The 72,089-nt window shown below is 35.2% G+C and overlaps 4 protein-coding genes and 1 long non-coding RNA gene across 7 annotated transcripts; 3 read left to right on the top strand and 2 right to left on the bottom strand.

Annotated features, from left to right (window-relative positions):
* The first annotated feature begins 13,019 nt into the window (after positions 1-13,019).
* On the top strand, positions 13,020-17,358 carry LOC104118250 (cyclin-D1-1). The gene is made up of 6 exons (XM_009629459.4): positions 13,020-13,438; positions 13,666-13,752; positions 15,169-15,267; positions 15,414-15,615; positions 15,874-16,004; positions 16,096-17,358. Exons 1-6 carry the CDS (start codon positions 13,172-13,174, stop codon positions 16,318-16,320), a joined length of 1,011 nt encoding a protein of 336 aa, XP_009627754.1. The 5' UTR covers positions 13,020-13,171; the 3' UTR covers positions 16,321-17,358.
* Positions 17,359-29,058: 11,700 nt separating this feature from the next.
* Positions 29,059-50,022, top strand: LOC104118249 (uncharacterized). Its single transcript, XM_009629458.4, has 4 exons — positions 29,059-29,268; positions 46,108-46,201; positions 46,968-47,072; positions 49,412-50,022. The coding sequence occupies exons 1-4, from the start codon at positions 29,093-29,095 to the stop codon at positions 49,676-49,678; spliced, it is 642 nt and encodes a 213-aa protein (XP_009627753.1). The 5' UTR covers positions 29,059-29,092; the 3' UTR covers positions 49,679-50,022.
* Positions 50,023-53,148: 3,126 nt separating this feature from the next.
* Positions 53,149-55,599, bottom strand: LOC104118248 (uncharacterized). Of its 2 annotated transcripts, XR_691231.4 has the most exons (3): positions 55,355-55,553; positions 53,612-53,995; positions 53,149-53,539 (listed from the first exon to the last, which is right to left on the bottom strand). It is a non-coding gene; the product is annotated as an uncharacterized lncRNA (long non-coding RNA). The 2 variants fall into 2 exon arrangements; XR_011411685.1 differs by having other exon boundaries at positions 53,149-53,995; positions 55,355-55,599.
* Positions 55,600-59,622: 4,023 nt separating this feature from the next.
* LOC104118247 (protein PLASTID REDOX INSENSITIVE 2, chloroplastic-like) lies at positions 59,623-64,241 on the top strand. Of its 2 annotated transcripts, none has more exons than XM_070187326.1 (3): positions 59,623-59,918; positions 60,446-60,535; positions 63,391-64,241. In XM_070187326.1, the coding sequence occupies exons 1-3, from the start codon at positions 59,736-59,738 to the stop codon at positions 63,622-63,624; spliced, it is 507 nt and encodes a 168-aa protein (XP_070043427.1). In that variant the 5' UTR covers positions 59,623-59,735; the 3' UTR covers positions 63,625-64,241. The 2 variants fall into 2 exon arrangements, with proteins under 2 accessions (XP_070043427.1, XP_009627748.1); XM_009629453.4 differs by having other exon boundaries at positions 59,638-59,918; positions 60,437-60,535.
* LOC104118246 (uncharacterized) lies at positions 63,827-65,319 on the bottom strand. Its single transcript, XM_009629452.4, has 3 exons — positions 64,807-65,319; positions 64,575-64,699; positions 63,827-64,124 (listed from the first exon to the last, which is right to left on the bottom strand). Exons 1-3 carry the CDS (start codon positions 65,069-65,071, stop codon positions 63,978-63,980), a joined length of 537 nt encoding a protein of 178 aa, XP_009627747.1. The 5' UTR covers positions 65,072-65,319; the 3' UTR covers positions 63,827-63,977.
* Positions 65,320-72,089: the final 6,770 nt, after the last annotated feature.

Genomic DNA, 72,089 nt, shown 5'->3' on the forward strand with positions numbered 1-72,089 from the left:
AGACAGTGGTCGGCCACTACTGATATTGAACTGTCATTCCCCAATCTATAAATAGCTTCTCTTTTTACCATTTATGACTTTTACATCTCCAGTTTCTAAATTTTCTAAGCTCTTTCTCGCATCTTCTAAGTTTATCTGCAAGCCTATGATTTTTATTGCAAAATCTTCCTTCTGTGATTTTCACTGCAAAACCTTTCTTCAAAATACCAAATCTTTGTCATCTATTTCTATTCTCGATCTTCAAAACCAAAATGATGAAAACATCAAAAACCGTTCCTCAAAAAGAAAAAGCTTCTTCTTCACCACCTGCCGCCGACAAAATACCGGTGGAGCCACAACCTGAGGAGTGTGTTCCCAGGGCATGTGTTCTTACCTCCAATTTTAAGGTCGACAAAGGCTCGTCGGTTCCCGGCCGATACGAGCCAGTATCGAGGTATCTGTGTTCGGTAACCGAGGGGCATCTCGAACAGATAAGGAAATATTGCAACTGGGAGAACAAAGAAGTGGTAATCCCATCTCTCGAAGAAGACATTACTACTCATGTGAAAGGGTTTTTAAGTGTGTATACTTACCTTTTCACGTAGGTCCTCTCGACCCTGTTATCATTGATTTTTGCCATCAATACCAAATAACCCTAGGCCAAATCCATCCTTCTTCTTGGCGGATTATTATTTTGATCCGTTTCTTTGTGAACAAAATCGAGGGGATGCTTTTCACCCTCGACCACCTCATTCGATTGTACAGCCCCCGCTTCTTTCAAGGCAGGTTAATAAAATTTCAGCGTCGGGCTACCAAGGTTCTGTTCTCGAGCATATACAAGGACAAGGATCGAGGCTGGATGGGTAGGTTCGATCGAGTGAAGACTTCGGACTTAATACCAGCCGAGAAGATGCCATTTCCCGAGGTATGGAACATGAAGCGTGAGTGTAACTCCGCTGTTATCTCCTATTATTTTGCCCCTTTGTTTATTTCTCACTGATATCCCCTTCCTGTCATGTAGCGGTTCCCTGGATGTCCGGTGCAGTTCTCGACCTCAAGAACTAGGTACGGGACTTGGCTTCTACCTCTACATACGCCGAGCGCTCATGGTGTGATTTGTCAAAGGGACGATGGGAGGCCAAAAATTATGGTAAGCCTCTTTCTCGTATTTTTGATAGTTCGAACGAAGTATTTTCCATACACTTAATTAATTCTCTTGTGTGTAGGCCTGGGAAAAGATGCGATTTTGAGGGGGCCGTCCGGTGAGGAAGAGGCTTTGGCCTTTGTTCCAAAACAGATGAAGAATAATACGAGAAAAAAGGCCTCTACTTCCGAAGATCCAAAACCAAAGACGAGGACGGCTCGTAAGCCGAGGAAGAATACCATCCCTTTGACCGAATAATCAGTTCGACGTCTAAGGGATGAAGACAAGGAAGAAGAAGACGACGGGTCCGTACTGGTGGCTCGAGTGAAGAAAACCATTGATGCCTCAACGGTATCTGGATCGATGGTGGTTTGTGTGTCTCCGTCTCGAACAGAGGCGGTATCGGAGAAGGATTCGGGCAAAGTCCCTGAATTAATGGAGGTCGAGGATGCCTCCCACCGAAGTCGGCAACCAGTGGGTATATCCGAAAGGGCCGATCCTGAAGTTCTTCGAACCGAGGAGAATGTCCCAAGCGACTTGCTTGGGGCAATAGTAATCGGAGACTCGCCTAATCTCCCCGCCTTTTCTGAAGGGGCGATTCGAGAGGCCCAAGCTTTGGGAGTCCTCGAGGTAGACGAGCCTCACGAGGGAGAGGACCTTTTTCGTGATCTGTTTACCGGTATCGAGGATGCTGTCGGTCCTAGTGATGCATTGGGTCTTTTCCACGAAGTGCAGCAGGCTCTGAATCGGGTAAGCCTTAACTCACTTTGTTGGTACCACCTTCATGTTTATTTTTCTTTTCTAACTTATTTTCTTCTTTCTCCGTAGGCCGTAGTGGTTCATCGAGAAGTGTGTTCTTGGTCTTGAGCTGAGCTACGCCGGTACGAAGCCGACCTGTGATGGGACACGGAAGAGAGGAACTCCCTTAGACTCCTCTTTGGGCAAAGGGAAGAAGAAATCAAGGACCTCCGAGCTGAATTGGACAAGGCTTATCAAGACCATACCGACCTGACCGAGCAAGTAATGATAATCTTAAAAACCCATGGGCTCGCTTCTAGAACGGTGGCTAATATTTTGATCTCACAGCTACAGCAGAAGCTTGAGGTGATTGGGAAGCTTCGGGAGGAGGTCGATATGATAAGGGCGGAGACCTTGGGATGGAAAGATGGTATGGACCGTCTTGCCGCAGAAAAAGAACCTGCTCGAGCCTAATTATCGTCGGCTGAAAACCAACTTCAAGGTATGAAGGAGAAGATCTCGGTCCAAGAAAAAAAATTAGAGGAGCTCGAGGCTCGGTTGGCCTCCGAACTTGCTAAGGCCAAATTTGACGGTGAAAAAACAAAGGTCAATGCAGATGCATTCGTGGCTATCTATTGGGATAATGCTAAAGCCACTCAGGTACAAGCAAGAGAGGCAGCCGAGACCGCTAAAGCTCGAGCATATTGGGTTGCTGAACTTGCCAAATGCCGATCTCGGAGGGAGACCCTTGAGGAGATCCATTCTTGAGGCTTCGATCTCACCGAAGAGATAAAAAGGCCAAAGAGCTCGAAGCAGATGCTGAAGCATGGGCTTCCAATGATGAAGATGGGATCAAGAGTGGGTCTGAGAATGGTGAGGAGCCCGATGGAGAAGTGACCGCCCCCGGAGATAACCAGGAGACTTAGAGTTTTTTCTGTTTTTTGTGTAGGGTCCTGTTCGGATGTTGTAAACACTTTTGTATATATATAAAGATATTTTCCTTTCCCGATTTGTCTCTGCTTTGTGAAGGTCTTGTTTCATTCATGCCTTATGAAAGTTTTCATAAGTTCGAGGCTTTAAGCAATTTGATCGAAATCAGACCTTTATAGCCTTTATAACCGAGTGGGTGTTTGCTTAAACTTGAAGCGGTGTAGCCCGTAGACTTTTATGGTCTAGTTAGATTTTTTCTCGAACTCAGAATAATTTGTTAGCCCTTAGGCTTGGTAGTCTAGTGAGTGATTGCTCGAACTCGAGATAATTGTTAGCCCTTAGGCTTAATAGTCGAGTGAGTGATTGCTCGAACTTGAAGAAAGGTAGCCTGTAGGCTTTATTAGTCGAGTGAGTGCTTTTCTCGAACTCGAAGTAAGGTAGCCCGTAGGCTTTATTAGTCGAGTGAGTGATTGCTCGAACTCGAGATAATTGTTAGCCCTTAGGCTTAGTAGTCGAGTGAGTGATTGCTCGAACTCAAAGTAAGAGTAGCCCTTAGGCTTAATAGTCGAGTGAGTGATTGCTTGAACTCAAAGTAAGAGTAGCCCTTAGGCTTAATAGTCGAGTGAGTGATTGCTCGAACCGAAGTAAGGTAGCTCGTAGGCTTAGTAATCGAGTGAGTGATTGCTCGAACTCAAAATAATAGTTAGCCCGTAGGCTTCATAGTCGATTGAGTGATTGCTCGAACTCGAAGAAAGGTAGCCCATAGCCTTTATTAGTCGAGTAAGTGCTTTGCTTGAACTCGAAGTAAGGTAGCCCGTGGGCTTAATAGTCGAGTGACTGATTGCTCGAACTCGAGATAATTGTTAGCCCTTAGGCTTAGTAGTTGAGTGAGTGATTTCTCGAACTCGAAGTAAGAGTAGCCCTTAGGCTTAATAGTCGAGTGAGTGATTGCTCGAACCCGGAGTAAGGTAGCCTGTTGGCTTAGTAATCGAGTGAGTGGTAATCGAGTGAGTGATTGTTCGAACTCAAAATAATAGTTATCTGTAGGCTTTATAGTCGAGTGAGTGATTGCTCGAACTCGAAGTAAGGTAGCCCATAGGCTTTATTAGTCGAGTGAGTGCTTTGCTCGAACTCGAAGTAAGGTAGCCCGTAGGAGTAATAGTCGAGTGAGTGGTTGCTCGAACTCGAAGTAAGAGTAGCCCTTAGGCTTAATGTGGGGCTTGTCCTCGTTTATTTTTCGGTTGGCAGTCCCGATTTATGAGGTAGTGGTCGACCCTTAAGCTGTTTGCATAATAGATCATGAAATAGCGGGTGGGTTCTGAGACGTGAGATATCGGCAAAGAAGAAATTTCTCTTTTTCTTTGATGCTAGACCTTTCCGAGGTTGATAGTGTCGATATCGGTGTTATCTCATCGACTGCAAATATTTCCTTTGCAGCATGCTATTCCCCGTATATTGTTTTTACACCGTCCGACGTCGGAAATTTCATCACTTGGTGGAGGGTGGAAGGGAATGCCCTCATATTGTGGATCCAAGGTCTTCCGAGCAGGGCATTATATCTCATGTGACCCTCGATTATGTGGAACTTGGTGTCTTGAATTGTTCCAGCCACGTTCACCGGTAGAATAATCTCCCCTTTAGTTGTTTCATTGGCCATATTGAAGCCGTTTAAAACTCAACCTGTGGGTACGATTTAATTCTGTAGGCCGAGCTTTTTCACGACCCTCGATCGGATGATATTCGGTGAACTACCTGGATCCACTAAAACACGCTTAACTTGAACTTTACTTAATAAGATAGAAATTACCAGAGCATGGTTGTGGGGCTGAGAAATGCCTTCTACTTCTTCGTTGTTGAATGACAAAGTGCATTCGGGCACATAGTCTCGAGTTCGTTTTCCCTAGTGGTTGATACCTTAGTGTGCTTGAACATAGGTCCTAGTGGAACGTCGACCCCACCGACAATCATATGAATGACATGTTGGGTTCATTTTTTCTGTTGGCGTCTCTTTCTCTGAAATGATTCTTGGCTCGATCGCTGAGGAACTCTCGAAGGTGGCCCTCGTTGAATAGACGAGCTACCTCCTCCCTTAATTGTCTACAATCCTCGGTATTATGACCATGCGTGCCATGATACTTGCACATCAAATTTGGGTTTCTTTGGGAAGGATCGGTCTGTATGGGTCTGAGACACCTAGTATCTTTGATCCTTCCGATTGCCGATACAATGCATGATGCATCGATGCTAAAGTTATATTCCGATAACCAAGGTACCTCTGTGGGATCGACATACTTGTCAAAACCACTTTTGCTCATAAGTCCCCGAGAACTTTGTCTTTGATCACTTCTCCGATTGTTCCGGGCGGAATTGCAACCTGAACTATTGTTCCTTCGATCTGCAGTATATGGTTGATATCGGTCTCTGTTCGACCTTCGCTCTATGTCGATGTCCCTTTGGTTCTTAACTACCGACCTGTTTGGATGTACTGAACCGGAGGGAGCTCTTAGTTGGTTGTCCTCGACACTTATCTTCGATTGATATCGATTGTGCACATCTGGCCAGGTCACGGACGGATGCTCGATCAAATTTTGATTCAATTGACGTGATGCTATCGAACACCACTCGTTCAACCCTTGGGTGAAAGCTTGAACGGCCCAATCATCTGTGACCGGTGGCAATTCCATGCGTTCTATTTGAAATCGGGACACGAACTCCCTCACTATTTCATTATCCCTTTGTCTTATCTTGAAAGGTCCAATTTCCTCATTGCGACCTTTAAGGCCCCTGCGTGTGCCTTTACGAAAGAATCTGCTAACATGGCGAATGAGTCGATGGAATTTGTTGGCAAGTTGTGATACCAAATCATTGCTCCCTTCGAAAGGGTCTCTCCGAATTTTTTCAACAGCACAGATTCGATTTCTTCATCTTCTAAATCGTTACCCTTTATGGCACACGTGTAAGAGGTGACGTGTTCGTTAGGGTCGGTCGTCCAATTATATTTAGGAATCTCAGGCATGCAGAATATTTTGGGGATCGGTTTTGGAACTGCACTCGGGGGGAAAAAGGCTTTTGCATGAATTTTTTGGAATCCAACCCTTTCAACACTGGTGGTGCCCCCGGGATCTGATCGACCCTTGAGTTATATGTTTCCATTTTTTTATCGTTTGCTTCGATCTGTTTTGTGAGTTCCTCGAGTATCTTAGCAATTTCGGGATCAGTCCCCGATCCTTACTCATTTGACCTTACTATAGCTGGCTCCGTTCTGTGGGTGATTTCTCGGGGTGGACTGGGCTCCAGTCTGCTCGATACCTGGTTTTGACTCTGCAACTGAGCTATCGCTACCTGTTGAGCTTGCAACATTTCGAAAATCATACGCAAGCTGATTCCATTTTCCTCAACATTATGGGTATCTCGAGCTGCAGATCGAGTACCACCATGAATGTTATTTTCAGGTTCAAAACGTTGGTTTGCCTCAATAGTCATATGCGAATTAACGTCTAATAGTACTTCGACTCGGGCCCCAACGGCATCGACAAGCGTCCTTTCGGCCCTGGGCATCAAGTTGTTGTTCTCACCTTGAAGGCCAACTTCATTGTCGACAGGTAAGGCCATTAATTGAGAGTTCGTTGTTGCTAATCCGAAATCAAAGACACTTTCAACGACAAGCGTAAAACGGTGTGTTTTGCAGATTTGTGTCAAATAATCATTGTTATCCTTAGCCCCACGGTGGGCGCCAAACTGTTTACCCGAAAAACGGATAGATTTGAATTTATACATAGTTCTAAAGGTACGTGGTATAACTTGACGTAAATCATATAAGCGGAAATATCGAATATTGACTATCAAGAATGAAAATACAAACAAGGTTGAAGGGAGGATGATTTATGAGTAAGCAAGATGAAAATAGTATATTAAGCTCAAAATGATAATCTCTCAATATGGAGCATATATACAGTATCTGAGTTATGGTGTCTTAATGTCTCAATGCCCCCTCAGAGAGATAATAGCCATCCCTCTTATAGTGGAGGATTTTACTTTAGATATAATTAAAAATACATAGTGGGAAACCATGATAAATCAACTTTTTCCTTTTTCCTGCCGAGGTTCTCTCTTTAGTGCGGCTGTAACGGCTCTTGTCTATAGGCTCGATATTGACTTAAGCTAGATACTGAATCGAGCTCGGTCTTGACTCGGGCCCGGTATTGATTTGGGCTCAGCATTGGTCGGTCTTTGGTTCTCGAGCTCGATAACGTTGCTTCACATCATAGTTCGATTTGGATTCGAGCTCGATAATGACTTCGAGCTCGGTATTGATCGGTCCCTTAAACTCGAAGCTAGGTAACCCGGCTTCAGAGCTTATCCCAAAATTATGAAGACGCTCTTCGGTCCATTATGTTCCGATCTCGACCAGTTGTACGAAGGCCGAAATCGATTTCGACCGTATACAATAACTAATCCAAAGATTGTTATCCTTTCAATATTGGATGTAACATCAAAATTGCCAAGATTGCAAAATAATATTATACTAATATACTTATATCAATTAAAAATGGAACTCAAGTGTAAATATCAGAATTTATACGTGAATTATATTCGTAATACACCATATATAACCAAACTAGCCCAATAAAATTTTATTAGTTATTTGATGATGAATTTTCAAAAATGACTATTGTTTAGTGGCTATTAACTTCCTATAGCTACCATAAATAAAATTACTTTCAGTAGCTATCTTTTAGTTGTTATGGTAATATATTCGAGCTATTGTATTCATGAATACAGTAACAAAAATCGGGCTAAAAATAGGGCAGTCCAGTTGTCAGCCGTTGTATTCACATAAATTCATACCATATATTCATGAATACAATGTAATAATAGGTCTCTCAAGTTGTTTAATAACGGAAAGCTGCTAATTTAACGGGATACACTCATAATATAATTCACCTAAATCAATTAAAACATACAACATTATCAATCCAATTAATGAGAAGATTTATCAGATGCTAAACACCAAACAATAGAGCATTCTTCAGAGTTTCAGTCCCTCTTTTTTTTTGATACAGTTCGAGTTTTTTTTTTCTTTTTCTGACATTGTTCGAGGTTCTGCTTGGAATTGAAATAACTATCTACAGAAATATTTTGAAATTTGATTTTCTGTATATGAATACATCATGTATTTATGCCGGATACAACATGTAATAGTAACCTACTGCCTGCATATTTCATAATAAACCTAGTGCTTGTATTCTGTTGTATCTAACAGTTGTGTTCAATGTATTCAAGTTTATTTTTGTATTTATAATATTTTATTTATTCCTAATACATGGTATTACTGCTTTATTGAGTATATTTCATTAGTTGTATTCATTGATTTTCTATTTGAATTGAGAGTATTTCACTGTATTATTATTTTAAATACAAATGGATACAGTTAGGTTTAAAATACAGATGAATACAGTTAGATTGAATGCACAACTAATTGATGAATAACATCAGAATGATAGAACTAATAATGTATTTAAAAATATTATTGTAAGAACTCAAATACATATAAATACAACAGTCAAAAATCACTGTACAAAATAAAAATCAGTGTATGCCTTATCGAATACATATAAATACATCTAAATACAAGAAGAGAAAACTATTGTAGAAACTACAAATCAATATATGCGGACTCGAATACATATAAATACATCTACAATTAGGGTCATTCCGTATTTTTGTTCTCCTTTCGGCTTCAATGGTTACTGATGAACACAGGTTCCTCTTGAGTGATTTGCAAATCGAAAGATGGCCCTTCGAAATTGAGTGCTTTATTGGGTATTATGCAGAAAACCTAACAATGGTTGATATTTTTAAAAACTGTTGAAGAGAAAAAAGAAGAAGCTTTAACCGGCCAAAAATCAAAAAACTTTAGTGGTAAGTGGTGAAAATCTATGTTGATAGTTTACGACTTGCACAATTTCATAGTTCTTGACAGAAGCAAGAAATCATGAATCATAAGGAAAAAAATTTAGTGTCACGCCTCCACGTCATGTGAAATTGGGAAAGAACAATTTTGAAAAGGATGTTAAGAAAACTTGCAGGAAATCATGGAAAACCTCACAGTTTTCATGGCTGAAGAGTGGTGATAACCATGAAAATCATGGAAAAGCTAACCGTCTGTCGGAGGAAACCAGTTTTCTGGTTCATATAGGAAAGAATGAGAGAGCGATGGTGGAGAAAGAGATCGTGGAGAGAGAAACAAGATACTATGCGTGATTTTGGGAGAGAATAAACTGAAAGAATGACAGAGAAAAATATTAGACAGCATATTTAATGGCTTAACAGTAGGAAGTAACCATAAATACATATTTTGCTATAAAAACTAAAAGGTAGTTATAAAAAATAATATTTTAAAAGGATTTTTATTTATAATAAATAGGGTGTAAAGCTTTGTTATAGGAGGTAAAATTTCTTTTTTTGATCTAGTTTGTAAAATTTATTTATTTTGAAACAAATGATTTTCGATAAAGTCCTTATTGAAAATAGTAAGTAGGCATTTGGACATAAGAATTGTAATTTTTTAAAAAAGTAGTATTTGAAGTTAAGTTAAAAAATGGTATTTGGAATTTGAAATTATATTTGGACATGCATTTCACTTGAAAAAATATTGCAGTTTTGTGAGTGAGGAAAAAAATTCTGAAAATTTTGAATTAAACTCATTTTCGATTTTTTTTAAACTTACAAATTTTATGGACAAATATATTTTTGAAAAGTAAAAATAAAAAATAAAAAGAGATTTTCTTTTATGAACAAACGGGGCATAAATGGTTCTAAAACCTGCCATTGACTAAATAGTACATAATAAGGGATCGTTTGGTAGGATGTATTAGATAAAATAATGCATGCATTAGCTTTGTGCATTAATAATACTTTGTTTGGTACACTTTTTGAACTTATGCATTAGTTATGCAAGCATTAGTTATACACCATATTTGGTATTATCCTATGCATAACTAATGTACAGAAAATTATGGTATTAGCAATACAATGGGTTTTAATGCATGCATTAGCTTAGTTAAAAACAAAATTGTCCTTCAAAATTTATACTTGATTAAAATATGCTATTATATTAATACAATTTTAAAATAATCCAAAAAATGAGAAATAAAATTATATCCCTAGTAAATAAATAAATACTTAGCATATTTTTTTAATAAATAAATATCCAGTTCTATACTACAATATAGGTAGATAAATCAAATAATTTGTTTTAAACTTTTCTATATAAAAACATTCCTCAACATATGTTTCTTTTAAAAAGATAGAGTGATGGACTGGTTTTGAGGGCATTTTTGTAAACAAATAATTCTTTTAGAAATTGCGGAATACTTTAATACATCAAACCAAACAATGGATAAGAAATTAATATGTCAGCATAACTAATGCTAACATAACTAATATCAGCATTATTAATACATCATATTCAGCATTATTCTTATGCACCCTACCAAACGACCTCTAAGTGTTATGTGCCGAGAATGCGAGTGGAGAATGGTGACGACTAGGGGTGGCAAAATGGTTTTAAAAAAAAACAGTTAACCACCCATATTATCCACTAAAAAATAGGTTGGATAATGAACTTTTTAAAAATGGGTCAAATATGGATAAGAACTATATTATCCGTTTAGAAAACGGATAACCAATAGGTTTAACTTTTATATTTGTAAAACCTCAAATTGGGGGGTTACTCAAGTTTGGGAGACTAGGAATTCTCCCAAAAGTGATCATATTCATGAAGCCATGGATAGCTGATTAACCCGTTTTTTATTTGTTCGAAATATGAGTCGGATCGAATAATTTATCCGTTTTTTATTACCTATTTTCAACCCGTTTCATATCCGATCCGTTCCGCCAGTTTGCCACCCCTAGTGGCGATAGATATTTGGTCTAAATTTTTTCTTATTATACCTCCAATGCCACTCACGTGACACTTCGTATCTGTCATCTGATAATGAACCACCCATATAATGTCGAAAAGAGGCTGCTACGGTGGCTTTACCTTTCCTCATTTTCCCCCCTTCATTTTTTTGCCTTTTGATGATCAACACAAGCATAGTTTAACATGAATCATCTGAATATATACTATAATCTGAAATAAATCTAGAGAATTTTTCTTCCAGATCATAATTAGAAATTTAAAATATTTCGGCATTACACATACAATATTCGAAACCACTAATTCATCTAATCTGAACTCATGTTAGGTAGACTCATTAAAGACAATATATACAACATTCTTCAATAATAACAACAACAACATACCCAGTATAATCTCACATAATGGAGTTTGAGAAGCGTAATATATACAGACCTTACCCCTACCTCACGGAGATAACAACATTCTCTAACAACAAGTTCTCTATTCCTAGGAAGCAAGTTCGAGATCTTTAACCAAGGTTTTTAATTACGAAAAAGGGCCAATATACCCAATACTATCAGAAAGGATTTACACATATCCTCGTTACACTTTGAGTCCAAATATACTCCTGTCATTATACTATTGGTTCAAATATACCTCTTTTCTGTTAAGTTTGTCCAAAGTGGACATTCACTCCTACGTGACAATGGCATTTAATGAGGTGGATGCCACATGGCTTGTCACCTAAGCGCCCCTAACCCATTTTATCCCTCACTTCTATTTTTTTCACCACTAAAAGTTTTTTTCCCTCCACCAATATTGCCACCATTACCTATCATGAAAAATATTGTATTTCAAATTTTAATCTTTTATATATGGATTATGGGCATTGAGGCGGTATGCCATGTGGCATCCACCTCATCAAATATCAGTGCCACGTAAGATTGAATGTCCACCTTGGACAAACTTAACAGAATATGGGTATATTTGAACTAATAGTATTACGGCAAGGGTATATTTGGACCCAAAATATCACGAAGGGGATATTTAAATATTTTCTCATAGTACATGAGTATATTTAACCCTTTACGGTAATTATACATAATTTTGTTTACGAATAGGCTTGATATAACAGGTTAAGTATTTGTTTACTTTTAATTAGTTATCAAATTACACTTATTATGTCAATGACGTGTACTCCCTCGTTTACTTTTACTTGTCCACTATTGACTTTACACACCCTTTAAGAAATAATAAATAAAGTATATAATTTACCATGATACCCATATTAATTGGTGTATAGTTAATGGATTTGAAAAATAATTTAGAATGAGTAATAAATGCTAAGGGCAAAATAGAAAAAATGAATTAGTTTTCTCTTGATATGCGAAAGTGGACAAGTAAAAGTGAAAATTTACTTTTAGAATAGTAAACAAGTAAAAATGAACGGAAGGAGTAATTGTAAGTTACTTTAATTTGATGTGTACAAATTATTAAACCCTGAGTATGAAAATATTTATATGCACTCAAAGTAAATTAGAATAACAAATGCATGACATAAAAATTTTGCACAACTAAAAGAACAAGTGCATGCCATGTCTTATGCACACCTTTTACCACTAAATATAGTTAATTAATATACTTTACCTCAATTTATTGTCCAATCGTAATAAATTAATATATAATTTAATTTGATACACATGCCTAAGTAAGATTTTGTTGTAGTGATAGACATATGAGGTACTATATAACAAAAGAAGGGATTCTACTTCCTTGTGTCGTGCATGTGTTTTTTTTTTTTTAATTTTATATTTAACCTAAAAAGTTGGCTAAATATTTCAAGTTTGTGCAAACCTCTTGATAATAACAACTAAAAATGAATTACTCATTATTGCCGTGGAATTGGCCAATGCGTTCGCTGTCTATGTCACATCCTTCGAAATGAAATCTCTCCCCGTAGGATACATGAATGCGAGATTATTTGTGCACCGAGATACCCTTGCCCTTTTTGCCGTTTGAAGCCAATTACACATAACAAATGGAAATCTCTAATGACAAATTGACAATAATAATTCTCACGTTTTTTTTTAAAACAATACAAAACCCTGTATCTGCAGTGTATTTGTTGATATGTTTTTCAAAATAAAAGAGAAGAAAAAGAATAAAAAGCCTGCAATACTCCTAGTACTTTGAACTCCTACAGCTCAATTAACAATTCTTTTTTGTAGATACTTTCTTATCCTGGAATGAAATTAAATCAAAATTACAAAATAAAATTCATAATATAACTATTTATACCCAGTGAATGAGATAGCCACAATCAAAGACGAAAAAAAACATAACACTTCCTTTCTATCTTTTCGCCGTCCACGTCGACATTCCGGCTATCTTCTCCGATCACTCCCCGTTTCCGGCAATCAACTTCCGTTTATCAAAGATGATCAGAACAGAATGAGAATCGCTATCGACCTATCATGTCAGTCTCGTGCTCCGATTGCTTCTCCGACTTACTCTGCGGCGAGGACTCCGACACCGTTTTCACAAACGGAGGAGGAGGAGAGGATTCGCCGGAATGTTCGTCGTCGGATATCGAATCTCAGTTCGTCGATTTCGATGAATCCATCGCCGGTCTTATTGAAGACGAACGATACTTCGTCCCTGGATTTGACTATTTCGAGAGGTTTCAATCTCAATCTCTAATCGCCGTTGCTAGAGAAGATTCCGTTGCATGGATTCTCAAGGTACTGTTCAATCAATCTCATCGGATAACACAGTAAACTCCGGCGAAAGAACTTTACGGAGCATGTTATATTTTTGTTTCTTCTTTTTGCTAAAATATACCTGAGGCTTACTCACGCACTATTCAGTTCTTTTTTCTTCGCTATGTCCATATTTGTTTGAAACTGAAAAATCGAATTCAAATAACGTAACGATGAATCGAGTAACTAACAGCGTTGTGTTTTTGCAGGTACAACGCCACTATGGTTTCCAGCCATTAACGGCGTATCTCGCTGTTAATTACTTCGATCGTTTTCTCTACTCTAGAAGCTTGCCGGTAAACTAGTCATTTTCAAGTTTTTTCTTTTTTCTTTTCATTTCCCTTTTATAACGAGAGGAGCGTGTGACCGGAATAAAGGGCCAAAATAAGTTTGAGTATATTGGAGGTACCAAACATCATCGTCATTAAGAAAACTTTAAACTATATTACATTTACATTATCAATGCATAAGATATGCATAAAACTTTTTAGACGTAACACAAAAAGGGACCGTACTTATTAGAGTAATCTATAAGTGATTGACAACTTAGAAAAGATGACGGTTAACTATATTGATAACGTTAATTTTTTTTATATAAGATAAATTTTCGATATTGAGTTGCACATTCTCGAATTACTAAAAAAAGTTTATTTTTCTCCAAATTAATATTTTTTAGTCATTTATTATTTTTACAATGACATCATTGACTTTTCACGAATTAAGAAAAGTGAGTAAATTATAATTTCATAGAGGGTCTAAAAAAAGGCAACCCGGTGTAATAAGCTTCCGTTATGTGCGGGGTCTGGAAACGGTCGGACCTTTATCTTGCATTTCTACAAGAAACTGTTTTCACGGCTCGAACTCGTGACTTCCTAGTCACATGACAACAACTTTATCAGTTATGCGAACTTAATTATCGTTATTATTGTTGACTTTGTTGGTGAGATCTAGTTGTAATCATCTAACAAGGCGAAGACAAATTCAACTAATTGGGTCCTCATTGTTTGTTTACTGTGTTGTATAATGACTAGTATTATATCGTAGTAAAAGTACAAGATCTTTTGTTTTCTGATCTCGCCAATAATAATGTGATCAAGATTTTATAGTAATTTGTAGTGTCACCTAAAAACAATGGGCTGTAGAAGGTATTTTCAGCTAGTAAAATAGGAAAAGCAAGAGAGAATGAAATAGTAAACTTGAAAGTTGATCAAAAAGTATTCGAAACCCTTTATTTACAATTTTCAATCTCGATCAGTATTTGAATAAATGATCGTCGCATTGTCCACCTTATACCTTTTTTTAAAAAAATTATTTATATATCGTGATGTTCGGGACAATTTATTTGCATTCAATTATTCTGTCGGAAATTTTTACCACCTTCCGCGATCACATATATTAAATAACTTTGTACATTAAAGTTTAAGCAAACGAGAATAAATCACTTAAAATCTTTTTCCTTTTTTGCTGAAAATATTTAAACTTCGAGTTCTAATTATTTTCTCGCTTAAATGAGTTTATTGTACTTTATATGCATGCGTGACAATAATTTAGTATAGGTGACATAGGACCTAAAAGTATTCGTTCAGGAGGTCCGCTTGTCTCTTTTATAAAATTTATTAAAAGTATACTTAACCTACTGAGAATTCTATTTTCTTTATTACTTGTATTAAATACGATTATCTTAACGAATTTCCCTTTCTATGTATTTTCAGCAAACAGACGGTTGGCCGCTACAACTCTTGTCGGTTGCTTGCTTATCTTTAGCAGCAAAAATGGAGGAACCTCTTGTTCCTTCTCTTTTGGATATTCAGGTAATTTGTTTGTATTTGATTGTTTTCTTCTAAAAAAGAAAAGACATTAAGATCCCTCATTTTCTCGTAAAAAAAAAAGGACCCCTCACGTGTTTTCTTTCTGAGCTTAGCTTAAAGTTGAATTTAACAATTTCTTTTTTTCATAGGTTGAAGGTGCAAAGTACATGTTTGAACCCAAAACCATCCAAAGAATGGAGTTTCTTGTGCTGAGGGTATTAGATTGGAGGCTCCGATCCATAACCCCGTTTTGCTTCCTCAGCTTCTTTGCTTATAAGCTTGATCCAGTAGGAACTTTCACTGGCTTCCTTATTTCAAAGGCTACTGAAATTATCCTCTCAAATATTCAAGGTTGGTTTTCCCAAGAAAGAAAAAAAGAAATGAAAAAGAAAAGAAGAAGCTAATATACGTACGTTACACATGCATGCATGTGTATATTTGCGCTAATATAACTTGTATATACTTACAATATAAAAAGTTTTTATACTGATTTAATAGTGTAAAATTTCTTGCAGTACTATGTGTGTACAATATATAGAAGTTAAACTCTTCCTACATCTTACATGTACATCAACTATTCCGCTGATAACATATTGCTGATATTTACAGAAGCTAGCTTTCTTGAATATTGGCCATCATGCATAGCTGCTGCAACAATACTTTGTGCAGCTAATGATCTTCCAAATTTCTCTCTTGTGAATGCTGAACATGCTGAATCTTGGTGCGATGGACTCCGCAAAGTAAGAAAACTTTGTTGCCTTCTTTTGCCTGCTTTCTAATTATAAAAAGTTCCTGACTTTAAGAATAAAGTGAAATTCCCATTTTTGGCAGGATAAAATCGTGGGTTGCTATGAATTAGTGCAAAAGTATGCCATTGCATTAAGACCAAGGAGATTTCCAAAAGTTTTACCACGGGTACGAGTAATGACTCGGGCTAGTACTGTATTAACCAGTGAGTCATCATCCTCGTCCTCATCATCTTCCACATCTTATAAAAGGAGAAAACTAAATAACAGCTGGTGGAATACAGATGACGACAGAGCAAGTTCATGTTAATTAAGGGGTGGCGAATTAAGAATAAGGAGCTAGGAAAAAGAAAATGTGGTCCTTACAATCCTCAGTATTTTTTCATGTTGGAGGGTGTTTTTGAGTTAAATTGACTGGAGTGATGTAGATTATTTAGTACTATATATAATGTACGTACGATGAGAGTTTGGGACTTGGGAGCATTAAATTAATCTTTTTTATTTGGGTGAGAAGTGCCATTCATTAAATGGCTTTGCTTATTCCCTAGGGGAAGGGGATTTGGTACATAGTATTTTGGTGTGAGAAAAGGTGAAAGAGAGAAAAAGAAAGAGAAAGAAGAGATTGTTTAATTATAGTAGCATTAAGTGGAGTCATGGAGTAGTGTGTGTGAATGAGGTGGGGTTTTGTGATTGAATTCAAAGGGAGCATTGATTATTAAATGAAAGGGGGAATTTGGGGGGGGGGGGGGAGAGATGGTGGGGGCCATTTGCAAAGGATCATTGGAGAAGAGAAAATTAAATCAATGGAGTTGTGGCTAAAAAATATTGAAGTTTGGGCAAATCCATTGATGAATAAGTCAAGAACGCTCTTCATATTTATTATATATAGGCCAACATTATTGCTTCACCAACTTTTACCCTAGCTCTAAGAAAATGAATGAAAATCAAGGATCCACTCAAGGAGAAAAAAACAAGGGTTGAACGTCAAGAATAACATTTGGCTCCGTATAATCAGGCTTTTCGTTTGAGGTGTGTGCTCTACACTGTGTGTATGTGTGTTTTTTTGGCGGGAAAGTTTGCCTTTCTTTTTCTTTGTCCTAACCATATACTGGACTTTTTTTTCTTCGAACGTGTAAGGTTACACGTGTGTATTCTTTTAATTACATTATTTTTCTTTTAAAGGAGGTAATATGAAGAAAAAAAACCTCCTTTTTTCCGGCCAAAATTTGGCCTAACCATACAAAGGGTCTTTGGGGCCTTTCAAAGTGTGTTGTATTTGGATTTTTGTGCCAAACATGATGTTACATCTAGTATATATGAAATAAATTATCTCATGCTTTTTATTGGATGACATTTTTTTTATTTGATTCTTCCTCCCTCACTGTCAATCTTGCTTTTCTTTTCCAGAGTGTGACATGCACGTGAATGACAATAAAGACTTTTGTAGCTTTGCCATTTGTTTTTATTACTGCCTAGAGAACTTTATAATTATAATGAAAAGGTGGAAATTTTAGGGGGAAACAAAACATGGCCATAGCTAAATGCAGTGAAGTGAAGTGAAGGAGACTTTAGCTAGAAAGAGCATTGGTCCCTCTAGCAATAAAAGATGGGTTCCAATCAATGAATATCACTAGCTAGTTAACCAGTGCAATAGACTGTGCAGTTACCTTATGGTTAATTGGTTATATTATAGTACTGAGCCTACTCACCCTCGCTTTTGTTTCATCCCTTATGGTTCTCGTGTTCTTCATGTTATCAAATGACTGTTATCCAATGATGGAGTCAGAAAAGATTCAAAATATATATAAAAATATAAATACAATAATAACATACTCAGTATTATTTCACATATTTAAAAATATAAATATATAATTAAATTATAGAGATTTAACATATAATATATACATAAAAATAATTTTTAGCTTATCTACATAATATATTTTTCCGGCGAAGAGATCATCAACTGACTCCCCTTGGACAAGGATATCTGTACCCCTAATGTTACCCTCTTCCCTATCCAAGAATCCAACCTTCATATTTCTTCCAATCTACAAATGCCATTTGTGTATTATGTAGACCTTTGATTCTTAAAAATGGGTCCGTGATAAACCCCTTCCTGAATAATTAATATATGCATCTGCACAGTACTGACATTCATTTGATGTAACGATACGGTAAATACGAAATCCCATTGGCCTTTCTTGCATTCAATGTTGTACCAGCTAGCATTTGTTTATATCTGAGTCAGTTTTATCATCGCAATAAGTGAATTGTTAATTCATCCAGAGCAGTATCTTCTTATCCTAAACTGAACAACGTTTATTTTCTTCCACGATTGGTCAATCCGTTGAGAGAACACGGATGGCCAGTAAATATTCCTTCATCCTTAATCAGAGGTCTTGTGTTCGAGTTCTGAGTATGAAGTAGCCTTTATTAGGGAGTATTTTACCTCCCACGTAGGACTTCTCGGCGCGAATCCAAATTTAATCGGGGTTCAATACGAGTATCGGACACATGACAAGAAAAAAAAAAGAAAAAAAAAGAAACACTGATGACCGGGAGACTACTTTTTGGCCTAAAGATGCAAAGTGTTGCTATAAGTTAATGATTAATTTTATAAACAGTGACTCAACTTTCACTATAGTGCACTAAAGTCACAAAAATTTACTCAACTTTATCTAAATATTAAGAACGTTACCAAATTAATTTCTGTAACAAGATGGTAACTCAACTTTGCCTATCTATACCAAAATTTGCTTCCTATGATAATGATAGTTGTATAAGGTTTCAAGATACCTACAAGACGTCCTAATAAGGTCAGAAGATTGAACAATTGCCTTTTAGTAAAGGGTATCTTTAAAAAGCAAAGATGTGAAACTGAGTTTATGGAAGTACTTTCCTTGATTATACTACATTAGTTCAGTTTGTTAGGAGCCACGTAGTACCAAAGTGAATGAATCGTCAAATCACTTCTCAATTTAATTAGTACAGTGTTAGGTTTATCCTGGACCACATATAGAACCAAATAAAGAAGAAAACTGATCGACGAGGTTGGGCATTAAATTTGTCAGACTATTTATAACAATTTCTGTGTGGACTCTCACAAATAAATAATGACCAAGGAACTACAATAAATAATGTAAAAATGAAAATATTAATTCCAGGAATGAATGAAGACATTTTAAGCTGTGGACATTGATATAGACTTATCTTATTGAAAATTGTATCACTACAATGGAGTCCCCCTTTCCTTTTGGTTTTTTCCAACACCGTGGTTCCCACAAAAACCAAATCCAAGGGAATTGATGATCCACTTGATATTTGAAAAATTATATAAGTCGTAATTTAGTTTAGAGATAAATTAACAATTTTTGTAGTATTGATTTTTGATATGTGGCCTATCCTAATTAGGCCGGAATTAAAGACAGACAACCTTCCCTACTTAATCAGACAAATCAACCATCTTCCCCATTAAAAAGGTTATATTTGAAATTTGAAAATTTGGTTCTTGTTTGGTGATTAAGAACCATGTGCAATAATTATACTTTGGTCTTCGCACCCTCTGAAATTATATGGATTTGAATTGACAAAAATGAGGATGAAGGCAATCAATAGGACGAGCAGTCCTGACTAAAAACATTAACATTTTGGAATAGCAAGTCACGTGTTTCTGGCAATAATATCAAGTATTGAAGACTCAGCATTTTTTTTTTTTTTGAGGTGGTGATAAAAAAGTTTATGTTTTATTAATGAGAGAAAAAAATATTTTATACAGTTAGTATTTTATACCGTTAGTATTGTAACATTATTATTTAATCTATTATTTACTATATAACAATCATTCCATCATTATTAGTTGTAGGGGTGCACATGAACCGGGTTGGTTCGGTTTTTACTAAAACCAAACCAAACCAAACCAAACCATTTACATCGATTTGGATTGATTCGGTTTTGTCGGATTTTTCGGATTTTCGGATTTTCGGATTTTTGTTTTGTTACATGAATAATATGTCAATCTTACTTTGTTAAATTTTTTATAAGTAAATATATATTTAATAAAATTTTAAAAAAATGACAAACATATGATCTATTAAAATATTCTTATGAGAGAATTTTTTTAGTAACACATGATAGTTATTTTCTTAGTTGTCTGACAATAATTTTTCATTGATGTACACTTTCAAAGTTAACCGAATTTAATAATTAAACATAAAATCAATATGATACCTAAATAATGATATGTTCTATTTAATTTTTAACTATAGAAACATCACTTCAAATTCAAAAAAGATATAAGAATATAATAAATACGAAAAAACAAAGAGATTGAGTGATAAGAAAGTTATCGTACAACACATTATTTAAAGTTAATAAAAATGGAGCACTTCATATTCTATTAAATATTGCATTCCTCAAGAGAATCTCAAATATTTTTAGACATTTTTTAAAGAAAATTTTATATAAAGTCTTAAAAGTATATATATAAATTATATATTTATATATTGGTTTGGTTCGGATTTTTTTACTCAACACTAAACCAAATCAAACCAAACCTCATCGAGATTTTTAATCGGTTTGGTTTGACTTTTCGGTTTGGTGCGATTTTCCGGTTCGGTTTGTACACCCCTAGTTAGTTGCATAACACTTCTAATATTACTATTACTTATTGCATAGCAATCCCCGTATAATTAACTATGAGTAAATTTTATCGGCGGTCATCCGACTTTGTGTTTATTACACAAAAGTCATTATTCTTTCTTTTATCGCACAAAAGTCATTTTACTTTGCTCCAGTTATCACACAAATCATTCTGGCCGGATTTTATAAAACTCTCACCTGAAAAGTGACGTGGCAGTGTTTTGTATTGATTAAGCAAGTTAAATATATTAACTCATGTCGTGTCCCATAAATATCTGACCCAGTTGTCCGAATGGAGCTCCTTTTTCTCTATACTTTGCGCATGTCGTATGTCTTGACCCAATTAAACTGCAACTTAAGCAAATTTCCAGTTCATTTAATGAAACTAATTAAAATGCAAAAACAGTATACCTTAAACTGCAAAATAAAAAGGGACCAAATAAAGTGTTACAATTTCATAACATTGCATTCTAATATATGTCAAAGTGTTGGCTATTAAGCAAGACCAACCCAAACAAAATATTGCTTAATAAACTAACATAAACACTTTGAATGAATCTCATAGTTGGAAATTACAAAATGCACATTCCGTGCCATTCAAACTGTAAATTTAATACAAAAACACTCCTTCATAATTTTCAACTTCCTAGAGACCCTAGACTTCGTTCTAATCGCGGTAGTAACGTGCGACGATGATAGGAACAAAGAGCTCATGGACTTGCTTAATTTATTCCCTGAAGAGGAGTCCATGTTTTTCAAGAAATGTTCTTTGTTTGAACACATTGAGATCTAACCAGTATTTTAAAAGGCTTTTCTGGGACTCCTAACGCCTTGAGACTCATGTGTGATGCTTAGTTCTATGAGACTTACGCCCCAAGCGTCCGACTGTGCGCCTTAAAAACGCCTAACGCTCAATGCTCGGGACTTGCCCCACAGTCCCTATGCAAATCATGTGTTGAATTCACTAATTAGCATTATTGATGACGAGCGCAAATCCGGTGTACAAAACATAGGCTCGCTAGTCAAAGATAGTATAGTATTAAATCGTCTCCGCAGGGATTGATTTCAATAATGTTCTATTAATTCTTTAGCTTAACACTATTCATGATAATAAACCTTTCGATTTATGTTATTATTGACTACAAATAAACTAAGATTATCAGCTGTAAGAAACTGGTGATACCCGAATGATTAGTAATAACAAAGGATTATCAATGAGAGAGGCAATGGCGATGACAAGATATGTGATCAATTATTGTTCTGGGTACTCTGTGCTAAATTCAATCTTAACTTCTATTGATTCTTTCGAGTTCAATAGATGATCAGGCTACTTCAGGGATTCTAATTCTTCTTCAGAATAAATTTGATTCCTTTAACTAAACTAATGACAATTCCTATGAATATATGCACTAAATTAGTGAATGAAAGATCTTTCGAAGAACACCTCTCGGTTATTCTCCTGAACTAGGTAAATCGATACCTGCTTAAACTTTTTCGATTACCTAGAAGAGGCGTAAAATCAACCCAATTAAGATGGTACAAAGCAAATAGCAGCAAACTTCTCTTTCGATTAAAGTAAATCTACAATAAACCTTGCAATTCAATTAATAACTCATTCAGTAAGGTTGAGCAATTAACATAGAGTAAAACCCAAAACAATAATCAATTCACAACATCCGTTCATAATCCTGAGTAGAATTACTCCATAACGAAGAAAGTATTCAAAACAAGAGTATTAGAAGAACAAGAAGACATTACAATTCCCAAATTCAACCAAACTTTCGTATTGAGTGAATTGGATCAAGTATCTCGCTTTCCCGTTACTTCCGTACTTCTTCTCCCTCCAAAGTTCTCCTAAAATCCAAGATACTCTCTTTTTAGACGAGTTGGGCTTCATATAGGTCAAGGAAAGTTACCCCCGAAATTTATAATTTTAGCCCTGGAAAATTTTTCTTGGAAGGACGTGCGCGGTCGCGCACCTGGGCAGGTGACCGCACATCTGATCGCGCACTTTGGCCAGTTTCTGCTTGACTTGCGCGACCCAGTGCGTGGTCCATGCGCGACCTCGCACCTGGACAATTTTCTGCACTCTTCTTCGTTCTTCTTTTTAAGTGTGCTAACCTCCTTTGATCCTCGAACGAACTCCCAATTTACTCCATAAGCTTTTACTTGGCCTTCAACGCTCCATATTAGCTCAAAAACGCTTCCTAACCTCATTATAGTCCGGAATTGCTCCTGCAAAGCATAAAGTACTCAGTCAGAGCAATTTACTACCATTTAACGCTCAAACATTAGTAAAGTGCAGCGAATTAGAGTGCAAAATAGTGGCCAAAATACATAGTTATAGCCCACCATCAATTGACTCTCAAAATTCTTCAACAAGTGAATGATTAAAGTTCTTTTTATCTATAGGAATATGAAAAATATGAACAACTCAAATAACAAATTATAGTATTGCATATTTACTAATTTAGAGCATTGTGAGGATGAATACTATTTGAATATTTCTTCTGAAAATAGATAACCAAGTTTTATATCTTTATGTCTTAGTTCTATATCTCACTAGATTATTATATATTTATTATGTTAATCTTTAAAAATAATTTTATATTTTTCATGAAGGAGTAATATTTTAAATTACAGTGTTGATATAATTTATTGACTATTTACTTTTAAGGAGGTAAAATATGCAGTTTGATACAATTTTTAATCGTTTGAAAGTTAAGACGTTGTAGTAAATTTATATTTCATAGTAACTTAACAGTATTGCATTATTATCACTTGTAAAACATGCTAGATATTTTATTTTATATGATTTTCTTTAATTCTTTTTGGTTTTCATGAGCTTTTAATATATCCTTTATATTTTTTTTAATTATAATGCTATATTATTAATTCATAAATTAAAAAAATAAAGATTCATGGGACTTACGCCCCATGTTTCGAGACTTTCGCCTCGCTCGATATTAAGTAAAATGCCCCGTCTCACGCCCTCGCATGTTAAAACACTGGTCCTAACTGAGGAAGTAACGAAGAGAGAGAATTGGGAGAATCAAATTTTAAGGGGAATATAATGGGTGGGTCAAATTTTATTTTATAGTCATTACTGGGTCGGGTATAAATTATGTAGGTATCATGGGTTTAGTATGTACATTCATCATATTTATTATTTAATTAAGTAAATACACTAATTAAGGCTGCCACGTCACTTTTCATGTGGGAATTTTTAAAATCCGGGCAAAATTAAGCAAAATAAAATAATTTTTGTGTGACAAAACAAAGAATAATGACTTTTGTGTAATGAATTCAAGAGTTGGATGACCATCCAAAAAATTTACTCAATTAAATATGAACTGAACGACCCCTGGAGCTTAATATTTTCCCGATCTCAAACAAGTTAATTATCTTTGATCTTAGATAAATAATTAATGACAATTATACATTTATAGTAATTATGTACTTTAGCCTAATACTCAGAGATGATAATCACACACATAACCTAACATGTTCTCTTTTTATCCCAAACTAAAGCTGAGAATCCTAAGTAAAGCCTTTCTTTTTCTCTCCCAATAAGAAAGTTAGATTGAGGGTTTGTAGGGAGCAAATTAAACTCCTTCATATATAACCCTTTTTCAAGAGAAAAGTTTCAACTTTTTGTGGTCATGACAAAGATAGAGGACCTCAGGACCCTTAAAGGTATCAAATATATCTCATTCCTTCTCTTTTTCTTTTTTGAACCTTTGGATTTTGGATCAGGGGCGAAGCTAGTATAGGATTTGCGGGTTCGGTCTAATCCAGTAACTTTAGTCTAAACATTGTATTTGTCTTAAGAAATTCACTAAATATATATAAATTATTAATTTAGAATCCAGTAACATAAACAACTAGAATCTCGAACCCACAAGTTTCAAATCCTGACTCCGCCTTTGTTTTGGAGAGTAGAGAAAATGCTCGTTGGATTTATGACAAAGAGACTATATTTAGGGCATTGGGAATAAAAGATTTCAAAAGTTGTAATGATTTTTGCATTTTGTGCGGATATATAGCTAACGATGAGATCTTATGCTGAACACAAGACAACACTCACTACTCTCTCAACTGGTATATATTGGATCAATGTCCCCATTTCACGTCAATATTCTGCAAAAAAAGACTAAAGAAAAGCAATTCCAGCTTTTTTGTACTACCAACTAACCCCTGAAGTATATTTAGTTTGTCTTTCTACGAACATAAGCCATTTTATAGGATTGTTAATGTACATTTTTTCTAGTACATATAACCAATAAAGTGAAGAAATAAAAGGAGAATAGCTTTATCTTTTTGCAATAATATCACTTAACTACAGTATCATCTATCACAATATATAGGATTTATATATGAGGATATATGAAATTTTTAATTAAGTAAATAAAAGTGTGCTCTTGCTAACAACTAAATTTTTTAGATGAGATGATCACGTACTTCAACATGATATCAAAACATGTAGAGATGTTGTGTTAGAGTTTTACTATCACTATTATCAAAAAGAATTTTTAGTACACCTCTTGGCCATGGTCACACGCTAAAACATTCCTATATTTTATCGTACGTGTATAATTCTTTTTTGTGACTAAAAAAAGACTCATTATAAGCTCATTTAGATGAGATCGATGATCATACACTTAAAGTACCTACATCTTATAGGCCAGATTTTGCATAAAAATTGAGTTTGCGAGACTAATATTCATTTCTAGGCTCTATGATCTATTGAACCATTATATGGCAAAATGCTGATTTGTGAGATCAAAAGACAAAAATGCACCTTTCCTTATCAAGTCTTGTTTACGTTAAACTCCATAAATTCTTCAAATCTTATTAGTAAGACACCATCCTAACTATGTAGCTAAACAATATCCTTAACTCAACAATCAGAATTTTTATTTTAAAAAAAAAGATGGTGTAGTTCCTAATTCCTATCCAACAAAAAGTTGTGCTTACTTCTTTAACCAAAGGAGATATGACCCTCAAAAGTTGGCTTTCCAACTCAGGAATTTGATCTTTGGATACCAAAATGTCATGCAAAGAAGAAAAGTGAAGATTATATATATAGTACATGACAATAAGGAGGGAGCGTCTTGCGCATAACATATATATATGCATCTTCTTTGCACTTTGGTCATAGAGATAGTGCTTTACTGGACCTCCATTTCTCCTGTTTTTTCTAAAGAGTGGAGACAAAAGCAGTCCGCTCTTCAATCATATAAAAAATTCCACATTTAATTTCCGCCATTTATTCTTTTTGTTGAATCATTTTATAAACCCCACTCTAGTTAACAACAAGAAAATATCTCATAGCTTAGAAAATGACACATCAAGAGACACATTTTTTAAGTATATCGAGCTGATGATCATGAAGAACATAAACGGATCCAGAATTTTAAGTTGTGGAGAATAAATTATCATTAATTACTAACTCGTGGCAAAATGTACGAACTTAGTGTGTCCGTACCCCTCTCTCTCTATATATAAATTTAAGCTGAAGACGGTGGGTGCGACTCTACCACCTACACCACTTGTACCACATCCGCTCATTATGGTGGATGAAGTTTACATAAAATTGTGAGAGAAATAATTAAAGAGAAATCTTTGGTAAAGCTTTTACAAGTATAATTTTGATATGAAAGGCTAAAAGTCAATAGTTGAATAAAGCTGGCTGATGTTTAGCCGAAAGCATGTTCTCTTGAGGGCCAAAAGAAAAATACTGATTAGCTAGGAAATTTACTTCATTCGATGTATTATTAAATTAAAGAGAATAAAAATGTATGAAGATTATCAAAATGTTGACTAATTGCGGTTGCCTATCGAAGTAGATATTGATTAGCTGTTTTATCTTCATTGCTAGCTTTCCCTTTTTGAATAAATTTTGACTCTATAAACCACAGAGGCATTAAATAATTATACACTATATTCATCCCTAGTGCATTTTAACATTCATAACTGGATACATCTCGTACAATCGGAACGATATAAAGAAGATTGGCATAGTCTTTGCGCAAGAATTAATTACAAGCACAAATTGAAAAATTTAGAAAAGAATAGCAGTTTGACTTAAGAGCCCATGGGGTTTTTAAAATTACAATGGAACCCATAAAATTAAATTTCCATAGCTACAATAAAACGTTTATATATGTATATGACTTGCTACCATGTACCTAAGACTTCAATTTACTCTTTCTTCATCCAATTTTGTTTCTTTAGGATTGTAATTAAATGGTTAATATAAGCAAAAAAATTGAATAAAAATTATATTATTAATAAATTATAGAATAGCCGAAGTGGATAATAAGAGCCATAAATTAAACAATTAGTCTATATGCTAGCCACATCAAGATTCCACCTTGAAGAAGTTAAGATATTTTTCCTTGAATCCTTAGATCATATGCATGCAAACAAAAAACAAAGAACATGTAATATAATAAAAAACAAAAGTTTAATTAATTATGAACGTGTCTTTTTTATTATATTACATGTTCTTTTGGAAGTAGAAAAATAGCAACAAGTTTATCTGATTAGCAGACAACATATTTGGAATTAGTATAAGTAATCCTCAAATGAGCAAATTTTATATAGTTGCTTCTTGGAAACTTCTAGGAAGAAACCTTTCTATTACTACTTTTTGGGATGACACAGACACAATAAGGATATCAGCATCTTTGCATATTGAAATGGTTCATATACAACTTTTTTCTTTGTTGTTTGGTAGTGTGGCGGCTATAATTAAGAGCATAAACAACTCTCCTGAGGTAGCATATTTGTGCACTTCCTTTATATTTATTTGATTAAAAAAAAAAGAACAAGAAAGAAAGAATAATAGACTCTCTATTCCATTAAGTTCTTTTAATTTACACCCAAATTATATACTCAAACAAAGTTAACTTTCCGTTTCTTTGGGACCATTAATTGTTTACACGTAAGCTTAACAAGAAAAATTACATGAAGTTTCAATGATTGAAACGAATACTTGACAAGTGAGTCTTACTCAGTTGGTAAAGGTCATGGGTTCGAGTCACGCTAGAGGAAAAGTGCGGAAACACTATAGATCCTCCTAATTTTGGAGGGATAAAAAAAAAATAAAAAAATAAACAATCTGAATCAGATGCATGGTTGGATTGAACTGTTTAATTGTGTCAGCAATGTAAATCAGTTAGTAGCCTTGCAAATTTGAAAATGGATGATCTTGTTTTTTTTTGTTTTTTTTTCAAAATTCCATGTGAGCAATTAAGCTAGGCCGAAGCTAAGTCTAAAGCCCACGGTTCATAACCATGTAGAAATGACATAAGGTAACTACTCTAAAGGGATGCTATTTAGGAATTAACTAGTGTGTCATGAGTTTCAGTTTTTCAGTTCAATTTTTTAGGAAAAAATGTCCGGAAGTTAAGATTTTTAGTTTAAAATTTTAGGATAAAATAAATACTGGCTAATCTCTAAATAACATTCTCAGGAATGGCTATATGTGCACTTGCCCCCATAACCATTGCAAGTTTTTATGTTGGATGGACCCTTTTTGGACTACCATATAAATTTGGCTAGAAATTTTGGCGATCATTATAATTGCTGTTAAGGAAAATCCTGATGACCGCAAGAGCTTGCTTCACAAAATTTGGCCCGGGGTTATTATCCAAATACTTTTTTTAGCGGGATTAAAATTTAAATGGTGATGCCAAATGATCCTGTTTGTGCAAATCACCCTAACCATTGTGGTTCGAATTCATAATACTGCAATTGCAATTATAACCTAATATTGATCAGGTGCTATAAGATATCATATCTAACTCACGGTATTCTCTTGACTAGACTCCTATATGAAATACTTTCAATCAAAATCCCAAGTAGAGCATTTGGGGGTAGAGTGATTAAAGTGTTTGGGCCAGATAACATTTCGCAGGTCCATAGTAAGAGAGATGCCGGGCAAGTGCACTGATAGCCATTCTCAAAGATGCTATTTAGAGATTAGCTAGTAACTACATTGCCCTGAAGTTTTAAATTAAAAAAATTAACATCAAGACAATTTATGATGTTTTTATCTTGAAAAATTAAAGTGAAAAACTAAAATTCAGGACACATTGACTAACTTTTAAATAGGATCCCTTTAGAATGGTTACACAATGTCATTTCTACGAGAGATGTAGCAAAAAGGCTGATTTATACAAATAGGACACTTTGATATCACTATTCATTTTTCTGATCCTGTATGTTCTATGGACAATATTTTAAGTTTAATAAGTATTAGCTCTCGTTTGCTTTGACTTTTGACCTTAAAAATTTGACCAGGGCCAAACAAGAATAAAAAAAATCAAGACCATCCATTTTTGAAATTTGCGTTGTTAATTGTCAAAATTTACAAGCCCATTTGAATAGATGGGCCTATATTTGCTTCAACCTTGTTTATAGCATATCAGTGTGCGATGTACTCGAGCGCGGTGGAAGAATTTGAGAAGAAGGTAGTTATTTCGGAGAGGATGAGCATGGAGGAGGAAGCAGGCAATTGTCCAGAGAACGATTCTTTTAAAATCGTCGAATTGCTTCGAAGATTTCTAGCAGTGCAGCAACGCAGAGCCCAAGCTTATGCCAGGCTCAAAAGGTAATTAAGAAATACCTAATAGATTGATTCTTTCAGCTTGCTCTATAATATCTGTTTGTTTCTGCTTCAAAATTATACCCCTAACTATTTTTCTGTTGGTTTTAGAAGTATTATTGTATCAAGATATGCCTGGTTCGTGGAGAGTGGTTACTATTTATGATTTGTAATACCCGCTGCGTGCAGCAAAGACCTTGAGCTACATGGCTTGCATAGTTCTTTATTTTTTTTTTAATTTTTTTGGGTTTTCAAAACCATAGTAATACAAGAAGGAATCGAAAGCACTACAAAATACCCCAAAGCAGAATAAATCTGCAAAACACGCCTTTCCTTCTGGTATGCCAATCTTATATAAGAATGATGAAATCGTTTCCTCCAAAAAGGATAAATTAATTAAGCTTAATTAAGGGCAAGGGCACAGGGAAAGGGCCTGCAAGTGTGTTGTGAATACATATTCAACTTAGTTCCATCTTATGATCTTCAAGGTACTAAGATGATTACCTACCTAGATATTAGCTGGGTTGTTATCTCTCTTGACCCACTTCCTTCATTTGGGAGTAGCACTAGCTCTAGTTATCAATTACGTATAAAGAGAATTCAAGATACACATGTCGTTCCTTGTTATTATTCCTAAAAGAGGAAAGTTTTATTCTATTTATTTTTTCATTTGTACCCAGTTCATTGACCTAGAGAAAACATATGATACAGTACCACAAAAGGTCCTTTAGTGCTGATGGAGAAGGCAAAAATTCATATTAAATATATAAATGCCATAAACGACATGTATGAAGGAGTAGTTACTAGCGTGAGAAGATACAAAGAAGTTTTATATAACAGTGAGTCTACACTAGGGATCGGTATTGAGCCCTGACTTGTTTATCCTAGTTATGGATAAGCTAACTAAAACAATACAAGATGAGGCCCCATGGTGTATTGATATTTGCTGATGATGTTGCATTAGTTGACAAAACCAGCAATGGTGTCAACCAAAAATTTGAACTATGGAGAAGCACCTAGAGGATAAGGGTTTTAGGATAAGTAGAAGTAAGACTGAGTACATGCACAATTAAGTCAACATGAGAAGGCCGAAGTTGAGGTGAGACTAGACGAGGTTTGCGGTGCCAAATGCAAATAATTTAGATATCAAGGATCATTGTTTCAAAAGAATAAAATGATAAATGAAGATGTTACTCATAGAATTAAAATGAGTTGATTGAAATGGTGCTACCAGCACCAGGGTGTTATGTGATAGAAGGGTGACTACCAAAGTGAAAGGTAAGTTCAGTAGAACAACTATAAGACCAACATGTTATATGGTAGTGAATGTCGGGCCGCTAAAGTCCAACATATCCACAACATGAGTGTTGCTAGCTGCGAATGCTAAGATAGATATGCGATTATACAATATTAGATAGGTGATTTCTTTCTATCTGTACAAGGTTTGGTGGATAGGGTTACCTGATACCTATTGCTGGTGGGAGGTGGCAAATATCCCTGGAATTAGTCGAGGTGCCCGCAAGCTCGCCCAGACACCACGGTTATCTTAGATAGGATTATAAACAATCACATCCGCCAGAAGATGCAAGTAACATGCATTGAGTTTAAAATAAGAGAAGGTCGCTTGAGATGATTTAGTCATGTTTTGCATCGATCTACTGATGCACCGGTCTGTAGGTGTGAGACTATGGTAAGTAAATGTTTGGGACCCTCCCCCCCCAAAAAAAACACCTTTGTCGAGAAGGTCCATCAGACAATCTGAGTGAGTTCTTTGGCCCACCCTGAACGTATGAAACTGAAGTTGAAATTATAATAATATATCAAGCTTCATCAATTATCCCAACAAAAAGAAATTACTTCGTAAAGAAGTATTTAATTTTAACAAAGACAAGAAAGAAGAACTCTTGAAATAGTATTATTTTTACTTGCAAAATAAAAAGCTAGAAGAAAACTTAAGTGAAAGAGAGTGAGAGACCAAGATAACAATGTCTACTCCTTAATACTTGATGTTTTCTCTTAAGCCATGCTAGCATATTTATAGGATTGTAAGTGTAGATGGATCTTGAGTTAAGGCCTAGATAAATCCTGAGTTAAGGCCTAGATGAATCCATGGCTTCATTTCTTCTCTTTTTTGATTGTTTGTCGTGTCCCACAGATGCATCGAGCCTTTTCTTCCCTTTTTCTTCATTCCATTATTTTTTTCTCTAGATTTCCATACTTTGTCTTCGTCTATGGTAATTTTTCTTCCTGCAATACTTGAGAAAATATGAGTTTTGAGCATAATATTTATTTATTTTATGAAAAAAAAATATTATTAGCTATGAAAAATATATTAATAATTTTTATGCATCAAATTCCCCCGTACTTAAATATTTGTTCGTCCTTGAATACACAAAGAGAAATAACATAGTTAAAACACTTTTAAGGAAGATAATAAAAACTTTGGGTAGACAAAAGTCAACTAAGACCAATCCACAAATTTGAACAACCTTTAACCACACTCATGTTCACCTATTGCAAATTGAAATCACAATATTTTCTAATCCCTAGCGTCTCTCGCTAATGAAGAAGATGCCCACAGTATATATCATTATAGGACAAAGAAGGGCGTAGAAATAAAACTCTTCACTCTCAGCAAAGAAGTACCTCATGTTACCATAAATTGCCATAAGCTTGACTATAATGTGATTCTCCACTAATATAGAAGACTTTGAGTCGAGATCATGTAGGACTTTGCAAGGTTATAATGTAGGCTTAGGGACGGGTAAGATGTATGTATATGGATAAGAGTGACTAATGTCCCTTATAGGCACTATATTTATATTAGCACTTAAGCACAACAACCTTCCGTTTAAAATAATCAACCTCCCTCCTTTCTTTTTTCTTTCAACGTTTCTCCTTTTATTTCCCTTTCACACATATTTTTTTCCCTTTAAACCGGATTTCAAGAGCAACACATTTCTTTTGTTTCATATGAAAATATTTTAGCTTAAATCAGTAAGCTCAACAATCACCCTTATCGCCTCTTTCCTCCACAATTACTCTTCCCACTTACGTTTTTCATCTAATTCAACCTTTTAAGTGCCAGAAAGGGAATGAATTGAAAAATATCATAACAAATAGGCTAAGGGTTATAGTTTGGCTAACGATAAAACAAAGATAATTTATTTAGGCTCAACGGGGTTAACTAAGGATATAACTAATCAAGGAAGGTAAATTTTGGCCATGGTTTAACAAGGACGACCTACTTTCATTTCCCAACTCAAAAATCTTCCTATGATTTTGCTTCAAACCACACTCAAGGCAAGTTTTAGATTTTAAAATAAGCATGAGAACTTGACAATATAAACTGATCACACAATGCACTTGGGATCAACAAACACTATGATATTAATAAACAATAAACAAGTATGAGTTTAAGAAAGGTAGTTATACAACCCATGAATGGTGCTCAATTAAATTCATCTTTCCTAAGTCTCAATCTTTTTATAGAGAAAATCAAGTGTTTAGCCAACTTATTTACTGATTAAAAAATCTAAGAAGTGTTCGATTCAAAATATTACAACCATGGCAAAGAACCGAACAAGAAATCCATGGAGATACGTAAAGAAAGTTATGTTATGAATTTAAAGCAAGTAATATATATATAAATAAAATGCTAGAATACATAAAACGAAACACATTGTTGAATCGAACCACTAACATATATAAAAAGAAATACTAACATACATATATAAAATCATATATATTAAAACACATTTCTCTACCAAACTTTCAGATGTATTTGGCTTTATTTTGCTCCATTCTATTTTTTCCTCTTTTCTTATCAATCCCCTTCAACAACAAAGACAATAAATAGTTAGTGCTTTATGCACTTGTTAGTTTAATGTTAAATGTAGCGGATAACAGCGGAGCTCGAGAATTGATGTGTATTCGAATCATAGGAGCTAGCAATCGTCGATATGCTCATATTGGTGACATTATTGTTGCTGTGATAAAAGAAGTCCTACCAAATATGCCCCTAGAAAGATCAGAAGTAGTCAGGGCTGTAAAATATAAGGATAGTGAAAATACAATGAAAATAAACAAAAGATAGCTATATTAAAATGCAGATTTTTTCCATTTTCAATGTTCAACAGTTGGCTCAACAAAAACTTGCACAATTTTGAGCCAATCTGCATTTACCTAAGTTCCTCCTATTTACATTCTTCCAATACCAAGGTAACCAAGCATCTTATACTACCTATATATTCCAAAAACACCAAGCTGCATAACAAAAGGAACTTCATAAGCAGAAATAGAAATAACTTAATAGACTACTAATTCCCCCACACTTAAAACGCTTTATCCTCCCGGATGAAGACGACTCGTGAGGGAGAAACATATTTTATTTTTTTATTTTTTTTCCTTCGGCACCTTCTCCTTCTCCTTTTAATTTATCACTTGGGACCCAATTTTCATCAGAATCGGATTCAGAACTAGTATCTTCATCCACCATCACAGCCTTTCCTTTTCCGTTCCCTCTACAATGGACTTTGCTCTCTTTTTTGGAGGATTTCCCTTTCGTATTGTTAGTGCACTTGTGGAGGATTGATAGATTTCAGCAAAATCAAGTAATCAACAACATCAATATTGCTCAAATACGATAAATTACTGCTATGATTTGATATTGGATCCGATGGAATAGGTGTCAATGGTTGTGGTGGTGGGTTATGAGGTTGTTGCTGGCCCGATGTCTGAATGTCATCAGGGATATAGAATCTCGGGATTGGAGTGGTGGCTGGATCTGCCTAGTAAATAGGCGGATAATTTGGCATTCCTATGAAGCCCCATATTTCAGCCATCTGGCATTGCGTATTTGAGAGAGTACATATTATGGATGAGTTATAGATGATGTCTTGCATTTGTATATGCTCCACTCTCTGAAATCCCCGATCAATTCTTCCTTCCAAATTCCCAAATCTCTACTCCATATTATCAAAGCTCAAATTCATCCTTGCAAATTGTTCGGTTAATTGCTGGTCTTATCTATTCTCAATTCTTAGACAAATGGGATTCGGAGAGAAATGGATCAAGTGGATTAGATACTGCATCACCACAGTCAAGTACTCCATTCTTGTTAATAGAAGCCCAGTGGAATTCTTCTCTCTAAAGAGAGGGATTAGACAGGGGGGCCCTCTTTCACCCTTCCTTTTTATATTGGCTATGGAGGGACTCAGTAAAATGCTTGAAAAAGCTAAACAACTACAATGGTTTGAAGGGTTCTCAGTGGGTAACAACAGGAGCTCTCCTATTTCTGTGTCACACCTTCTGTTTGCAGATGATACATTTTTGCGGAGCAGATAAGTCTCAAGTCCTCTACCTAAACATTACTCTTATGATATTTGAAGCTATGTCTGGCCTGCACATTAATATGCTCAAGAGTGTTATCTACCCAGTAAACTCGGTCCCAAATCTGCTAGAACTAGCAGACATTATGGGTTGCAATACATGCTCCTTCCCTACCACATATTTGGGTCTTCCTTTAGGTGCCAAATACAAGTCCACTGAGATATGGAATGCAGTAGTTGAAAAATTTGAGAAGAAGTTGGCTACATGGCAGAGGCAATACATATCTCTTGGTGGTAGGCTTACCCTTATCAATAGTGTATTAGATAACATACCCACCTATTTCATGGCACTCTTTCCTATCCCAGCAAAGGTTCAAAAGCAATTGGACAAAATAAGAATGAATTTTCTATGGGAAAGGAATAGCATCAGTCACAAGATTCACCTGGTGAAGTGGCACAAAGTCACACTTCCGAAAGCACTTGACGGACTTGGAGTTAAGGACCTCGCCTTACATAACAAAAGTATGTTGATGAAATGGCACTGGAGGTTTAATCAGGATGATGCTGGCTTATGGAAGGAGGTTATCATAGCAAAATATGGTAGACTCAACCATTGGTGTACCAATAGAATTAGAACCCCTTATGGCACAGGATTATGGAAGAGCATACATAATTTATGGGGTGCTTTCTCTAATAACGTACACTTTCAGATTGGTGACGAGACCACTACAAAATTCTGGACTGAAAAATGGATAGGGGACTCAACACTAAAGGAAGCTTTTCCAAATCTCTTCCTTATTGCAGGAAATCCAGAATCCTTTGTTGCTCATAATAGAGAAGGCAACACATAGAGCCCGATCCTCAGAAGGAACCTGCAAGATTGGGAGGTGGAGGATTACATAGACTTGCTAAAGTTATTGGAGAGCTGCACTATAAACACTCAGCTGAAGGACACACTGAAATGGGGAAACGCAAAGGATGGAACTTACTATGTCAAGGCAGGGTATGCTAAATTGTGCTCCAACAATATGATAATTGATCTATGGCCTTGGAAACTAGTATGAAAGACAAAACTGCCACCCAAAGTCTGTTGCTTCAGCTGGTTGGCCTTAAAGAATGCATGCCTCACCCAAGACAACCTTACCAGAAGAAACTTTCAACTGGCCAACAAGTGTTACATGTGCCAAGTTAGCTCAGAATCTGTTAACCATCTTCTCCTCCACTGTTCAATAGCCACAGACATATGGAACATGTTTCTCAGTATTTTTGGTCTACACTGGACTATGCCATTCTTTGCCAGAGATGCATATGTGAGCTGGACCTCAAGGGAAGTTGACAGATTCAAAAAAGTCTGGAATATGGTACCTGCAAGCATTTTTTGGTGTATTTGGGTCGAAAGGAATAGTAGATGTTTTGATGGATTATCAACTTCAATAGGTTGCTTAAAGGCTAGATGTTTGGTTAATTTGTTTCAATGGGCTAACCTTACTACTATAAAAAGCTCTGATGTTTTCTTGGACTTTATCAGCTCTCTAGTTTTGTAGCGCTTAATTGTAAATGAGCTGTCAAACTCACTTCTTTTGTAACTTTTGCATCTTCTTGATGCCTTTAATGATATATTCCACTTAGTTCATCAAAAAAAAAAATTGTTCGGTTAATTGCCCAATTTGGTGCCTGTCACCTCCTTCATGTTGGCTTCTAGCCTCTGGCAGTGATTCTTGCCCTCTTGGTCCTTCTACTCTCTCCATTCTATTCCAGAATGATGTATTATTGCATTTGGAATACCTGTAGACAACCATTCTTGGGCTAGGATGGACACCATTTATTTTACGAAGTAAAGTTATGGTAGATGGGTACCATAAACTTCTTACGTTAGGGTCGTTTCTACAATTAATCATGTGGGTGTTTATGAATCTACCCACATTCAAAGTTTTTTCATGCAAATAGCATAGAGCAATGCTACTCTTGGTGTGTATATGTTATATTGATGTGAGTTTGGGAGTAACCTACTGCCAATAAAGCTTAAGATTGGCCTAGCACAATAGCCAATTTTCTTGCGAATAAGTTTACTTTTTCGCTTTTCAGAATTATATGTCCAATTAGCTCCTCTTGGACATAAATCTGACTCCACCAAATCGCAATTTGGGTTCTCTAGAAAGATCATTGTTTCTTTGTCATCAACTTCTTCAAGAAAATGAAGACCATTAATAGCTTCAACATAAAAATTAATAGGTCTTCCTCTCACCATAGAAATATTTGTGCTGAGTTGATGTTATGGTAAAACTCTAAGACTAGCTCAAGGCAAAAATCACCAGATGGGTGTGAATAATTCTTCCCACTGGTAATCTTGGATGAGTTGAGCTATGAACTGATCCCAAATTCCATCTTCATTAAAATGAATCCATTTTTCAGGAATTGGTCTTCGGTTTGAGTTCCTTTGGAACCAGTTCTCGTCATCTCTTCTGGGAGGCATTTTGGTGGTATGAAAAGAAGAAGTGAGCTGAGGAAGAAAATCAACTGGAAATGAAATTTTTGGGTGGCTTAAACTATGAAGATGGGTTACTTTTGTTCCTTGCCTTAAAGAGTGGACCCCTACTTTTATTTATAGGAAAAAGACAATCACTAAAGATCTTGAGAAGTATAGATCGAGCCTTTTGCTAAATGCATCCTGAATTTTCCTTTATTTATTTTTTGTTCTTTTCTTTTAAAGAAATTATTAGTTGTACTATATTGTGTCTGATACCTTCCAAAAATGTAACTTGAACCACTTTTGTGACATTCTTTGGTTAAGTCAAATCACGAGAATTGAGTAGCACAAGTGCATCAGACTCTTTGTAATTTCCAAAGCTTATTATTGTTTCTAATATATTTATTTTCTATGAATGAGAAAGATAATGACCTCACACATATGATGCCTTCAATAGTTGTAATATGTATTTTTCAAGTTTACTACGAGAAGACAACTAGTATTAGCACATGTATTTTTAAAAGTTTTAAAATACTTGTATTTACAATGTAGTCTATTACTATATTCGTTTAATATATGTACTTCCTATATACATCAATTTTCTTAAAATACCAATACATATATAAAATATTTATTTAAGGGTCTTTTCCTTTTTTTTAATATATATATATATATATATATATATATATATATATATATATATATATATATATATATACACGCACACAAAAAATAAATAAATAGATATATGAGATATAATTGCAAAAAAAAAAAAAATTGAAAATGAAGAAGAAGAGTTCTAAGTTTATTGTCGTCATCTCGACTTATTCTTTTTCTGTTAACTTACCTGATGATGATTGCAAACACAGTTCTATCAAATCCTCCATTGACATATAACTTTACTCTGTGCCCATTAACTTTAAATTTATTTTCTCCGTTTACCTTGTCACCGTCCTCCTGTTGGATCTCAAATGCTCCATAGGGTGTGACATTTGTAACCAGGAAAGGACCAGTCCAACAAGATTTAAACTTTCCTGGACTAGTCCAAGTCTCCAACGTTGAACTCTTTTCTCTTAATCAGATTGTCATGCCATTTTTTAGTTTTTCCTTTGAAAATCCTTGCATTCTCATACACCTCCATTCTCAACTCATCCAGCTCATTTACCTGCATAAACCTGTTCTTTGCGATAGAAGTTAGTCCACAATTTAATGCTTTTACTGCCCAAAAGGCCTTATGTTCAAGCTCAACTGGTAAATGACAAGTTTTTCCAAAGACTAATCTATATGGTATGTACCAATTGGCGTTTTGAACGTCGTTCGATATGCCATAATGCATCATCTAATTTAAAAGTCCAGTCTTTACGAGAAATTCCAACCGTCTTTTCAAGTATTCTTTTTAATTCTCGTTTAGAAACTTCAACTTGTCCTTGTGTCTGAGCGTGATATGGTGTACCTGTTTTATGGGTTACACCATATTTTGCCAGTAACGAGGAAATTTGCGTGTTCATGAAGTGGTTCCTTGATCATTAATAATGACTCGAGGTGTGCCGAATCTGGTAAAAATAATCTACCACCACAAGAATGTATTCATAAGAATAAGACGAAGGAAAAGGACCCATGAAGTCTATTCCCCAAACGTCGAATATTTAACAAACCTGTATTAACTGCAAAGGCATCTCATCTCTCCTCGTGATGTTACTTGTTCTTTGGCATCTGTCACAAGTTGCAACATACGTTCTAGCATCTTTGAAAAGTATAGGCCAAAGGAATCCCGCCTCTAAAACATTAAAGGCGGTTCTATTTGCTGCGTAATGACCTGCTACTGCTCTGTCATGGCAATGATGTAGAATGTTGTTCATTTCTTCTTCAGATACGCATCTTCTGATGAATTTTAAACAAGGTTCATTCCACAGATAATATTTAGCATCAGATATAAGCTTTTTCCTTTGGTAGTAAGAGAGATTTTGGGGTATCCATTTTCTAACCAAGTAATTCGCAATATCTGCAAACTAGGGTGGTTGAGTCACAAATGAGTTGACTGAAAAAATGTGTTCATCAGAAAACTCTTCCTTTATATCACAAGATTCAAGGGGAGGATTTTCTAATCTAGACAAATGGTCAGCTACCTAGTTTTCTGTTCCTTTTTTATCTTGTATCTCAAAGTCAAATTCTTAAAGAAGTAAAATCCATCTTAACAATCTAGGTCTAGCATCCTTCTTTGCTAAAATGTATTTTAAATCTTCATGATCAGTAAAAATAAATTTATCAAATGCAAATACTATTGTCAGTAACTCTTTTTCTGTAGTGGCATAATTCAGCTGAGCCTTATTCAATGTCCTATTGGCATAGTAAATGGGACGAAAGATCTTGTCCTTTCTCTGGCCTAAAACAACTCCAACTGTTGTATCACTAGCATCACACATGACCTCAAAAGGTTTTCCAATCAGGGGACACAACTACAGGTGCAATTGATAATTTTGTCTTAAGAGTGTCAAAAGCTTTTATGCAATCACTTGAGAAATCAAACTTAATATCTTTCATCAAAAGGTTAGTAAGCGGTTTCGAAATCTTTGAAAAGTCTTTTATGAACCGTCTGTAAAAACCTGCATAACCAAAAAAGCTTCTAATGCCTTTAACAGTTGTAGGAGGGGTAACCCTTGTATTAGATCAATTTTCGCCTTATCAACTTCTATCCCTTTAGCAATAATTTTATGTCCTAAAATAATTTCCTCAGTAACCATAAAATGACATTTTTCCCAATTAAGAATTAAGTTTGTCTCTTCATATCTCTTAAGAACTAAAGTCAAATGATGAAGACAATGCTCAAATCTTATCCCAAAAAGTGTGAAATCATCCATAAAGATCTCCAGAAACTTTTCAGTAGGCATATGTTCCATGAGGACATGTGAAAGTTGTCTTATCCTATCTTCGGGTGCAATTGGTATCTGGTTATATCCTGAATAGCCATAAAAAACATAGTAAAAACCATAGCCTGCAATTCTTTCCAACATTTGATCAATAAATGGTAAATGAAAATGATCTTTTCTAGTAGCATCATTGAGACGTCTGTAATCAATGCCGACTCTCCATCATGTGACTGTCCTAGTAGGGTATGAGCTCATTATTTTCATTTTTTATAATTGCCATACTTCCTTTCTTGGCACTACCTGGACGGGACTTACCCATGGGCTGTCTGAAATGGGACAAATGATACCTGCTGCCAGCAGCTTCACAATCTCCTTTTCTACGACTTCTTGCATTGTTGGATTCGGCCTTCTTTGAGGCTGGACTATTGGCTTGTAGCTATCCTCCATGAGAATTCTGTGCATACAAATAGCTAGATTAATTCCTTTGCTATCTGCTACAGTCCAAAACTAAAGCTCCTTTGTGAGCTTTCAATACTTCAATTAATTTTTCTTCTTGTTCTGCCGTCAAAGAAGATGAAATAATCATTGGAAATAATTCTTGCTCAAGATAAACATATTTTAAATGGGAAGAGAGAACTTTGAGTTCAATTTTTGGTTGAACTTCATATGGTTGGATGTCCATGTCCTTGGAATCTATTTCCAATATTTCAGCTTCACTCCTGATTATGGGATCATCATCTTTTTGTGGTGCCTGATTTGGCCAAGCATCTTTCCATTGAGTCTAAAATTAATTGACCATCTTTGAATTCATCTACAAGATAACTAAGCATGTCAAATTAAAAAGCAGGAAGATGATGTCTCATCTCATGAAAACCTTAGTATCTTTTGCATATCAAAAATGACTTTTTCTTCATCAACTCTCAAGATTAGTTGTTTGATAGATGATTGCTCTACTGTATCAAGAAATGGTTTACCCAAAATTATTGGTTCATCAGGACATTCTTTCATTTCAAACACTATGAAATCTACATGGAAAACAAATTTATCTACTCTTACAAGTACATTTTTGATTATTCCCTTAGCTTTCTTAGTACTTTGATCTGCAAACTGAAGAGAAACACTTGTGTCTTTCATTTCACCAAGAACTAACAATAATAAAAACTCTTATGAATATAGTTGACAATAGTACGATATAGTGATGAAAGTACTGACAATGATAAAAACTTGTATAATACTTCTATTGAACGTCAATACTTGTAACAATAATAGTTATAGTATTTAGTTGATACTGATAACGGTAATTAAAAAAAGATATAAATAGTAATAATAAGTGCTCAAATTAGTAACAAAATATCTAATCTGAAGTAGATGTATGCCAATCCCTGACAACGGCGCCAAAAATTTGACGAGCTTCTGGCGTATAGAAAATTAAGGCTCGTACTCTGTCAAATTATAATATAGTTTATGATATCGTCCCACAGAGATTGGAAGATCTATGCTACAAATTTATGGTATTTTAACTACTATCTTAGAGAATCAAATTGATGGAAGGAGAGTAGGATCTTAGAATTATAAATTTACTTAAACAATATCAAACAACTTCCGAAAGATTTATATTTAAAAAGAGTTGGGAATCATTGAATTCACTTGATAATGTTATTATAAAACTATTTTAGTCATATAATTTGCCGAAGAATAATTGCTTATTGCGGATACAATTATATTTATTCACTCTAAAATAATCAATTAATATTACTCCGTGAGGATATATAACATCAACAACAACCCAGTATAATCCCACTAGTGGGTCTGGGGAGGGTAGTGTGTACGCAGACCTTACCCCTACCCTGGGGTAGAGAGACTGTTTCCGATAGACCCTCGGCTCCCTCCCTCCAAGAACTCCCCACCTTGTTCTTGGGATGACTCGAACTCACAACCTCTTGGTTGGAAGAGGAGGGTGCTCACCACTAGAGCAACACACTAGGATATATATATTAATTAATTGTTATCTAGTGACGGTAAAAACTGAAATAATGTTCTTGCCTGAATTGTACTAAAATTAGTGAAAATCTCTTGAGATTATTTTCACCGAATCATTAATCTTAATTGAGTCAATCCTTTCTTGAGAATTAGAATTGAAAGAAATAAGATAAAGATTTTTGAATCAGTCGCCTTGCTCGAGTCAATTCCTCCTTGAGGATTAGATTTGAAAGAAGCAAGATTGAAGATTCGGAATAATAAATAGTTACAAATTACTATCACTCTATTTTATTAAATAACTATATAATGTAATGTATCAATTTTGCTTTGTGAGAGTTTCAAAATTTATACAAGAATAATTAAGAAATAAAATAGATGAATGTGACAATAATAACTAGAATCTATCATTCTAGTACATAATAGATATGAAATAGAAATTTTCATGACAAGCACGTATGAAACTGAAATTGAAATTATAATAATATATCAAGTTTCATCAATTATCCCAACAAAAAGAAATTACTCCGTAAAGAAGTATTTAATTTTAACAAAGACAAGAAAGAAGAACTCTTGAAAGAGTATTATTTTTACTTGCAAAATAAAAGACTAGAAGAAAACTTAAGTGAAAGAGAGTGAAAGACCAAGATAACAATGCCTACTCCTTAATACTTGATGTTTTCTCTTAAGCCATGCTAGCGTATATATAAGATTGTAAGTGTAGATGGATCTTGAGTTAAGGCCTAGATGAATCCATGGCTTCATTTCTTCTCTTTTTTGATTCTTTGTCATGTCCCACAGATTCATCGGGCCTTTTCTTCCCTTTTCTTTCTTCCATTATTTTTTTCTCTAGAGTTCCATATTTTGTCTTCGTCTATGGTAATTCTTCTTCCTGCAATACTTGTTAGTAAATATGAGTTTTGAGCATAATACAACAACAACCACCCAGTATAATCCCACAAGTGGGGTATGGGGAGGGTAGGATGTACGTAGCCTTACCCCTACCCTGGAGGGACAGGGAGACTGTTTCCGATAGACCCTCAGCTAAAGACGGTGAAAGAAGCCCTGATATCAAGTAATAGCAAGACCAATAATTAGAAAACTAAATCGAAGATAGCAACAGAGGATATGAAAGGGGTACCGATAACAATTAATAGTAAGACAGTATAATTAGAGAAATAAATCCAAGGCAGCACACGAGAATATGAACGAAGTACTGCTAGCAAACTACGGAATTACCGATGGCAAGTAGTAACGGAACAAAACATGCGAATATAGCAAACTAAGGAAAAACAGGGTACCATACTAGCACTAATACTATTGAACTAGAGAAGACAAAGGGAAGTGCACGACTACCTACTAACCTTCTACCCTAATCTTCAACCTCCACACCCTTCTATCTAGGGTCATGTCCTCGGTCAGCTCAAGCTGCTCCATGTCCCGCCTGATCACCTCTCCCTAAGACTTCTTTGGCCTACCTCTACCCCTCCTCTCACATCGCCTGACTGGGGCATCTGTGCTTCTCCTCTTAACATGCCCGAACCATCTCAACCTTGCCTCACGCATCTTTGCCTCTACAGGGGCCATTCTTACCTTGTCCCGAATAACTTCATTCCTAATTCTATCCAACCTAGTATGTCCAAACATCCATCTCAACATCCTCATTTCCGTTACTTTCATCTGCTGGACATGGGACTTTTTGACTGGCTAACACTCTGTCCCATACAACATAGTCGGTCTAACCACTACCTTGTAGAATTTACCCTTAAGTCTCAACGGCACATTTTTATCACACAAGACACCGGAAGCGAGCCTCCACTTCATCCACCCTGCTCCGATACGGTGTGTGACATCATCATCTATTTTCCCATTCTTCTGAATTATGGATCCCAAATACTTGAAACTCTTTCTCCTTGGAATGACTTGCGTATCGAGTCTCACATACCTGTCCGCCTCCTGGGTAATACCGCTGAACTTGTACTCCAAGTATTCTGTCTTGGTCTCGCTCAACTTGAAACCCTTAGACTCTAGAGTATGTCTCCAGACCTCCAGCCTCTCGTTAACGCCACCTCGCGTCTCATCAATCAGGACTATGTCATCCGCAAATAACAAGCACCAAGACACCTCCCCTTGAATGTGACGCGTCAAAGAATTCATCGCCAGGGAAAACAAAAATGGGCTAAGTGCTGATCCCTGATGCAACCCCATCTCAATCGGAAAGTAGTCAGAGTCTCCTCCTGCTATCCTAACCCGTGTCTTAGCCCCATCATACATGTCCTGAATCACTCTAATTTACACTACAGACACTCCTCTAGCCTCGAAACATCTCCATACTTTGTCGTAGGCTTTTTCCAAGTCAATGAACACCATATGCAAATCCTTCTTCACCGCCCTATACTGCTCTACCAATCTCCTCCCAATGTGAATGGCCTCAGTAGTCGACCGTAAGGGTGGCAAGTGGGCCGGTCCCGAGCCTAAATGGGCCAAGTGGGCCGGTCCAAACGGTCCTGGTCACGGGCCGGTCCCAAATTAAACGGTCCCGGGCTAAACAGTCCTTTTGTAGGGACCGGCCCGGGAACGGTCCCAGCCCGCGGGCTAAATGGGCCCAACGGATGTTTTTAAAAAAAAAAAAATTAAATAGATATTAGAGACAAAAGGATGTTAAAAAAAATATCTAAAGCAATGCTTTGTAAATTTTATTATAGAATTGTGACCTAAATTTTATTTAACATCCTAAATTTTAATATCGAATATAGCTCTTATATATATATATATACACACTATACTATATATACATCTTATATCGAATATATATATATATATACTTTTTAGTAGTAACATGAAAGGACCAGAGTATGGTACTTCTTAGCTGGTATAAATATGGAATGATAGAATATCAAATTTTAGCTCAACTCAGATTACAGTTTCAACTAAAACTGAGTTGAGCTAAAACTTGATCTTCTATCATTCCATATTTATACTAGCTAAAAAGTACCATACTTTGGTCATTTCATGTTACTACTAAAAAGTATATATACACTAAGTGTATAGTATATAAGCTATATAAGATGTATATATAGTATAGTATATATACTAAATATATAAGCTATATATATATATCGAATATAGCTTATATATTATACACTTAGTAATAATAAAGTAAGCAATAGTAGCAATTATAGAAGAAAATTAGAGAGATTGTGATAGATTGATGATTTTGTAAGAAAAATGAAAGAATGAAGGGGTATTTATAGTTGAAAATAGAGAAAAAATGTAATTATAAAAAGTTTGGGGTTTGGGGGGTTAAATGGTTATTTTATAAATAGCCAACGGCTAAATATATATATATATATATATATATTTTTTTTTTTTAATTTTTAAATATAGCTGTTGGGACCGTTTGGTCCGCTAAGGGACCGGTCCCGGTCCCTGGCGGACCCAAAGCATAGGACCGGCCCACGAGACCGGCCCAGGCCTACTAAACCTGGGCCTAACGGTCCTGGCCCGTTTAGCCCGTTTGGTCCGCGGTCCTGGGCCTGGACCGGCCCACTTGCCAGCCTTAGTCGACCGTCACGGCATGAAACCAAACTGGTTCTCGGAAATGGACACACACCTCCTCAACCTCCCTTCAATCACCCTCTCCCACACTTTCATCGTATGGCTTAACAACTTGATACCCCTATAGTTGTTGCAGTTTTTGACATCCCCCTTGTTCTTGTATAACGGGATCATCATACTCCGCCTCCACTCATCGGGCATCTTGTTCGTCCTAAAATAAATAAATAATATTTATTTATTTTATGAAAAAATATATTATTAGCTATAAAAATATATGAATAATTTTTATGCATCCTCACCCTGAAAAAACTAAAAAGAAAAAGAGGAGATAAGAGAACTAGCATGGAAGATGAGGGAGATGGGTAGTTGTTTGGCATTCAAGCTTTATGATATTCATTACTGAATTTTGATGTTTTAGCTATATATAAGTATGTCTGTTTCTCATTCCTATTTTGCCCCATCTATGGGCAGAAAACCAATCTGATCTGATTATCGTAGCAATAGCTTTTTTCATGTCAAATTTGATTGCCGTGGCTTGAGGTTGGTGTTTTGCTTTTAGAGCATAAAGAGGTATCATCTTTCTTTTATCTTTTAATATGGATGAGTTGCAGTTCTAAATGGTCTATTCATGCCCTTCAACATACAGAGGTTTCGAAGATTTTATGGTTTCGGGAGTAGAATCAACTTACCAACAGCTATGCAGTGAGATCACTGTTGAATTTAATGATTGTTCAAAACAGGTTAGTATGCTGATGCATCATGCAGATATTAGTCTAGCTTCTGGTTTGTTTTGAGGGAGCGGGAGAGAGGATTAAGAGATAGAATTGTTATCCCAACTTTATCTATGGAATAGCAATTCACTCGCACCGTAATCCTGCCTATGAGAAAACCCTCCTTAATTTTTACCTGCTTATCTCCTTCCAGATAGGGATGAAGAGTCCATCTTTGACCCTTTCCCTCCCATTGACCCGCACCAAGCCCTCCGTTCACTTTTACTTGTCCACTATACTAAAAATATATTTTTCACTTTTACTTGTCCACTATACTAAATCAAGAGAAAGACAATCTTTTTTTTGTGTTTTACCCCGATCATTAAATACTCATTTTCAAAATTATTTCCCATGACTTTTGAAATGCTATCATTATTGGGGGTTATATGGTAAAATGCATACTACAATTATTATTTCTTAAGGGGCGTGAAAAGTTCAAAGTGGACAAGTAAAAGTGAACGGAGGGAGTATAATAATTACACAGTGAAATTACAAGTGTTCAGAAGTAAGCAATCTCAGCTACCATCCTACACATGATGCATAGCCAAACATGAGATAAAGTTTATCCATCCCATCCACAAGCCCCTTAATACACTATTATGATCCCTTCACTATCATCACTCACTATACCCCAACTCTACCAGTGGCGTTTTAATCCTACATTCTGCTGTTCGCAACTGTGGTTTGGCTTGTAGCTCTAAACAATTGCAATTTCTAAGTATCTTCACCACTCCAGGTCCTTGAAATGGAGTCTCAGTTTCTAACTCCCCATTGCTTCCGGGAGGATCTGGCTCACCTTCTGAGATCTATTCAAAATCAAGAAAAGATCAAGCTGCAACTGGTAATTCTGTCCCTAAATTTGCAGTTACTTACTTTTATATATATATGTATATATTAGCTGTGCATTAGTTTGTGTTCTGTGGATTTTTTGTTTCTGTGCATCAGTGGCTCTTCTTAATGTAGTCGAAACATACAACTTTTCTGTTTTACCTGCTTAATGCTCAAAGGGGTTACATGTCCTAATCTTGAATTGTTCCGACCGTGCTTGGCTTAACCCTCAATTTTCTTTATGTTTTTGTTGTTCAATTTGTTGCCTCTATTTGGATAGACTAGCTTGTTTAGGTCTTATGAGAAAGACTTGCCCATCTGAGTTTTGTTAGTCATAACATTATTGGACTTGTTAATAATCTATTCATGTAAAAAGGTAATGAATATCAGGAGCTTATGAGCACCTACAAACATTGGAATTTGATTATTGAGAGCAGCTGTTGAGTACATTTTTAAATTGTTGTTCGAGGATCTGTGTGAAACAAATTGCAGTAAGAGAGCTTACCTTTGCAATTGGATGATGGTAAGGCAAAGGCCTTAATGATTAAAATAGACTAAAGTTGGCAGGGAGATAGTGATAAATGGAATAAATATTACAATAAGGGGTTATTTATTGAACAGGTTCTGGCTCTTCTCGTTAATGGACAGAATATTTGAATATTCTTGGGGTTTTCTACACTCGTTATGCATACAGGTTTCAATAAACTCATGCTGACAAAAGAGTAAAGGTGAAACTTCATTGTTCTGTTTTTATCCTTTGTGTAATGTGTGCACTTCAGTATTTAGGTCATCTGAAAAGGTTCCATAATAGTGTGAAGGATTTCTTTTAAGATCCTTTTCTTGTATGATTTTGCTTGATGACTTCATTTATATTTTTATAAAAAATATCAGAGTACCCCATTCCATTCAAATCTCATTCGTGACATGACTCCCAATCTGTAAATGTTGTCCAGGCGAAGCTTCTATGCTGCAACTTCGACTTAATTTTATCAACTTCATTTATTGGCCTTATATCGTTTACCTTTCTTACGTAGCTGCCTATCATGATCCTGAGACATTACTCTACAATTCCCTCTATCCCAAAACTTGTATGGACATTTCTAATGTTCTTCATACTTAAACTCACATCAGAATTTTGCCCTCAACGAGAAAGTTTGGAAGTGAATCTTTGTGGATTATCTACTAAAGATGAGCTTGAGAGAAAGTAACTGTGATTTAGTTGCTTAGCTGTGTATATCTTAAGTTACATTCTCCATATAAGTTGGAGTTTGGAAAATAACATAAAACATTAGATGTGCTAGTTTCTTTGATCTTCGAAATAATTTCACACTGTTTAAGTGCTGTAATTGTAATCAAATAATGAATCAAACAAAAAGTGCTATATCTGTAATCATAGCTGTGGAATTATGCCACAAACTTGAATGAGAGCTTTATCTTCTTATAGGTGCTCTGCATCAACAAATTTCCATAAAATATATTCAGGATTTCACTGGTATTTTGTTGGCAACGTCTTCATAATTTACGCTTCTAGTTTTGTTTGACCATTGAGGTTATGCATTAGGTATGACTTCCAAATCACCAATAAAGGAAAGAAATTACTTAATACTTAAGATTGCATTTTGAGAACATGGTGGCCTTAATACCCAAAATTTAAAATGCTAGATGATACGCACTATGCTGATGTAGCAGTTGCAGGGATCCGATTTGTTTATCAGTTTATAGTAGCCTAGCTCTGACCAAACCGAAAAATATTTCACCAAGTTTTCCAGAAAAGGAAGTTGGAAATATGTAGCCAAAACTAACGGTAGCTTCAACTAATACACATAATAACGATGATAATTTGATGTGTTATGAAGGATTTAATGATGGTAACTATGAACTACTTTGTTTCATTTATATGCGGTGTTTGACGGGATATGACTTAAGAAAGAAATACCGACTTGTAAACTAAATGTACAAGACATACAGAAAATAGCATTAGTATCTAATGGTCTTAGACTTGTCCCTTCTGGTAAGACCATGCCATTAGGGAGAAAGATGGAAATGTAAAAATAAGTGTCTTCTAAATGTAGAAAGGTGTCAATCTCTTAGGAACGAACTAAAAAGGGATTAATGCTGTATAAAATGGAACAAAGTGAGTAATAATTTAACCTCTTCCAGTATCCTTGCTCAAAATATCTTCCCATGATTAACTTTTATTTTCCTATTTATCCTAGTTTCTATAATTATTCCAAATTTTCAATGTTCGTCGGATTGCTGACATGGATTTTGTCCGAGTATTTGAGATTCCGGACAAAATTCCATTGCTTTCATATGATTTTGCTTGATGTTTTCTCACAATTTGTCTGGCAGACCGCCACAATACAAGTCCTGAAAAAAGCTGGCCGCCCCTCAGAGCGTCTGGTGAGTCATGAAAATTGTAGATACAGTAAGCCAACCGTACATGAATGTGTGCACATCCAGAAGATAACGGAAGCTTCAGGCACTGAAGAAGCAGAAGCTGATGCAGAATTTGATAATGCTCTCAAGGAGGCTATTCAAGGTGTTCAAGATGCAGTAACAACAATAAATGAACATTTGGAAGAAGTTAGGTATGAGATTGCAGCACTTGAAGACTAAAGATTAGTTGGTTGACTTTACCTTTTATGTTTTCTCAAGGGCTCATTGCCATCAAAAGTTACCTCATAAGTTCCAGGCTGATCAAGGATCATCATGTACATTGTTCATCATAACAGTTTTATTTGTATAGGCGACGAACATTTTATTGTTGATGGTGGTCATGGAAGGTAGAAAACTATAAACAAGCTACACAATAGTTTATCTGGATAGCAGATAACACCTTTTGGAATCCTCAGATGAACTAAATTAGTTTGATATACAGTTAAGTTGTTCACTGGAAACTTATAACAAGAAACCCTTCTAATATATGGGATGACCCAAGGACTGATGTGTGTTTGCTTGTTTGGAATGGTCCACACAGTTTTTTTTTCTTTGATTGTTTGGTAGTGTAGCTGCTTATAATTAAAGCATAAGCATCTCTAGCGAGGTTGCATATTTGTGCACTTTCTTTATCTTGAAAAGATATAACTCTTGTCCGTTAAGTTCTTCTAGCAACCAATTTATTCCGAAAGTTACGGGAAGAAAGTTAAATTTCCCTTTCTTTTGGTACCATTATGTACATGTAAGCTTAACAAGAAAATCTCATGGAGTTTCGGTCATTGAAATGAAAAGTTTTAACAATCTGAATTACACTAACTACTCCCTAAGTTATTAGTAATAGATGGTTGGATTTGACTGTTCTATTGTATCAGCAACGTAAATCGTTCACAACATCAGTCGAGTACGGAAATTTCAACAGAGTTGCTCATACTTCGTAGTCACTATACATATTTGTACTCGTCATAGTACACTTCAATTGTCTATAGTTTATTTTCTTCTTCTTGAGCCGAGGATCTTTTGGAAATAACATTTCTATCCCTCTGAGGTAGAGGTAAGGTCTGTGTACACTCTATCCTCTCCATACCCCACTTGTGAGATTTTAATGGGTTGTTGTTGTTGTAGCATATTACACTTCAAATTGTGACCTCTTGAGTCTCGAGCATTGGACTGTAGCTCAGGGCTAAAGACATGATACTTTTACTTGCCAAGTGAGCAATTAGGTTAGAACAGAGCTAAAGTAATTGGGCCAAAGCCCAACTGGCAGTTTATACTTGGGTGATTTACAAAAATAAGACACTTCGGTGCCATTATTGATTTTTTGACCCTGCTTGCCATATGGACAAACTTCAAGATTAACAATTGTTGGCCCTCACTTGGCCATGGATAATACTTTTGACCTTTTACTTTAAAGATTTGCTCATGGGGCAAGCAGGAGTCAAAAAATTAAGACCATCCATTTTCAAGGTCATAGGGTGTAATTTCTTGTTAATACTTCATAGTCATTGTGCTTCAAGTCCATAATACTGTAGGTGAAATTACAACCTTTTGAGTAGACTCCTATATAAATACTTTTATAACGGGGAAAGTGCACAAATAGCTGTTTTTAGGATCCATATTTAAAGATTAGCCAAAATTTATAAAATCTTAAAGTTAAACCGTTTCAGAATCAACTTCAAATAGGCGCTGTTAAAGCTTGATTTTAGAGTCTAACTATAGACTCGAAGCTCTGAGTTTGAATGTAGTTCAAATTCAAACTTTAGGCTCAGCCGAGGCAAGAGCAAAGGTTGAAAAACAAGAAAAAAGAATTCAATCTCCCCCGCCAGAGCCTAACTAGAAATCTAAAGATTTAAAGAAGCGGCAGCAACATCATGAAGGGTGGTGAAGTTTGCCAAAATTGGTTAAACATTAAATAGTTTTTAAAAAAGGCACTCAAAGCGGCTATGTGGTGTCATTTCTACTTCTAAAAAAAAAATCCCACGTGAGCAAGTGCCAAGTTTAAGTCATTGGACCAGATAACATTTTTAAGTCCATAGTAAGAGATGCAGCACAAATGATAAGCTCATCTTAGTATATGCAGTAAATTTGATGGTGATCATTCAACTTTGTGTTCATTACACAAAAGTCATTTTTCTTTCTTTTGTTACGTAAAGGTTATTCAATTTTGTGTTTATTACTCAAAAGTCACCTTTCTTTCTTTCTTTTGTTACACAAAAGTTATTTTACTATGCTCTAGTTATCATAAATTATACTTTGACCAGATTTTACAAACCTTTCATCTGAAAAGTCTATTATGCCCTTGACATTATAAATCATCCCATTTATGCAATACTTTATATATTATATGCTATATAATATACTTTTACCCAAGTATTTTACTTATAAATGAAATAACTTAATATTATTTTTATTATATATTCGTACATTTAATTTTTTTCCACTTGTGGGATTTCACTGGGCTGTTGTTGTATTAGTACATTTAATTTTTTCTTAATATTTTCAAGATATATAAGTAGCATTATTAAATTTGCCAGTAACATTGCCGTTAACACATCTCAAGTCCACGTTCTTAATCATGCTTAATGAAATATGTTTAATGAAAACTAAAAAATCAAAGCTCATTGATTTATCAGCCAAGCCATACCCATTAAATTAATAAATAAAATACCCACATTTAGCAAAATGACACATCATATTAATACTTTTAAATACATATTATTAACAGATAAAGCTTTAAAAAACTAAATATTAAACACAAATATCTTTGAAACTTTTTTTAAAATTTGTATTGACTATAAAAAACTATCATTTGTTAAACAAATTTGTTTTTATTATTTTAAATAAATATTAAAAAATAAAATATTTTTTTATTTTTATATTTAAAATGTGTTCATGTTTGAATTTGATTAAACAAATTGAGTGCCATGAAAAAATTAAATATATGGATATATTATAAAAATAATAAATAAAATATTTTAAAGTTATTTTAGTTATAAGTAAATTACCTAGGTAAAAATATATTATATAGTATATAATATAGATGGTATTATATAAATGAGAGGATTTATAATGTCAGGGACATAATAGACTTTTCAAGTAAAAGTATTATAAAATCTGGCCAAGGTGACTTTTGTGATAAATAGAGCAAAGTATAATAATGTTTGCTTAACAAAAGAAAGAACGGTGACTTTTGGATAATGAACACAAAGTTGAATGATTTTTACGTAACAAAAAGAAGAAAAATGACTTTTACATAATGAACACAAAGTTGAATGACTACCAATAAAATTTACTCCAGTATATGGGGTGGGCCTATATTTGCTTCAACTTCTTGTTCAGGGCGGTTCAAACACCTAAGAGGCCTAAAGTCAAATTTTATTTGGAGGCCTTAAATTTAAAAAATAAAAAATCTTTTTTTTTTCAAAAAATCTATTCTTTTAATTTTTTGAGATGCAAAGTAAATAATTTTGTTATTATCAATTTTTTTCTAATAATTCTTTTTTGAATGGTATATAGCGTACTCATTTAATCTTTCTTGAGAATTGTTCATCTTACCAACTAGAAGCACGGGCCCAACATAAGAGACAACAACAACTTTTTTTTTTTCTTTTCTCAGTGTTATTTCTCTTCTTAGACTTTGCCTGCATAAGCACTAACGTAAAATAATATGATCTCATGTATTTATTCTATTCACTGAAGCATTATAAATTATAACACTTGCTAAATCAAATTGAAAGAAAATTAAAGCTGTCAACAAAAAGTTACAAACAATCACCATCTCTGCATGTAAACATCAGATATGAAATATCTTATACTCTTATAAGTAAAGAATCGCATTCAATGGATCTTCTACCACTTCAAAGATTGTTAAGCATGGATTGCTAGTAATGGTTCCTCTGGCTATAGGAGTTGAATGTACACTTCCCTTGATAAGGAATATATCATATCAGAGACATTTTTCATATATTTCTTTATTTACTGAATCAGATACAGTGAATGTGATAGTCCTTTCTCCTTCACATGCACATCCTTTCAGCACAAACTCTGCTTGAACGAAATTTTTTGCATTATTTGGGTATGTGTTAGATTTTGGTGCAATTTTAAAAAAGAAATTACCTTTACATAGTTCAAGACACGAACAGAGGGGCTCAACAGGATATTCCCAAGACAATTAAGCTAGCATTGTGAAAGTCTCCTCCTTCAGAACTTTTTATCACATACATATAATCAGCTGCCATCAAATGGAATCTAAGATTTCCTAATTAATATCCACATACTCAACGCACTGAGATCATATCAACAAAACAAAAGAATAGAGCTGATGAATCACCATATAATTAAAAAGAATTAGAATGTTGAGACTTTGTTGTGGTAAGTAATTTCCCCTAAAATGAGTAAAATTCTAAGACTCATTCAAAGATATTGAGTTGTTGACATTAAATGTAATTTACCTGTAAATAACCGACTGCGGGGCCAAAGCCGTATGGACCTAGCTGCGACCTACAAGAGCAAGACAAAGACTGTGATCAAAACATATGTTTTCTTCATTCCATGTGGAGGATTTGAACGGTAACAATCTTAATCAACCCTTCTATGAGAAAAGAAAAACTTAAATTGGGAACAAAAGTTCGGCAAATACTAAGATAAAGGAAAAATGAAAAGGTAAGACATAAAGATGAATACAACTTCAGGGACAGCGTGCAAGGACTATGATGACAGAAACTCTTTTTGCTATCATGAAGTTCATTAGAATCCATTATACAACCTTTTTCCATGAATAGAAAGACAAAGGTAGGTAATGAATTGGTGATTCTAGTTAGCTTTACAAACTGCTATTGTTTCATGAATAAAAAGACAAAGGTAAGTTGTGGAAAGTATTCCATATGTTGGTTTGTTTAACCTTCCCATTTGAAAACGCAACGATACCATTTAAGTTGTGTTTTTCTTGCAATTAAACAAAAAGTTTAGCCTTTACTTCTCTAAATTTAATTTGATGAACAATGATTGTAGTCTTGCAATATGCACCAAAAGATCAACAAAAGATGACATGAAACATCCTTCAGAATTATATATCACATAATATATATGTTGTTGTCCAGTAAATTCTTCAAACATCTTGTCTGCATTAAAGTTCTTTGTTCTATTTATTCAGGATAGTACCTTAGCATGACCAGTGTTGTAGTTGTATGTGAATGTATGCAGAAAATTTATGTAAAACTATTTGAACAAAGAGTCGCATCATGTACAGAATCAACCAAGAATAGAACGGAACATGTAAAAAAGAAGAGATGTATTCCAACTTTGCAGTTCTATGCCATTAGGTTACCAATTGATGACAATAGAGTGTTGCACTCTTGCAGCGAATATATCAATCAATAACCTGTAACCTGTTTGTTTCAGAGATAGATATTTTTGTTTTTTGGCATTTCAATATATTGCGCATAAAGAAAAATATAGCCATAAGCTTGAACCTAAATTCCAAAAAACGTGAGTTTCAAAATCTAAACTCAAAAACTTAATTCCAGTATATGAAAGCAAAAATCCATACGAACTACTAACTGTTAAAGTTACAAACTCATCAACAAAGATATCATGAGAATAATGCAAATTCAAAAATATAGGCAAGGTTTTCCCAATGGAGATTTTATCGAGCACTTTATGGGCATCACTAATCTTACAAGAGGATTTTGAAAGAGGTATGTACGAAAACATACAAAAACTTAGAGACTAGTGTATGTGTAAATCAATAAAATTATTATATGCATGTTAAAAATGCAACAATAACTTTCCAATGAACAGAGAAGTAGCCAATTAGCAATAACTCAGCGATTAAAAAAAGGAAACTGAAGAAAAAATTACCCGGACTGATTCATCTTAAATCCACAATATCAGTGTAATACCGTCGAGATGAATATCATTGTCAAGATCTGAGAACAAAAAAAACGGTCTTGGAGATGGGAAAAAAGCGTAGGAGTTGAATGAGGAAGCAGGCGTAGACCCAGAGATGAACTTGAGTTTCCATTTGAACCCTGTGACAAGATGTCACTTAGACACAAAAAACAAACGGGCTTTTATAAGTCAAGCGCGTGTATATGAGCGCTGCTAACGTGTAATAGCCGACTAATAAGTTTCTTCCATGTGAAATAATTGTCCACGTAAGATTCATGTGTACCGGGTAAATCCAAGTCAAACATATCAGGTTCAAGATTAAACTGCACAACCCATATAATTACTTTTAATCTTTACAGCCCTCAGTAAAAAAAAACTAACCTCACGCCCGTCTCCGTCTATCCTCTTCCCCTTCCAAAATCGATTGCTCCATTAGAGAGATTATGGAATCATCTACTAATTCTCATAAAAGATTGCTAACAACCTGAAATTCGTCCAAATTTCACTCTCGTCTTCGTTTATCATCTGCAATTTTTTATCTGAAGAAATTGTGAAGTCGATTATTTTGGGTGGCCTTCAGCATTGTAGATATAAAAATAGGTGTTTTGGAATTGTAGATATAAAAATAGGTTTTTTCATTTCTTTTTTTCGAATCTCGCTGACTGCGCTCCGGTGTTATTTTTTTTTTTTGTTCGCTTTAGGTTAAAATCATGTCAGTGGACGAATACATTGTTGTCCGCTTTCACCATAGTAAAATATTTACCGAATCTTCAGGTGCCAAATATGTCACTAATATAGAGATAAATCAGTTTTCTATTGACAAAGACCATTTCTCCCTGTTTGAACTTCAATATTACACAAGGGGGTTGGGTTATGTAACTGTTGGTTTTTTTTATGTCTTTAACCCTAATTCAAAAGAATTTATCTTGGTGGAAAACGATGAACAACTATATAATATTGCTTGTTACTGTAAGGAGGGTATTTTAGACTTGTACATTTCACATGTTGTTGAGATAATTCCTGATAGTGTGGTCCCAATTGGATATTTATGTGGGCCAGAGATTGTTGAAGAAAGTAGCAATACAATAAATAATTCATTTAGGGCAACAGTAGAAGATGGTCCAGACAGTATAAATAGACCACAACCTGTTGAAGAGCCTCCACTTGAAGAATTTGAGACTGTTATTGGTGGGGAAGGGGTTACTGCTGGTGAGAAAGATTTTTCTGGTAATGTAGAAGAGGAAGTTGCTAGTGTAGAGAATCTGAATGATGGAGAAGGAGCTGATGAAGAAGAAATTGTTTCAGAGGTAGCTAGTAGTGAGTCATATCTTGATGAAATTCCTGACGAGGATGATAGTGAAGTTGATAAAAAGGCTAGGACCTTAAGAAATGAGAGGAGAACCAAAAAGAATGCTACCAGAAGGAAGAAACAACCTGAAACTGCTAGTGTGCCTGTAGGAGAAGTTGGAATTGATAGAGGTTTTGAAGATACAGAATTTAACAAAAAAGGAAAATATGTTGGCAGATTAGGAGGTGATGAGGAGTTCATTGACAGTTCTGATGCTGGCAGTGATGATACTAATGAAGAGGTAGAGGTGGATTTTCAGCCTGGTCTTGACCTTCCCAGTAGAAAAAAGAGCATAAAGGTTAGATATGACACTAACTGTAAAGTGGCAATTTTTGAGTTCGGCGTGATATTTAAGAATATTGGAGAATTTAGGAAGGCAGTGGTTGATTATGCAATAGAGTATAAAGTTCAGTTAAAGCTTAACCCAAATGAGAAGGATAGGGTAAGGGTGAAGTGTAAATCAAAAAAATGCAAGTGGGAGTTGTCTGCTTCAGTTGATAGAGATTCTGGTGACTTTATGATAAAAAAATATCATCTTGTTCATAAATGTCAACCAATGAACACCAACAAGATGTGTAATTCAAAATACATTGCCAATAAATTCAAGCAAGAACTTACTGCTGCTCTTATGAGAATCTAGGAAATTCAAGAACTAGTTAGAGAGATGTTGGGATTGCATACTGGCAAAACAATAGCATATAGATCCAAACAGATTGTTTTGGGAAAGTTTATGGGGGATTGGAAGTTGGAGTATGACAGATTGTGTGATTATGCTGATAATATTAAGGAAACCAATCCTGCCAGCTCCTGTTTTGTGAAAATTGACAGAGAATCTGAGCCTGGTAAGAACCTATTTCAGTACTTCTATGTCTGTTTTGATGCACTGAAGAAAGATTGGTTAGAAGGATGTAAACATCATTGGTTTAGATGGTTGTTTCCTAAAGGGAAGTTGCAAGGGTGAATTACTGGTGGTTGTGGGAAGAAATAGGAACCAACAGATGTTTCCTATTGCTTGGGTTATTGTACACCATGAAACTAAACAGTCATGGAGTTGGTTCCTCGGTCACTTGATAGAATATTTGCAACTAGGTGAAGGTCATGGCTTAACAGTAATGTCAGATATGCAAAAAGTAAATAATTTATTTCTCTTTGTTAGTTGTTAGTATTCTATATTCTAGTTTAATTTCTAATGTTGTATATATTATTTTGCAGGGGCTTTTGGTATCAGTTAAGGAGTTATTACCTATGGCATAACAAAGAATGTGTGCAAGGCATATATGGTTTAACTGGTCTAAGAAATGGAAGGGAGAAGAAATGAGGAAACAATTCTGGAGGGTTGCAAAAGCCATCTATCTGTTTAAGTACAACAATGAAGTTGCAAACATGAGGAAACTTGGCTCTACTATAACGCAATATCAATTACACAAATTAGGATCCCTACCATCCCAAGTACAGCAGCAAGTCAGCAATGAACAAAAGTAAAGCAATAGTTCCCAACACTAACTACATTAACTAGCCTAAATTACAAATGATTTTCCCAGAAACTTGGCTCAGTCCATTACTATGTTCCTCCATTTTTTTGCTCGATCTCTTTCTTGATCAAATGCCTTCACTCTATTCAACAAACCCCCTATAACTCTATTCGCTTGCTCAGGAAACTCGTCCTCAAACCATCTAAAATATTTACATCCCCCATTGTCCTTCAAAAAATAAAAAAATCAACTGATATAAATTAATGACAAATAAAATCGTATAAAGAATTTTTTGTGGAATACACTTACTTTGCCAATTTTGCGTACAAAGTACCTTCTTCCTGGGTTAGTAGCACTCCATGAAATTTTCAGTTCACACGGATGACAACATCGACACCAATCAACACTTTCGGTATTTTGGGACATTATTCGAATAGAAATTAAGAGAAGTAGCAGGAAATGTTACGTCAAAAATTCGACTAAGGAGGATGGAGCTCTTTCAAATTGAAAAACAAAAGCTCCGATTTTCACTTCTTGATGAAGAATTTAGCTCAGTTGAAATGGAGAGAAATTAGGGCTTGAGAGAAGATAACAATGGAGAAAGGGGTTAAAATAAGGAAAATAACGTGAGGTTTGATTTATTACCGTTTGAATAGTCCATGTCAGCTTTTTTATAGCCCTCACGCGCTAAACATCTGTGATTCCCACGCAAGGTGGCCCGTGTGTTTTTTGTATCTAAGTGACACAGGACAAGTTTAATGGTCTGCCGATGTATTCTGCCATTAACTTTTGAAGAACACGTGTTCTCAGAAGCAATACACGTGGTTTAATGACCAAAGAGAGAGGCCCACGTTAATGGTACAATCCACATTACTATTTGTACAACTATATAATGCAATGTTCAATTCGTACACCCTTGTTCATTTATATATAGTAGTAATATAAGCATTTGAAAAAAAATCAAGTCTTTTTATTTGTTTTAATATGTCAATTAAAAAACTTCTTTTTGTTGAGGTAATATTATAGAAACTGGTAATATTATTTTATAAAAAATATAAGCATTTGAAAAAAAATTAAATCTTTTTATTTGATTGAATATGTCGATTAAAGTATTATTTTCTACTTGTACTATTTTTCCTAATATTTTTTAATTTAAAAAATAAGTCTAAACCATCAATATTGAAGTTACTATTATATCTTAAGGAATATTCAAAGTTAATGCAGTAATTTTTGATATCAAATTTTTACCACTAAACTTTTGAACAGTTGAACTTTTAAATTGTTGGAGAAAGAAAGTAAGAAAGAGATAAGTATATAATCTTATGAGAGAAAGATTGTGACTTGAATAAATAATGAAGAGAGTGTAAAAATTTACAACAATTCATACAAAACTATCTTTTCTTTTGTGTGAATAACATTACTTTTCTACTAAAAATACTCAATAAAAGCAAGTGCCTTAATTACTTGTTTCACCGGCACTGTTGTTGTTACAAATTTACTACCACTCTCCTCCCTCCAAAAATCTCTAACAATGGCGCTTCACATTCTAACATTCACCGCCGCAGCAGTTCCATTTCCCTCCAAAATATTTAATCATTCAATCCAACCCAAAATCCCTCTCCAGTTTCACTTCTCAACGAGGCATGCACTTGTCAGTTCAACACAGCCTCAGAAATATGTCTATCCTGACCCAATCCCTGAATTTGCTGTTGCTGTAATTAACTTATTCTTGCATCATTCACTATTTATGTAACTTAAAATTTAACCCTTTAACTAGAAAAATAATACTACTCATTACTGTAATACAATTCGTGGTTTGTTTGTGGGATAGTTTATTGAAGGAAAATTTGTTTGAAAGATATGAGCCCCAATAGAGTAGTAATTAGTTTGAAATTTAATACTTAGTAGTTTTTTTGATGGGTTTAAGTTATGCATCAGTATAGTTTCACCTATTACAGAAGATTGCTTTCCATTTTCTTAAGGTTACCAATATTGTACAGAGAATTACTTCCAGTTACCTTTTACTAAATGACTTGATGGAATAAATTTTTACGTGCACAGAACTTAATTATATATAGTTTTTATTTGTTAATATTGATTGACATCTTTAATTGGGATCCCCTATGTGCCTTTAAACAATAGCATATTCATTAACGCACCTAACTAGTTTGGAATTGAGTTTTAATTTGTCACTATTTAATGTTGATTGATTTATTTAGCTGCGAAATGTAGGAGACACAGAAGTTCAAGGCTGAGCTATTGAAGAAACTGTCCAAAGAAAAGGAGACATTTGGGGACGAGCTTGATGATGTTGTTAGTGTTTGTGCTGAGGTAAGGCTTTCTAGTGGCACTTCTCAGTGTTAGGAAGAATTTCTTTTTCTATATGGTGGTAATAGAATGAGATTTGGTTAAAGTTTAGGAATTGGACATCTCGTGATATGTAGCTTGGTTTATTTTTGATACTTCTCGTATGTTAGGTCTAATTCATGTTACTTTGGCTGGACTATTTCTAATTGAATACTTATAATACATGTGTAGTGTTCGGTCGGACCTTTGATTAATTAACATCTCTTTTTGATTGATCTCCTCATTTCTGTAATTTTTTTTTATGAAAATGTTTTCTGGTTCGCTTTTAATGCGCGTATAATGGTAAAAGATTATATTCTTGTGCTTGGTAAATGAGAAGGCATGTATGCTGAACCTTTCTTGAATATGTAAAGATGGATTCCTGTCCTTGCTTTATGTTCCAACATTTGGATTACCATACTAATTGATGAAGAGATCGCAATGTTGCAGCATAGAACTGTTCTATTCACTAATGTGTAAATTCTTAGTTTATTAAATGTCACAACTGAATTTCATAGTGTTGCTCTAGTGGATTTTCATTTAATTCTGGTTTTAGGCTTTCTACTGAATCATGGTTGCTTATGTTCCAAGATATCTGCTTCGTTCCTCTAGTTGTTCATAGTTTCATGTTTCTTCCCTTAGTACAGGATGAAGAAAAGAGCATAAGAAACTGATGAACAAGGAACATGAAATCGTCTAATTGCATTAAAAATTGCCTAAACTTAAAAGTCATTAAAATAAAATGCAATAAACTGGAAGTGATTGCTTGGAAGATCTATCCGTAGTTTTACTATAATTGTTGACAGATATCGGAGCTTATAGCATAGGAAGGAACAATTTTATTAGTTTTGGTTCACATATTAGAAAATAACTGTAGTTTAAAAAGTTCTGCTCGGAACTGAATGGGATTTAGCGTTGAGAGTTCGTCTTTTGCAGTTATAGTCTTTAGAGGATCATGAAGCTCTCTTCCAATTGATCCTGCAACAGTGAGGTTCATAGCGGTTTTCGTGGATCTTTTGAAGATTAAAAACCAGAATTTGTGTACCTCCAGTCCAGCATATAGTCCTCGTTTCATAAAAGTTTGGTTTCCATTGATGCTATGGCCTATGTGGAGAGCTTAAGAGTAATTACCACAGACATAGTATTAGCTGGCTGATTCTGAAAACTTCTCTAGTGGTCCATAAGGATAGATTTTAATCAACATTGAAACAATTCTCCGGCAGTATAAATCATTCCATCTAACTTAAAAACCTCGAGGATACGTTACAAGAACATACGGAGTAAGCAGTTGTAGCATTTTCCTTTCCCAAATATTAATCTCAGGAATTTGTAAACTCTTTTGCTGCCTCTAACTACGTTAAGAATACTTACTTTTATCTGGTTTTCACTTGTTAGTTTTTAAGGATGAGATGACTTTACTCCACCAGATATGATTAGGTGTAACTGACTTAGTTTGGATTTTCTTTTGCCTCTTACTTTTCTTTGTTTGAAGTTTGAACCCATAGAATTTCAAGACTAAGATGTTTCAATTAATGAAGATGACACTTATAAAAGAAATAGTGCCAATTGGGTAATTGACATTAGAAGGAAAGAAAATTCAATATTCTCAACATAATTTGAGCTTTTTTTTCTAACAGTTTGTCTTTGGTAGCAATAAATTGACATGCTGAGAATCTGTCTCAGTATTGAATGTTCTACTTAAATGTGCTGACTTTGATTGGATCTGGAGAAGAGTTTCTTGAAATAGCCTGCCCTTTTTCATTTTAATATTCTGCCCTTGATCTGTGAAAATTGTGTAAATTTGAAAGCTGGTTGATTTTACTTTCTATAGTTGAAGCTATAGTCCTCTTGAGCAAATAATATTTGGGGGAGTTAACGGCTTTTAGTTAGATTGAGTGAATCCATTCCTTTGTCTGAAATTTCCAGAAAATTTCAGACTATCATAAATATTTGCTTGTCATCTTCCAACTTAAAAAAGGGAGCCTTGGCGTAACTTGTAAAGTTGCTGCCGTGTGACTATGAGGTCACGGGTTCTAGCCGTGGAAACAGCCTCTTGTAGAAATATAGGGTAAGGTTGTGTACAATAGATCCTTGTGGTCCGACCCTTCTCCGGACCCCGCATAGGGGGAGTTTAGTTCATCGGGCTACCCTTTTATTTTCTTTTATCTTCCAACTTCAAGGTGGGTTGCTCTGATGGTAAACACCCTCCACTTCCAACCAAGAGGTTGTGAGTTCGAGTCACCCCAAGATCAAGGTGGGGAGTTCTTGGAGGGAAGGATGCCGAGGGTCTATTGGAAACAGCCTCTCTACCCCAGGGTAAGGGTAAGGTCTGCGTACACACTACCCTCCTCAGACCCCACTAGGAAGATTATACTGGCTTGTTATTATCTTCCAACTTCAGTTTAACAACCTGGAATGAATAACCACACAAAACACTACCACACCCATTATGGTCTTTTCTAGTGAAATAATTGTACTAACTGACATACTTAGCTAGCACACAATTGTTGATCCAAAGGTCATTTAGTGTACTACAGATTGGAGTATGTTCAATTTAAAATCATGTTCATTTCTACTGACAATCTGACTTGTTTCTGACCTGGAAATAGTACAATGATTGATATTTGAAAGAAATATCTGGTACTTGTTACTATAGTAATACAGCAGCCCTGGCTGGACAGTTTATATCAAGCTGTACTTGACCTTTTGTGCCACCAACACTGGCATTTTCTAGAATAAACATTTATTATATGATGCTTTTTACTTTCATGAGTATTAAAAGATTATACAGTTGGTTTGCTATTCTTTAGCTTTAAAGTACCTTCTTTTGTATTAATCAGATTTTTAATGAATTCTTGCACAAAGAATATGGAGGACCCGGGACACTACTGGTGGAGCCTTTTACTGATATGATGGTAGCTCTCAAGGAGAGGAAACTTCCAGGAGCGGCATTGGCTGCGCGAGCATCATTATTGTGGGCTCAAAATTATGTTGATCAGGATTGGAAGACCTTGGAACTCAAAACAACTAAGACAATGAAAACGGTCATTTTTCCTGCATACGTCGGCCAATAATCATGGCTAATCTTTAGAGTTGCTGTGCTAGTAAAAGATTGGAGCAGTAGGTATCTAAGTATCTGGTGGAATAGTCGAGGTGTACGAAAGTTGAACCGAACACCATCGATATAAAATTAAAAAAAAGAAAAAAAGAAGAGGGAAAATAGTCATGGCTAATCTTGAATCTAGCTTCTGCTCAAAGAAAAGAACAATGCTAGAATTCTGGAGAATAGGTATTTCCATTATAGGATGTTCTTTCTATCAAGTGGAGTTAGTTTCCATTCTATTCTATACAAAAGCATTATTGCTCAACATCCCTCATGAACTAGAGTTGTGAATGACAATGACAACTTCTGTGAGTTCCTTATTGCCTATCTTTTACAAGTCCCATTGCCGGTGATCGGATTGCTACTGGACTCAGAAATACTTTGTAAAGTCGGACGCCATGATTTGGACCTTGCAGCAGCAGCTAAGTTTGTCATTCCAGGCCTTTGCCTTTGTCCTTCATGTCTCATAGCCTGCAAATGATCAATTTTATGTAATTAGTTAACCTGAATATCATTATATATTAGTCTCTTTCATGTTTGCAACTCTGCTATTGGTTATTGATTCTTGGAATATTTCTTTTTCGTTTAGTTTTTGATCCCATCCTTATAGAGCATTATCTTGAACAAAAGGCATATAAAGTTTGTATAGGTGTTTAATTGGCCATGCATTTAAGAACTTCCTCTTTTCCTGTCTACCTTTTTCTAACTAGTTGATGAGACTAGCTTAAATAGAACACAACAGATATAGAGGATTCATATAGTCGGTTTCAACCATGTTATTAGGGATAAAGGCATAGTTGTTGTAGTACCCTTTTCCTTTCTGTGACTTGTTCTGTTTCTAGGTGGATAGTAGTAAATTTTAAGAAAGAACAAGACAAAAATAAAATCTACATGTGATTGGTTCAAAATAATTACTCCTACCTTGTTCTTATCTGATTCAGATTTCCCAGCTTCAAGTTCACAACTTGACCTCTGATTTTCTTGCAACTCTGGTTGGTTCTTCTTCATCTTTGCATGTTTCTTTGCTCTCAATACCTTCATCACCTCTGTAAAACCATGAAACGCCACAAGCTTTTATTAACATCAAGAAAAGATCTAATTAACAAAAGAGTAAAAGTTGTGAACTTGAATAAAGAAGTAGATACATACATACCTTGAGTTGTGACAAGTCTATAAGCTCTACCAAGAACTAAAGTATCCGTTGGCCGGAGAAGCTTAACACGGGTGAAACGAACAGTTTTATCGTCGGAATTGTCATCAGAGGAGGAGATAGGAAGAGGAATAATGAGAGAAACATAATGACCAGGGTTCATTTTCATAACCTCACTAGCAGTCATAGGCCAATACATCCTATCTATTTTTCCATTAGGATGTTGTATTACTAGTGCAGCTGCATCTACAGCCTGACAATTCCCCATTTTTGTTTTCTTTTTTTTTCTAATACAATGATCTTTCTTTGACTCCTCCTCCACAGAAGAAGAAGAAGAAGAAGAAGAAGAAGATGAGAGAAAAGAAGAAGGGATAAGAAGGGAAGGAGGAAGGAAAGAAGGACATGAAATAGACAAGAGCCTCTTTCCAAGCAGTAGTACTCTAGTACCCAACCCCCTCTTTGTGTATGGTAAAATAGGTCTCACTCAAGCTAGCACAGCAGTCCCCTCCTCTCTCCATCTATTCCTAACTAATTTATATAGTTATATATACATCAAACAACAACAACAACCCAATATAATTTCACTAGTGGGGTCTAGGAAGAGTAGTATGTATGCAGACCTTACCCCTACAATGAGTAGAGATGCTGTTTCCGATAGACCCTCGGCTCCCTCCCTCCAAGAACTTTCCACCTTGATTTTGGGGTGACTCGAACTCACAATATGCCATCTAAAAAGATAATTTTAAAAAGTTTTAAGTTATATGCATGAATAGTGACGAAGCAAATGGTCTTTTTCATGTTACTAAATCATGATTGCTATAAGCTATTAATTGTTATTGCTTTTAAGTGATCTTAATTACCACTAACAAGTGTTTGAGACGTACGTGATTCCTTCCCGCTAGAGATTTCGGATTCGAGTCAAGAATAGAGACCTCCTATTTAATTAGCCATACGGAAGGCGAATCTGATTAGTTGGGACAGTAGGTTTTAGAAACTGAATTGTTAAACTAAAAAGAAAAAAGTAACCTTCATTTATCAATTAATTGTGCCTTAATTTTAAACGAGTTAGGACTAGTTATATTATTCCTCTTTGTATTTTGAAGATTCATCAGATTATTTTTACATTGGTGGTCAACCTACATAACCATCCTCCTTTATGAGTTTCATAATCATTTCTGCTTTATATTCATATGAGCAGAGTTAATTTTTAAGTAACTCAATCGTTTCTTTACATTATCTGTGCCAAATATAATTACTATACTTTCTTTTATTTACGTGTCACATTAATTTTAAGCACGGGTATTTTATACCTCTTCGAAATCCTCGTAATCCATGTGAAACTTTTGCTAGGTAATCTTTTTATGAATTATAGAAACTCAAATTACATTATATTAAACCTCAAAGGAAAAAATAAATAATACTCCAATGGTAAGATTAAGAAAACGAATCAAATTGACGTCATCAACAGTAGCTGCCGGCAGAGTCCTAGAATACAGGTAAGGTTGCCACGTGGTTCAACGGCGAGGGGCCGGGATCTTGGACGGCCATGCTCGGCGGTGTCGACGGGGTCAAGATTTGAATTTCTTTTAAGAAGGGACAAATTTTCCATCATCAACCAAAAATTAAAAACAAATAAATAAATAGATAGTAACATGAATAATAATGATATTTATGGGTCAATGCCTAGATATCAATGAAAAATAATTGAGAAAAACAAATCAAGGCGTGTATCTGAGATTCTATTGTCGCCCCATCTAACTTCTACTACTACTTACCCCTATTCCCTTTGGACTACCTAAACTCCTTTGGTTACATTCCCAAACAATTGACCTTTTTATTCTTGGACAATTTTTTTTTATGTTTCCAACCTGATTTTCATTATTTGCATCGGGTTCGGATTAATCTGGATTTGTATTGCATAACTCGTTAAAAAGGAATCGCTCCTATGACATTTTTTATTTTAGGGCTCGAACTTGGACCTCAATAGTATTCATCTCATCACAACCCTTATTGATTTGGACTATATATTTGGCACTAAAATTATTCCCAGCAGTGATTCTACTTGTCATAGAAAATTATACTTTGAAATGTTATTATCGATAAAAGAAAATTATACTTTGAAATGTTATTATAGATAAAATTATACGTGTATAGTGTCACATTCTTTCATTTTTGTCCAACTTTAAAACATTTTAAAATAATTTTGTTCGGTGTTCCACGTCTCATTAAGTAAGATATGAACCGAGTCAAAATTTGGTTTCAGATTACTAGTGGGATCATTACATTCATGCACTCAAAAGTTTTAATTTTCTCATGACGTTGAAAAAATCTTATTAATTTTTTCTAAACCATTTGTAACGGTTTTCGTCCCCTGAGCATAAATCTTTTAAAATAAAAATATCAATTATGGAGTGAAATGTCCTATACCCATGCCCCTTACATTCGTTGTAAGAATAAAAAAAAAATCATTTCATTTTTTCCCCATAAAAGTTAGACTAGTCAAAGATGAATTTTCTTCTTTATACACATGTTACGAGTACAAAAAAGATATTAATTGCAAAAGAGAGAAAGAGAGAGAGAGATAGAGTAGAATAAAGAGGCGCACAAAGTTGAGCAAATTCTTGATTAGAATGTAATTTTCTTTCACATAATTAACAGAAAATAAAAATTAAAACTTGTGTGATATTATACAAGTTAGATCCGGATATCACCATTAATGTTTACCCGTAAAAGGTACATTTGAATTTGTACATCGTTGACAAGTAAATTAATTTGATCCCAAAATGATAAGTAAATTAAACAAGAATGTAAGACTTAACGTTGAAATCGAGATAATACAGTAAAAATTTTGATTCAGGGAGCAAAACTTCCGGAGGCAATAGTAACAATATTAATAAGTAAGAAGATGAAATATTATTGAGCTTTTGAACAAAGTATAGTATCGGCTTGTCAGAAAATTCGTGTCCTTTACCATGGTTGTTGAGCCTCTATTTATAACTACACCTAGGGAACAAGGTCCTAGGATCAAGCTCTTCTTAAATAACAATTATGAGGGTCATTAAAGAATATGTAACGGTAGGCAGTGAATGCCATATTCTCTGTAACGGACTATATACGTAATGCTATAGAATATTCTCCATTAAATGCTTCCGGGTGGCAGGCATTTATTTCGCCTTCATGAACTGTCACGACCCAAAATTCCCACCTTCGGGACCGTGATGGCGTCTAACATTTCACTTGCTAGGAAAGCCAACGTTAAAATAATTTAAATCATTTTTAATAATTTATTTTAATTAAATAATAATCAACCAACAAATGGAATAATATTTGAATTTAAATGTGCAAACCAAAAATAATACGATGTCTAAATACCATCCCAGAACTGGAGTCACAAGTGCATGGACTTCTAGAATAATACAAACAAGGGTCTGAATAAAATAAAGCTGTCTCAAAGAAAGCACACAGCCAAGATAAAATAGAAGGGGACTTCATAGCTGCGAACGCTGTGCAGCTATACCTCAAGTCTCCTCTGATAGCTGAATCCGAGCAAAATCTACAGTACGCTGCTGGGACCAACTCCGGTATCTACACAAGAAGTGCAGAGTGTAGTATGAGTACAACAGACCCCATGTACTCTGTAATTGCCGAGACTAACCTCGACGAAGTAGTGACGAGGCTAAGGCATGTTGCTTACATTAACCTGTATGCAATAATAATAATAATAATAATAATAATAATAACAGGTATAGAATTAAGACCGGTAAATCATATCAATAATTGAAGTCAATCCAACAGTCATAAACCTTCAATTAATTTTCGTTGCAGCGTGCAACCCGCTCTAACAATATAAACTTAGAATAATTCCGTTGCGGCGTGCAAGCCGATCCAACAATATAATCTTTCAATTTAATCCCGTTGCGGCGTGCAACCCATTTCAATAATATAAACTTTCAATAAATTCATTGCGGCGTGCAACCCGCTCCAACAATATAAACTTTAAAATAAATCCGTTGCGGCGAGCAACCCGCTCCAACAATATAATTTAACAATTCTTAAATGTAAACATATTCCAATAAATATCACATTAAATAAAAAATTATTAGGCAACAAGGCATACAATGATTATGATTTATTTGGGAAACAAGTAATGACAAGTAACAATTAATTGTAGAAATCAGGGAAAAAATAGGCAATTTAATATTTAATGTGCTAAATGTCAAGTAGCAATTAAGACACATAATTCAAATAAATATGTAACAATTATAGCATGAATTCAAGACATAATATTGGACAAGGAATATGAGAGAAATAATTAATATAATAATTAATTCATGATTTAAAATAATTTATGATTATTAGATAAATATGCAAACAATCAATTTGACGATGTATAAGCACTCGTCACCTTGCCTATACGTCATTACACATTAAGTTTCACTTAACAAATAATCCAAGAGTTCTATTCCCTCAAGTCAAGTTTAACCACGACACTTACCTTGCTTCGCAACCAAATTCAAGACTCCAATAAACCTTTGTCTCGCGAATTAGTGTCTGAACGCCTCGAATCTAGTCACAATTAATTTGATTCAGTCAATACAAATCATAGAAATTAATTCCATATGAAAATATTAATTTTTCAACAAAATTCGAAATTACACTAAAAAATCGTCCGTGGGGCCCACGTCTCGGAACCCGACAAAAGTTATAAAATCTGAAAGACCATTCAACCACGAGTCTAACAACATAAATTTTACCAAATTCCGACATCATCTCGACCCTTAAATCTTCAAATTAAACAAAGAGGGTTCTCTAAATTTTCCAACTCAATTCACCAATTAAATGTTAAAAATAACTACGGATTCGGATAATTTGACCAATATTAAGTTAAGAACACTTACCCCGTTGCTTTCCTTGAAAATCTCCCAAAAATCGCCTCTTCCCGAGCTCCAACTTGTCAAAAATGGAAAATGGGACGAAGTCCCATTTTTAAAACCTAAACATTTTGTCGAGGTTTTTCCTCTTCGCGAACGCGACAGGACCCTCGCGTTCGCGAAGCACATTTTTGTGCTGCCCCATATTTCTTCTTTGCGAATGTGAGGGAAGTCTCACGAACGAGAGGGCAGTCTCACGAACGTGATGCTTTGCCAAGCTTGTCCTTCGCGAACGCGAAGCCTTATCGCCTGGTACCCGGCCAGGCGTCGCCCTTCTACGCGAACGCGAACACTCTCACGCGTTCGCGATCAACACTGTCCATTACCCTTATCGAACGCGGTCCCCTCTTCGTGAATGCGTTCCTCTCTTCGTGAACGCGGAGAGTAAATTTCGCCTGCCTCCAGTTCCTCTTCACGAACGCGAGACCCCTCTCGCGAACGCGATGAAGGAAACCAGATACTGCACCAGAAAATTTCCAGCAAGGTTCCAAATCCAAAATTCATTCCATTAACCATCCGAAACTCACCCGAGGCCCCCGGAACCTCAACCAAATACACCAACAAGTCCTAAAATATCGCACGAATTTAGTCGAAACCTCAAATCACATAAAACAACGCTAAAACCACGAATTATACCCCAATTCAAGCTTAAGAAACTTAAGAATTTTCAACTTCTACATTCGATGCTGAAACCTATCAAATCAAGTCCGATTGACCTCAAATTTTACACACAAGTCATAAATGATATAACGGACCTATTCAAAAATCCAGAATCGGATTCCGACCCCGATATCAAAAGTCAACTCCCCGATCAAACTTCCAAACTTAAATTTCTATTTTAGCCATTTCAAGCCTAATTTAACTACGGACTTTCAAGTAATTTTTTGGACACACTTCTAAGTTTAAAATCACCATATGGAGCTATTGGAATCATTAAAATACTGATTCGGGTCCGTTTGCTCAAAATATTGACCGAAGTCAATATAACTGAGTTTTAAAGCCCTATTTCACATTTTTATGAATTTTTCACATAAAAACTTTCTGAAAAATAAACGGACTGCACACGCAAGTCGAGGAAATGATGAAAGGTGCTATTCGAGATCTTAGAACAAAGAAATGAATATTAAATTTAAAGATGACATATTGGGTCATCACATTCTCCACCTCTAAAATAAACGTTCGTCTTCGAATAGAATTAGAAAATTACCTAATCTAGTGAAAATGTGTGGATATCTATTCCACATGTCTGACTCGGACTCCCAAGGTAGCTACCTCAATTGACTGACCTCTCCATTGTACCCGAACTGAAGGATAACTCTTAGACCTCAATTGTCGGACATGCCAGGCTAGAATAGCTACCGACTCCTCCTCGTAAGTCAAATCTTTGTCCAATTGGACTGAGCTAAAATCTAACATATGTGACGGATCACCATGATATTTCCGGAGCATAGACACATGGAACACCAGATGAACTGCTGATAAACTAGGTGGTAGCGCAAGCCTGTAGGGTACTTCACCCACCCTTTCAAGAATTTCAAAGGGTCCGATATACCTAGGGCTCAACTTGCCCTTCTTTCCGAATCTCATTACACCTTTCATAGGTGAAACCCGGAGCAATACTCTTTCTTCTGCCATGAATGCAACGTCACAAACCTTACGGTTGGCATAACTCTTTTGCCTAGACTGAGTTGTGCGAAGTCGATCCTGAATAACCTTGACCTTAGGCATCATGTACCAAATCGGTACCCAACAACCGAGCCTCTCCCGGTTCAAACCAGCCAACTGGCGAACGACATCGCCTCCCATATAATGCTTTATACGGAGCCATCTGAATGCTCGACTGGTAACTGTTATTATAAGCAAACTCCGCAAGTTGAAAGAACTGATCCCAAGAACCTCCAAAGTCTATAACACAAGCACGAAGCATATCTTCCAGTGTTGATCTATTTCACTTGTACTGAGTTTAACTGTTAAATCTGAAAGCATATCTACATTTTGCACCATTATTTATACTAGATTGTACCTGCAGAGCTCATCATTGCTTTCAGCCCAGAAGTTAGTCTTGTTACTTATTGAGTTACTTGTACTCATACTACACTCTGCACCTCGTGTGCAGATTTATGTGCTTTCGGATACGGAGATTGTTAGATTTCAGAGAACTATCAGTTGGAGACTATCAAGGTAGTTGTTTGGCGCCTACTGACCTTGTCTCTCTTTCCTTCAGTTATTGTACTGTTCTATACATTCAGACAGTGGTTTTTATCAAATTAGACATTGTATTCATATTAGATGCTCATGTACTCAGTGACACCGGGTTTTGGGAGTGTTAGATTTGAAATTGTGAGATTTCTTCCT

This window comes from Nicotiana tomentosiformis, chromosome 10, assembly GCF_000390325.3.
Source record: "Nicotiana tomentosiformis chromosome 10, ASM39032v3, whole genome shotgun sequence".
NCBI lineage: Eukaryota > Viridiplantae > Streptophyta > Magnoliopsida > Solanales > Solanaceae > Nicotiana > Nicotiana tomentosiformis.

Bases quoted from the DNA above. Each gene is read 5' to 3' on its own strand.
- LOC104118247 (XM_009629453.4), top strand. From the start codon at position 59,736: ATGGCGCTTCACATTCTAACATTCACCGCCGCAGCAGTTCCATTTCCC. The intron at 59,919-60,436 runs GTAATTAACTTA...TGCGAAATGTAG, and splicing joins TCCCTGAATTTGCTGTTGCT to GAGACACAGAAGTTCAAGGC. The intron at 60,536-63,390 runs GTAAGGCTTTCT...TGTATTAATCAG, and splicing joins TTGTTAGTGTTTGTGCTGAG to ATTTTTAATGAATTCTTGCA.
- LOC104118246 (XM_009629452.4), bottom strand. From the start codon at position 65,071: ATGGGGAATTGTCAGGCTGTAGATGCAGCTGCACTAGTAATACAACAT. The intron at 64,700-64,806 runs GTATGTATGTAT...ATGGTTTTACAG, and splicing joins TAGACTTGTCACAACTCAAG to AGGTGATGAAGGTATTGAGA. The intron at 64,125-64,574 runs GTAGGAGTAATT...GATCATTTGCAG, and splicing joins CTGAATCAGATAAGAACAAG to GCTATGAGACATGAAGGACA.
- LOC104118249 (XM_009629458.4), top strand. From the start codon at position 29,093: ATGTACTCGAGCGCGGTGGAAGAATTTGAGAAGAAGGTAGTTATTTCG. The intron at 29,269-46,107 runs GTAATTAAGAAA...TTCAACATACAG, and splicing joins GCTTATGCCAGGCTCAAAAG to AGGTTTCGAAGATTTTATGG. The intron at 47,073-49,411 runs GTAATTCTGTCC...TTTGTCTGGCAG, and splicing joins AAAAGATCAAGCTGCAACTG to ACCGCCACAATACAAGTCCT.
- LOC104118250 (XM_009629459.4), top strand. From the start codon at position 13,172: ATGTCAGTCTCGTGCTCCGATTGCTTCTCCGACTTACTCTGCGGCGAG. The intron at 13,439-13,665 runs GTACTGTTCAAT...GTGTTTTTGCAG, and splicing joins CCGTTGCATGGATTCTCAAG to GTACAACGCCACTATGGTTT. The intron at 15,268-15,413 runs GTAATTTGTTTG...TTTTTTTCATAG, and splicing joins CTTCTCTTTTGGATATTCAG to GTTGAAGGTGCAAAGTACAT.